This window comes from Dipodomys merriami, unplaced genomic scaffold (genome assembly GCF_024711535.1).
Source record: "Dipodomys merriami isolate MVZ:Mamm:240054 unplaced genomic scaffold, mDipMer1.0.p SCAF_4, whole genome shotgun sequence".
In the NCBI taxonomy this organism is placed as follows: domain Eukaryota; kingdom Metazoa; phylum Chordata; class Mammalia; order Rodentia; family Heteromyidae; genus Dipodomys; species Dipodomys merriami.
The window spans coordinates 60998858-61070946 of NW_027205603.1; the positions used below are offsets into that span (position 1 = coordinate 60998858).

Below are 72089 nucleotides of genomic sequence, written 5' to 3' on the forward strand. Positions count from 1 at the left end.
GTGTGTGTGTGTGTGTGTGTGTGTGTGTGTGTGTGTGTTGGTAGACTGGATGAGACTGGTGGTTATTTGGATATCCAGGTAAAGGATCAATAGGATTATCCAAACAAGGGAATACTGGAGGAAGACTAGATCTGGGAAGATACATCTTATGTTTAGCTGTTTATAGGACATTAAATAGTAATGTGTGTGTGTGTGTGTGTGTGTGTGTGTGTGTGTGTGTGTGTGTGTGTGTGTGTTGGTAGACTGGATGAGACTGGTGGTTATTTGGATATCCAGGTAAGGGATCAATAGGATTATCCAAATAAGGGAATACTGGAGGAAGACTAGATCTGGGAAGATACATCTTATGTTTAGCTGTTTATAGGACATTAAATAGTAATATGTGTGTGTGTGTGTGTGTGTGTGTGTGTGTGTGTGTGTTAGCTTGATTTCAGGGCCTCTTGCCCTTGCTTAACCTTTTTTTTTTCCTTCAAGGATGGTACCATATCACTTGAACCATGCTTCCATTTCTGGCTTTTTTCTGATTGTTTGGAGATCAGAGTCTCATGAACTTTTCTTCCCTGGGTTGGCTTTGAAACACAATCCTTAGACTTCAATCTCCTATTTATCTGGGGTTGCAAGTGTGAGCCAAGTGCTTGGTTTAAATAGTATTTTTTGCAAAGTTATTTAGCCTTTCAGTGGCCCTTAGTTTTTTTTTTTAAATGTGTGAAATAGGGATAACCACAATACTTCATCCGTCTCCTAAGAGGTCCAAATGAGTTCAGTGTATGTGAATAGCTTAGTATTACTTATGCATAAGTCCAAAGCTCAAAAAGTCTGGGCTGCTTTAATGAACTTAGGCCTTTCTTCATACATGCTTAGCAAGCCATGAGTGGTGACAGGCTTGTTTGGGGGAGAAAAAGGGCTTAGTTCTATGTACTGAGGAGAAAATGAAGAAAAGGAGCAAACCAAAGTGCCTGAGACTCAGTGGGACAAAGGAAGAGAGGAAGTCAGAAGCAAAGACAAGTGAGTGCTTTGAGGAAGAGGCTATTAGCAGCGGTGTTGAAGACTAACAGTGCCTGAAGGCTAAGGCTGACAGATGTTCTTCTGATCGAGCAAGTCACTGAAAACTTTTTCTAAGTTTAAGATGACATAGTAGAATTTGAGGCTAACTGAACTATAAGAGGCAGATGTTCCGCAAGAATAAATTATTTGAGAAATTTGGCCTTTTAGGGAAGAAAACATCAGCCAAGAACCCAGCTTTATCTCCTGTCCTAATGGGGGGAATCTAACAAGTGCCAGCTCTAACAAGATTAATCTTTCTGCTTGCTTGGGTGTTACCCTTAGTGCGTGGGGGCAGTTCACTTCAGGAGTCTTCTGTTTTGGCATGGGTCTAGCAGGAATAGGAAGAGACCGGTTAATGGGGTTGCTGTATGCTTCATTGTTCTTGAACAGTGGCCACCTCAAGATGTCACTGTACGAGGAAGGGGCCAGAGCACATGCAGACTATATGCAGAGCATGTGCTAGAACTCTAACTTCCCAGATCATGGAGAGTGCACTCTGCCTCTCGACTCAAATGTTACGATCCTGAGGACTGAACAACAGTCCACCTATCTATCAGTCCACCTTTTGTATCTCAAATCTACATAGTGAGGAGATACTCAGAAAAATAATGGAGAGATACTGGACAATCCATTCTCAGACTGGTATGCTCAGAGGTGTGGGATGGTTATGGCAGTTCTAAGCATCCTCTTCAGATGTGACAAACGACGAACTGATTTTTTCCCTGGGTGTTTTCTATTAATTAGGAACATTTCTCTGAAGAATTCCAAGAGATTTCCTTATACATCTTGTTGACTAAGGGTATGGCCTGCATATTAACTCACTGGCAAGAGAAATGAGACCATTGTAATGGACTTAAATCACCCCTAACTCAGTGCCTGAGGCTGGGACTGTTCCTACTACTTATGAATGGCTTGCAGAAAAGTTTTTTTTGGAGTGTAACTTGAGATGGATTCAAGATAATCAGCCAGTGGAGTCTATCACACTTTTACAAAGGACTTTCATTAAACTGGTATTAACCACTTTGTCCCCAGTATGATCATGATGAATGAAGGAAAGAATGGCCATTTTTGCCTTGAGAATAAAAAATCTTTTGGGCTGTTATTTTCTTGGAATCTGATCTCAAGTTTCAGTCCTTTCTATTTTCTTGGAACATCCAGAAAAATCCTAGAATCAGTGGGTTGAAAGGGAGCATGCATGATCTGACACCCTGCCCCAGGATTACATGGCACTTCATTCAAATGCTTTCCAAATTGGTTTTATTGCCTCCTTAATTTTCTCCTGAAAAAAAAAAAATCTCAGGTGAGGGAAAGCAATAACCTCAGTTTCTAAGTTTAAAAAAAACTTAGAATAAGTATTTTATCTATTATTTTCTTAAACTTACTTATTTGCACTTTTTTTCTCATGAAATAAAGTCTATTGTCTTTTGGAATAATTTCTTTCTTTCTTTCTTTTCCTTTCTTTTTTTTCTGTCTGTCTGTCTTTCTTTCTTTCGTTTTTTTTTCTTTTTTGTCAATCATGGGGTTTGAACTCTGGGCCTGGGTGCTGTCCCTCACCTCTTCAGCTCAAGGCTAGCACTTTACTGCTTGAGCCACAGAAGCACTTCTGGTTTTCTGATGCTTAATTGGAGATGAGTCTCATGGACTTTCCTGCCTGGGCTGGCTTTGAACTGCAATACTCAGATCTCAGCCTCCTGAGCAGCTAGGATTACAGGCATGAGCCACCAGCACCTGGCTGTATTTTGGAATAATTTTCTAAGAGACAGAATTCCTATTTCTTTTACAGGGGTATTTCTAACAACCCCAGAGCAGAGCCCACACCTTGTGGATCATGGTCTATCTCCGTGGCTAGAGGATGCCAAGTTTCTGTGATGGGAGTGTAAACTTACATGGTGAGGTGTGCATCAGGCACCCCTGAAATGAATGTTAGAGTTGCAGAGTATGAAAACAACATACAAAAGACAGTAGCATTTTATAAATCAATAAGGAACTTGCTAAGAAAAGGAGAAGAAGACTGGGATGTAGCTCAGTGGCAAAGCGCTTGCCTAGCAAGTGCAACGTCCTGGGTTCAGTCCCCAGTACCAAAAAACAAAAGACAAAAAAAAAACGGAGAAGAAGCCAAGAAAGCAATCCTAATGACCATATGGTATTTAGGAATGAGTTTAAGGAAGTGACAAGTGTCTACAATAAAAATGACAAAACATGGGTGAAAGAAAGGAGATACTAGAAGGTAGACAGACATCCCATGTTCATGGATTGGCAGAATTAATATTGTGAAAACAGTCATATTGTCAAAGTGAGCTACAGATTCAGTGCATCCCCAACAAAATTCCAATGACATTCTTCACAGAACTGGGAAAATATTCTTAAAATTCATATATAATATGATTTTTTTCCATGAGTTACTTTTGATATTATCTTCATATACAGATAAAGTGTTTTGATTTTCAAAAAGTAACCTTTGGTTAATTAAAATAATATCTTCTTAGCCAGTCACTGGTGACTCACTCCTACTCAGGAGGCTGAAACCTGTAAGATCACAGCTCAAGACAAAAATAAAGTTAATCAGATTCCATCTTCAAATTGACCAGCAAAAAGCTATCCTGGAAGTGTGGCTGAAGTGGTAGAGCACCAGCCAAGCAAGCGAGTGGGATGCAGTCTTGAGTTCAAATAAGTACCACTAATTATGTAATATGATTTTTAAATGTTTAAACAGCCTATTTAGAACTACAGCAATCAGCTGGGTGCTGGTTGCTCACACCTGTAATCCTAGCTACTAGGAAGCTGAGATAGAGGATTGTGGTTCAAAGCCAACCCAGGCAGTAAAGTCTGGGAGACTCTTATTTCCAATTGAATCACAAAAAGCTGGAAGCAGAGGTGTGGCTCAAGTGGTAGAGCACTAGCCTGGAGCACAATAGCTCAGGGACAGTGCCCAGGCTCAGAGTTCTAGAATCAGCAAAAAACAAAACAGAATAACAAAACACAACTCCCCCTTAAACAAAACGACTAATCCCTTCCCCCCAAAACTGCAGCAACCACGCCACACCCACGAGCAGCAAGCAATTTAGCCAAACTAACAAAAAAAAGAAGGGTAGAAGGCAAGGCCTCACGTTGATAAACTTAGAAATGAGAAAGGGGACATTGCAACACAGACCAAAGAAATCTAGAGATTTTATCTCATCCCCAGTTTACTACTAGGTATTTTTTTTTTTTTTAGGCCGTGGTAAATGGGATTGCATTCCTGATTTCTTCCTCAGCAAGTTTGGTATTGGTGTCTAGACAAGCTACTGATTTTTGCATGTTAATTTTGCATCCTGTGATTTTTTTCTTTAAACTGTTGATCAGATCTAAGAGTCTTGTGGTAGAGGGTTTCTTTTTCTTTAGACAAAATTTATTTAGCTAAGAGTTTTGGTGGCTGAAAGTCTAAGAGTGGGAAGCCCCTCAGGTGAGGGTCTTTTGGCTACATGGCGGTATGGCAGGTAACACTGTGGTGGGAGCCTGTGAGAGGAGTGATCCCAGAGAGCAGAGGCAGGGCCTAGTATTGCTCTTGGTACAATGTCCTCTTGCAGGCACAAACTCTCTCTGCAAGACCACCATGACTGCCTCCAAGGGCAGCACACCCAATGACCTGAGCATCTTCCACCAGGCCCCACTTCTCACATAACTGCACTGGGGCCCACGCTTAAGACACTTGAAAATGTGAGGGATGAACCACATTGAGCCTATAGAAACTATCAAACAAAATCTACCTACAAGTTCTACCGAACCAAATGACAGTCCTCACCATTCCTACATGAAACCTTTGAATGCCCTTACTAAACCCTTATTCCTATCATGTTTTTACTGTTCAGAATAGAATCTATTGTAGATGCTTGTTTTGTTTTTGAAAATATGGCTTCATGCCCTGGAACATTATTAGATTTTCCTTGCAGGAAGTTTCTTTTGTTAACACTCATTTAGTTGTTACAGTCTCATTCTTTTTATTCTTCACTGCTCACTGTCAGATTCACTCATCTGCTACTCTAATTTCATTTCCCTAAGATGGAATAGTCACAGAGGTTTTTTTTGGTTATTCTGACAATACACAATAATATTTTTCCTGGATATAGAGTTCTTGGATAATAGTTCTTTTCTCTCTCACATTACTAATCCTTCCTACATTCCAGAGTTGTAGATGATATAGATGGATGACTGTCCACCTTCTTGGCCTCCTCTTCCTCCTCTTCTTCCTCCTTTCTTCCCTCTCCTCTCTTCTTCCTCTCTTCTTCCTTCCCTCCCTCCTGCTCCTTTCTTTCCCCTTCATCCTTCCCCCTTTCAGTCAGTCTGTCTGTCACTCAGCATAAGGAGAGCAACAGACTTCCAGGAGCACTGATTTGTACAAGTGAGATACTGAGATATCGGATAATGGTCTCAGGTGTTTCTTTTAGCTGGTCTCTAGGCTCTGATTCCAAGTAGAGGGCAAGAATTACCTTGACACTGCCAGATTCCTCTGTCTAACCTAGCCCAGACTAAGATCATGTTCTGATTCTGTAGGCTTGTCTGCCAGCTGTGGGAAACACTCAGCTTAGTAAAAGGATCTTGAGCTGGTGTGCTCAAGGAGGAACTAATATTATATTTCAAACTCCTCAGGTGTTTAGGAGAACAGCTAGAATTGGAGGAGGTAGCAAGGTCTTTATGATATGAAATCAGAAAAGTCATAGACTAGTTATCCTGCATGGAGATGTCTTATTTTTGAGTCATGGTAAATAAGATAGTTGGAATAAAACTTGATCCTAATTCATAGATACTGAATTTGGTCTGAAGTGACTTAATATCAGTGAACATTAGATTTTTCATATTTAAAATAGATATTTAAATAATCAATTATGAACTTTATGTAAGATAATGTAAAAAGAGATGCCACAAGGTATCTAATGCACGTCTTAATAAATGACAGTAGTTGTTGCTTCGAACAGTTCATCTACAGGTGTAATAATTATGTACCATCTAGATACTATAACACATATTTGACAGTACTCTCATTTAAAATATCCTTATAATTATTTTAAAATGCTCATATTCTTTTATTATTATTATTTTTATATTCACATTAAATTGTATATAATAAGGAGTTTTGGCATGGTATTCAGCAAAGTATAGGATAGTATTATTTGAGAAGGAGAATAATTTGACGTCTTCCTTTCCTATTTGTATCCCTTTTCTTTGTCTTGCTACATTGCTCTGGCTAGAAATCCAAGCATAATTTTGAATAAGAATGTTGCAAGTGTTCTTGTTTCTGATTGTAGAGGAAATTCTTACTTCCAGTTTTTCCTGTTTCAGAGTAATAATACTGGCTATAAGTGTGTTTTATATACCCTTTGTCTTTTTATTCCTCTATTCCTTCTACTAATATTTTTCCAATCTCAGTTTCTTCAGGGATTTCCATCATGAAGGGATGATAACTTCTGTCAAAGGATTGTTTTTTTTTTCCAGCATCTCTTGAGATAACCATGTGAGTTTTGTCCTTGATTCTTTTTATATTCTGTCATGGCATGCGGTATTTTTAATGTGTTGCTGAATTTGGTTTGCAATTACAATATTCTATTGAGGATTTTTTTTCATCTATATTCTGCAGTTACAAAAAATTTCGGCCTAATAGTTTTTTCTCTTTCTCTGGTTTCAGTGTCAGTGTAACACTGATTGAAGGCATTTTGGAGAATTCCTTCTCTTTGTACTTTATAAGACAGTGTGAGGAACATTGATGTTAGTTGGGTGAATCTGACTGGTCCGGGGCTTGAGTTTATTGGAAGACTCCATAGGTACATGTATGATTGTTTTATTTTCTTGATACATTGTTTCTTTTATCAATATGAGATGGTCTTTTTCTCTTCTGACTAACTTTGTCTTGAATTCTACTTTGTCAGTGATGAGTATAGTGATTCATTAAAAAAATTAGAGATAGCCAGGTACCAATGGCTCATGCCTATAATCCTAGATACTCAGGAGGCTGGAATTTGAGGATCTTGGTTTGAAATCAGCCTGGGTAGGAAAAGCCATGAGGCTTACATCTAATTAACCTCCAAAAAGCTGGAAGTGGAGTTGTGGCTCAAGTCGTAGAGCTCTAGCCTTGAACAGAAAAGCTCAGGGGCATTGTCTAGGTCATGAGCTCAAGCCCTAAGAGTAAAATACACACACACACACACACACACACACACACTCACACACACACACACACACACACTACACACACACACACTACACACACAAATTAGAAATAATCTTTTATTTTTATAAAAGAAGTATAAGTTCATTGTAGAAAACCAGGAAGAAAAATAACTCGTTAGAAAAATGTCTTATTTCTGCCATTCAGAAATCACTTCTATTAAAAGTGTAGTATATATCCTTTATGTATATATGTATATATACTCTCTATATACATTTTCTACCAAAATGAGAATATTGTACATAATATTTTGGAACTGCTTCTTAGTGAGCTGTGCCATTCCATGTCAGTAAGAGTTCATTTGATGCCCATACACACAATTCCCTCTGTTTTCCCCCAAATGTCCTATAAATCTTACTTGTTCAAATCTGGATATAATTGCATGCCACATGTAACACTGTAAGTCCCTTCTCATAGATTAGTATTCTTTTTCTAGGGAGCACATTTTGCTTCCTGCTTTATCCCCAATGCCTTTAATAGTTTCCTGGTGCATAATTAATTTATAAAAAACCTTGGATACTGGAAGATTTACCCTAGAATTTATCTCCTTGATTCATTGTCTTTAATCTCCATTGTTTTTGGTGCTAGTCTTGGGGCTTGAAATTAGGGCCTGGGAGCTGTGACTGAGCTTTTTTTTGCTCAAGGCTAACATTGTACTACTTGAGTCCCAGCAACACTTGAGTGTCTGCCTGGGCTAGCTTTGAACTGTTATTTTCAGAAATCAGCCTCCTGAGTGGCTAGGTTTGCAGGTGTGAGCCACTAGTGCCTGGCCCTTTTATCTCCCTTTTGTAAAAACGAAGATAAAAATAAAAAAGTGAAGTGTCAGAAACAATCATATGAAAGAAAAAAACATATGAATACATATCTTAGGGTTCATTTCCCTAACATCAACTTAACTGACCTTTTCTGCTTGACTCAGACATATACTAGTTATTGCAAATAAGGGAAACCATGGGACCTATGTTTCTTTGGGCCTGGCTTACTTCACTTAATATAATTTTTTCCAAGTCTTTCCATTTCCTAACAAATGGGCCAATGTCATTCTTTCTGATGGAGGCATAGAATTCCATTGTGTATATAGACCACATTTTCTTGATCCATTCATCTACTGAGGGACATCTGGGTTGGTTCCATATCTTGGATATGGTAAATAATGCTGCAATAAACATAGTCGTGCTGGTAGCTTTAGTGTGGTCTTGTTTGTGATCATTTGGGTAAATGCCCAAAAGTGGGATTGCTGGGTCATAGGGGAGCTCTATGTGAAGTCTTTTGAAGAACCAAAACAGAGGAAGAGGCTACAATACTTGATAAGAAATGTACTCATTATCTTGCCCATGTAATTGTAACCCCTCTGTACAGTATTTTCACAATAAAAAAAAAGCATATTAAAAAAAGTGAAGTGTCTTCTCAAGATGACACAGCAAACACATGGTAATTGCTTTCCATTCCTCCTTTTAGTTTATGAAGCCAGGAGTCACAACATTTTCTTTAAATGCAGCTTGTTAATACTTTGGGATTTATGAACCAAAAAACAAAAGAGAGGATATTACATAGGTATTTATATAGTGAGAAAAAGCATATGCCCATACATTAGCTTCTCCACGTGTCCAGTAAGTTGGCCAAACATATTCACAAAATGACCTCAGGGTTCCAAGTGCAGTGTGAGAGAGAAAGCACCAATACATAGAAACCCCTCACTCCCACCTTTGGTATTGTAAATGTGCCATTGGCTCAGGCAAATGACATGGCTTAGCCCAGCTTCAGAGGATGGAGGGAATCCTCTCTGCCTTCTGATAGCTCTGAAGGGGAGGAGCCGTATGATGCTATGGTTTGTTTTGGTCAGTCTAGCACTTCCGAGACATTTGGGAGTGCCACCATGCTAAGCAACCCTGTAGAAAGTGGAGACTCATGAATGGGGCTCAAGGGAGAGTCTAGTGCCTGTGTTGCCACATTTTTGCTGTGCGACCTTAGAAACATCACTCATCTCCTCGCCCCATCTCAGATGTGGGAACTGAAGCCCAGAAGAATGGTTTCATTTCTAAGGTCCCATCCAATTTTATCTTTTTTTATTTCCCCAGCAAAGGAGTCAAGTTCAAAGCACCCATTATGCTAACTCGAAACATACTGGAGTGTGTTGTTTTATAGTGCTGTAGGGGCTCTTCCTGACCAGCCAAACCCTGAGGCAAGACTCAGAGCAAACCCCATGGGGTGCCAGGGCCAAGGGCACTGCCAGGGCAGTGCTGTGCCAGCCCAGCTGTGGCCACTTCCAGCTCCTTTCAAGTTTAACTTGAGTGAGTGGGAGGTGGGAATCCACTTTTATTTCTGGTCTGCTTCCTGCCGATTGTGATTCTTCCGTTAAGGCTCTGTGCAAGTTGAATCTCACCTCCACTCTTCTCTGCTGGGCCAACTTCTCCTTTTATAGGTGTTTTCTTTTGTGGGGGTGGTGGATGCAGACACATTTTCCAAATACAAACAAGCTGGAAGGGAAGGGGTCCTTGGGAGTATTAGTGTTTGGAGCCTTGCCCCAGAACTCTGTGGAGCCCTCAGCCTCCGTTGGATTGCTCCATTCTGCTTCTCCTCACTTTGCCAGCATCTCTTACCAGTCAGAGAGAAGAGGATGTCAGTGGAAAGGATTCCGTGTTTTAAGAAACTTAAGGAACCTCCTTGGGGGGGGGGGACGACGGGGCGGGAGGTTGGAGCAGAATTGTGAATTTTGTCTTTCACCTCTAGAAAACAATGATAATGACTGGAGGTTGTATGGCTGTTTATTTGCCCTTACCTCTTTTATTCACACCGGTCCTCCACAGAGATTCATCCTGGAAGGTTCTGAACAGAGTGCTCTGGGTAGCCTCTTTCTCTGTGTCTCTCCATGTTTCCTTATAGACAGAACCACCAGCAGAGAAAGTGCTGGAAGGAAAAGGAACCACAGAAAGGCAGCCCCATCCCTAAGGTGGGAGAGGCTTTTCTATGACCAGAGTGGAACATCTCGTTGGTAGAGTTGGTAGAGATCCTGAGAGCTCCTTGAATCCTGCTTGTAGCAGTGCCTTAATCCCTCTACCCCAATACCCATCCCACAAATGGCCAGCCCTGCACCCTGCATGGATCTTATCAGCAAGGGATCTCAAAGGCCCAGAGCTTGTGAAGTGGGCTTAATTATCTGCTTAAAAATAATGCTAACAATTGTGGTGGGGGCCACCAACCTGACGTACAAACAAGAACTTTTGGGTAAAGATGGAAATGCTTTTGGGCTGGGAGTTGTAGCTCAGTGGTAGAGTACTTGCTTGACATTTATAGGGCTCACAGTTTAATCCCAGAAAAGAAAACAGACACAAAATAAAGTGAAACAGCACCATCTTTCATTCTCATATGGCTTCTTCTGGCAATCAAAATTGGAAACCATTAACTGGCAAGCCTTTTTGAAGCTGTGAAGGTGTCCAGCAGGGGGCCTGCCTAGTATGAGGTAGGTTCTTGGATAATAAAAAAAATTAACCAAGGTTATCAGATTTCCAACTAAGTTTAATGTTGAATGAATGTGCCAGGACAAGATAAAATAGTGACCATGGAAAGTGAGATTGCAATTGTGAGGTACAATTCCCTTTATTGACAGTAATTGGGGACAGGCAAATTTCCTGTCAATCAGGAAAGGATTTAGGATGGAAGATATGAAAGGCAACTTAAAGAGTAGGTAAATATGGATAATTGACCAAAGGAAATGGAGCTCAACTGAATCAGCACAATTGAATCAGCCAAGGATATATATCAGCAAAGAGGGACAAACATTTGTAGGATGCTTTTTTGATATACAATTTATACCATGGAATACAGAAGCAGGGAGAGGAGACAATCAACCAGGACTCTGACTCCAGTAAGACAAGAACATTTTCCTTTGGGTAGATTTGGAATAAGGACCATGAGATGGACTTTCTTGGAGGCATTTCCTCCAACCACTGATTATGATGTTTCCTCAGTGGCCACGTGGAAAGATTAGAAATAACTTGTGTAACCAATAGATCCTAGGCTTTATTAGTCTATGTCCTGCAAATAAGAGTGCACTTTCTCTTATTATTCCAATTAATTTTCTAGAGTACCCATTGGCCTAATTACAGGAAATTAGTTTTTCTCAATAGTTGCCCAGCTAATTTTAAGATCACTTCCTTATTGCATAATTAAAAGGGCTCACCAAGTTTCTGCTCTGGGAACAAAGGGATAGACTGCTTCACAGGCAAATTCTGGGTTGCATCCAGAAGGCAGCAACTGTCATTACTCTCAGAAGGGAGAGTAAAGCTTTTTAAAGCTTTCAAGAAAGACAAGTTGGTCTCTGCAAATACCTTGTTGCAATGCACACAATCTTATCCTTTATCAAGGGCCTGCATTGGACTAGACACTTAGGCAGGTGCTGTATTAGATGAGATGTATGCTTAACTATAGGAGAGTCTCAAATTAACCACGTCTTAAAACAGCCCAGAGTTTGTCTCTTAGAAGAATGACTGGCTTGTTGGCCCTATTCTGCAAAGTCATTCAAGGCCCCAGGTCCTATCTTTGGACTATTGTTCTTGCTCACACACCCCATGGTGGCTCACTGCCACATCATATGCCAGCCAGAGAAGAGGAAAAAAGGGGAAAAAGAGACAGTGTAAAAGCCTGTATGTTGAACCTATAAGGTTTTTCTGTAAGTGGGTATGGGTTAAGAAAGATAAAGCATAAACAGCTGAAAAGCAATAGGTTTTGCATAGGCATGTAACATACATACATACATACATATATATATATATTCCCCATTTGATATTTTTTTTCAAGGATCTGCTTGTTTCTTTGCTGGTTTAATTAAGTAGTGCCTTCTTGACCTAACCACTTCCTTTAGTGAGCACAAAAGCGAAGTCAATTTATCCTATAACTCTTAGCAACTTCTGATGTTGTACTTGCAAATGATCTTAGAAATGTTGCCTATTATTTTTGACTTCCACTGGTGTAATTGAGAGTCAATAATGTGTGAAACAATTTTAACAAACAAATTCAATTTGGCAAAGTATGCTTAACTTACTAAGGTTAGGAGAAACAGGACAGGCGATTAAAACCAATGTCATTTAAACACAAACATCTAAAGAAACACTTTCATAGGGGTAGTGATTGTATTTTACTCATTTTTGCACTCCCAGTGCCTTATACAGTACATGCTACATAATAGGTGCTCAGTAAACGTTTCAATGGTTGTTCACTGCATTGATAGATTACTTGACAAAGAATAAGCCAGCACATCTTAGAGTAAGCAGTCTAGATCCACTAGGCTAACCCAGAGGTTTCTGGTTCCAGCAATCAGAGATCAAGACTATAAAAGGATTAAAATTCTGGTTTCTTATGCTGACGTACCAGGCTTAGGAATCAAAGCATGTTGTTCAGTAATAATTCAGATAGAACTAGACTCAATTCCTTGCCTAAATAACAACAACAACAAAAAAAACCAGATCAAAAAGCCCTTCAAGGGTTTGAAAAAGTAAACCTTTTCTTTAGAGTCACTTACACAAAAGAATCATGACTTTAAGATAAGTTTTACATATTAATATTTTTAATTTTGGAGATAAAGATTTCACATCTGGAAACAAAGAAAGAACAATGAATTTTATCCTCTGGGGATAAGTGACACCCCATAGGAAGGAACAGACCAAGAGTACTGGTTAATTAAGTATAGTTACAGCCCAGCAGAATATTCACAGCAAGGAGTGAGGCCAAATGACAAAATAAAGACTTCCCAAAATGATGAGGACCCAAGTTTTTGCATCTCCATGGTGACAGAAGATACAATATTTCTACCTTTATTTACCTTTCTATTCAACCAAAAAAAAAAAAAAGCATGGCATTTTCCATGGCAACACCTACATCATATATGAATGTATCACGCGTGTGGCCCGCGGCCCTAAAAACAACAAACACATACCACGACGTGAGCGTCATGTGAAGCCACTACTCATTTTACAGTGTTTTGATGGAAAAATATATCCCGCTGGACTTTGACATCTTTTCTCTCAAAGATTGTTTTCAGTGGCAGAAACCCCAGTGTCACTCTGCTACTTGCTCAGCCTCCAAATGCACAGGGAGAGTGATGAAGATATGTCATTGCATGTGAATGCAGGAGGAAGTTCAGGGTGAGTGTCAGGGATAGGACAGGTCAGAGGGCTCCAGTGCTTGCAGGGAGAAGGCGACCCTGCACCTACCCGTGCCTGACCCTACTGTACTGGGGAACAAAGTCATTCATATCCACAGAAGGACCCGAAAGCCTTGAAAGGATTTTTTTTTTCACCTAAAATATTTCATTCCCCAGTTTGCATTGAGGGATGAAATTTGGGCAGTCACATCTTCCAATATAATTATCTAGAGGAATAATACTTTTATCCCCAAGTAGCCAGGTAACCTTGGCTCCTGTAAGTTGATGCACTACCCGATCAGGCCTTGTGAAAATTGTCCCTTGCCAGTCCCTCACAAGGGACTGAAAAGAAAAGGTGTTTGGGAATTGAATGCTGCTGGAATAGATGGCTTTGTCACTTGAGGATCTTGGAAGAGTTGGACACTGAGTGGTTGAGAGATGGGGGAGGGAGGGTCAAGGTACTAAAGGGTTGAGGGATCAGGAGAAAGAACAAATGAGAAATATTTTTTTTATTGTGAAAATACCATACAGAGGGGTTACAATTACATGGGCAAGGTAATGAGGACATTTCTTATCAAGCATTATTGCCTCCTCCTTAGTTTCCCCTTCCCATCCAAAATGAGAAATATTGATTGCATTGCCTTATGAACATACATAGCAGTCTTTAAAAATAAACTTCAGAGTTTGTCCCTGGTGTCTTGGGTTTTTGGTTTTCTAATGTCTCTTGCTGTTGGCTTGACATGGAAATCTGGGGGTTAGCTGAGAAATGAAGGTTCTACACTGGGTTGTGGAGTATTGAGCCCATCCTCTCCTGGGCCCATCAAGATAGCATCTTTCACTGAACCTTGTTGGGATGATCATTGCCTTACATGTGAGGGCAAATGTCCTTTGTCTCCCAACATTTTCCATTCTTATTTTATTTGGTACTTTTAAAAATTAAATATATATTTTTATTTATTTTATATTTTTATTAAATATATTTTATTAAATATATATTTTTATTTTTATATATTTATATTTTAAATATATATATACAGAGGGGTTACAGTTACCTGAGCAAAGTAATGAGTCCATTTCCTATTGAGTGTTGTTACACCCTTCTTTGTTTTTTCCTCTCCCCCCAGTTGAAAAGTTCGTTTTCAACATAGTGTCTTGTACATCTCATTGTTACAATGGGCCATCCTGTGTCTTTATTTCAGCATTTTGTTATTTTTCTTCCCTTCCCCAAATTAGAAACAAGTATATATAAGAAGCAGGACACCAGAATCAAATACAGTGACAACAGGGGTTATACCATGGGGGAAGAACATACAAAGAAACAAAAAAAGTCATGCAGTACATTATAAGTACATTAAAAACAACAACAAGAAAGATAAAATCTCTTGTGTCCCTATCTTGGGGTTCATTTCAGTTAGCATCAGGTCATATGGTCACATGTACATAGCTTTTGGCCTCTTCTGCTTTGGTACTTCTCACCACTTCTATTTTCATTTTTATGGCTCCTGTGTTCACATGCTTCCAAGCCTGATCATCATGTGGAAAGGTCCTAGAGCCCTATCTGAGAGCAGGGCTCTCTTGCCAGCTGGGAGTTGAACTGAGAGGCAGGTGCTTCTGGCTGTCTGGTCCCATTTGTCTGGCAAGGCTCTGCTGCAGTGATGAGCATGCTCCCCGTCTCAGCAGGTCAACATCAAAAGGTTTATTTTTAGTTTAAGTGAAGCCTGGTGGCTGCCTTGAGCATCTTCCTTCTAAGTCTCACTTCAGAGGTGAGGCACTGCTTGAGGTCGTAGACCACTTTAGGAAATGGAAGATAGGGTTGGAAGGTCATGCTGGCGCTTCCCTATTTTAGCCCAGAAGTGATGAGAATCAACGTTCACTTATAGCCCATTGGCCAGTCTGGCTGCATAGCTCCCCCAACCACTCAGGGGGCTGGAGCACACGAATCCCCAGGAGCAGTAAAATCCCTCTTCCCATTCTCATGATGTCTGGTAACCAATCTTGTCATTCCAAGAATAAAATAGGTTACTTAAGGTGCAGGTAAAGTCCCTTTCAATGAGTGGACTATTTGCAAGGCAAGTGAGGGGTCATCTTGTTATGTGAGTGAGCCTTTGATGGGGTTCCCTCAAGTGATTAATTGATACACTTAATGCATATGAGCAGGAGAGAACAATTTTATCAATCCTTGTTTTTTTATTATTAGCATAATTCCTCTTTAATTCTGGCTTTCAAGTAGGATGTCTCCGTTGCTGTCTAGCCATGGAGGGTGGGGCAAAGGTGAGGCCATGTACGTCGAGGGTATCTTAAGTGAGATAGAACCTTTTCCTCTGAGCTCCTGGAAGGAGGGGAAATGTCTTTCTAGTGCTTGGTGGACTTGGTGGCACTGTCAGTCTTGGATTGTTGGTGTAATTGTCTCTGCAGAAGATTGGTTCTAGTAATTCCTTGTGAATCCATGGATAATCAAAACTCACACAAAATGTCAGAATACTTGCTACCTGATCTGCTGTATAGCCTATGTGTATCTTCCTGTACACTTCAAACCATCTCTAGATTACCTTTAATCCATAATATCCTGTAAACATTAGATGAAGAGCTGTTGTTCTGTATTGTTTAGGGAAAAATGACAAGAGGAAAGATCTGTACATGCTTTAGTGCAGATGCTATTTTTGTTTGTTTTTGGTGTTGGTTATAGAAAGCAGGGCTTTATGTGTGCAAACCCCATGTGCTGTCACTGAGCTTCACCCTCCGCTGTCAGTTCTGTTTGATCTGCTCGGGGCTGTGTTCTCAGATGAAGAATTCATGACCGCAGAGGGACTGCAGTCATTCTCATGGGTCTAAGTTTATTTCGTAGACTTACAGTTTTTGTCTAAGCAAGTAACACCATGAGATCAAAACTCTTAACAATTTAAGTGTAGACTTTTGTGCATTTTGGTTTTGTTCATGGAGAATGCTTTACATTTGTTAAGATTTGTCTTAAGAGAAACCCCCCCCTTTTTTTTTTTTTACCAGAATAAGATGCAAACTTGGAAAGAACCTAGGCAAGAAGTATTAGCTGTTTGAGGTAGAGACATACTGTTGGTTCTTCCTTGTAGGAAACATAGCACCAGGATTGTTACTAGCTGTGGTCTATTGAAGTCTAACAGCTCATGGTGGGGAGAGCAATCCTCAGGTGCCAATTTCTTTTTTTTTTATTTAATTTTATTTTATTTGTGAACATACTGTACAGAGGGGTTACAATTACATGGGCAGGATAATGCGTACATTTCTTACCAAGCATTGCAGCCTCCTCCTTTGGTTTACCCTTCACATCCCTTCCCAGCCTCTCCCCTCCCCCCCAATTCCAATCCTTCTCCTTCCCTCCTTTCCACCCCCCCCCCCCCGCACCGACGTTGTAAAGCTCGTTTTTGGACATGACAACTTGTACTTCTCATTGTTGCAACAGGTCCATCAGGTGCCAATTTCTATTGCTATCAGTTTTCTTTACAGTGGGGATAAACCAGATGAGAAACCACAAACTTTTAGCATCTCTTCTGACTTAGCTCAGGGCTGTTGTATACTTGGACTAGAAGTTCATCCACTTCTAGCATCACCCTTCCCTAGATAGGACACGCTCGTGAAAACCACTGTCTCCTTTTAGTTCAACTTCAGTGCCAATCTAACCCCTTCTTTCATGCAAACCACACAATAGCTACTATGGGATTGCTCCACGGAGGCAATTGTTTTGCTGTGAGAATGATGAGGACTACAATTTAGCTTGGTACTACTTTATATATATATATATATATATATATATATATATATATATATATATATATATATATATATATTTGTCGGTCATGGGGCTTGATCTCTGGGCCTGGGCGCTGTCCCTCAGCTCTTCAGCTCAAGGCAAACACTCTACCACTTGAGCCACAGTACCATGTCTGGTTTTCAGGTGGTTTATTGGAGATAAGAGTCTCACTGACTCTCCTGCCCGGGCTGGCTTTGAACCGTGATCCTCAGATCTTAGCCTCCTGAGTAGCTAGGATTACAGGCGTGAGCCTCTGATGCCTGGCCTAATAAATACTTTTTGAATAAAGAAATAGAAGAAAAGTTGGCTGGAATTTTCAAAGCAATTCCCGGGCTTTGAGCCCCCATCCTGGAGCCACTAAGAAGATAGAGGGCAGTAACACTAAATAGTGACTCAACCGATTTTATTCACAAAGCCAGGATGGAATGGTTCATTTTTACCTGTATTCGAACGAACCCTAATGGAATCTCCTGATGCAGTTTGCACTTAGCAAGACTGTCAAAGAACCTTAGGATCTAGAAGACAGGAATTGGAAAGAAGCTGTGGCTATATACTCATAGGCTAAGCTTGTAAAAAGAGAAGTTAGCAATAGATGATGCTCATTATGGAAAAAGATTCTGTCAATTGAAAGGAATCTTAACATAATCACTTTCAGGCTTTTTTTGTGGGCCTCTTTCATTTTATCTCACCGTTCTTTTTGCAGTGGTAGAAACTAAAGTCTAGAGAAGGTAGGGGACTCATGCTGATAGTTAGCAAGAAATTCATGGACAGGGATTTGGTCTATTTCAAACTCAGTGTTCATTCCATTTTCCCCTGTGACCTTACCTCTGGAATATGGTTCTTGAACATTTTAGCATCACTCTTTGATGATCTGATGGAAGCTTGTCTCTGCATCTATAGAGTTTTTCTTGTTCTAGGAATTCCTGTAACTCACAATTCTTTGCTCTTCTATTTATTTCCACCATTGACCTTGGGCAAATGTTAGATGTGCCTCTGGTGTCACTCTAAAACTTAATCCCCACTGAATATTTTACAGCCCATTCTGTCTAAGGGTTATAGATCTCAAAAGGCAATTTTCCCATTCTACAGGAGAGTAGAAATGAGCTGAAGAAAGAACAAAGTTATAAAACATCTAGTGTGGTTGCACTTCAATCTATTTTAGGGGCATAAGGGGCTTTAAAAATATTGTGTCAATCTTTATTTAATGAAAAGGGTATGCCAGATCAAAATAATGTTATTAAAAAGAAATCACACACACACAGTGTTTATTCTATCATGACTTGAAGATTTCCCTGTATATTTTGTCTTTTCACATTTGATGGCAGGATCTACTTAATTGTTCAGATTTTAAGTAATCTGAGTTCTATTTGTCTTAGCTATCTATCACTGCAAATATTTGGACTTTACTGTCGTGGTTTATTGAGTAGCTCAAATGAACCATAAGTACTTATGGTCTATGGGTACTTAGTTCCAAAACAGAACACGTGAATGTGTACATGCAGATAGGTACAGACAAAGCATGCAAGTATGCACAGTGGAATCTTTAGTAGGCATGGTAGTTACTCTAGCCTTGTTGCTTATAGTATTGAAAACATGGCTGGGGACAGCTGTATTACCTGTGTATGCCGGGGAGACTAATGTCTTTCTGGCAGGAGCAAGTGCAAATAACTTAATACATCTTTTCCATTTCTAAGTTTTAGGACTTTTTGAAATGCAAACAGTATTCATAGACCAATGAGGGCACGTCAGAGCCACCCTGATACCAATGACCAGAATGAAAGTCAATTCTTACCTGAAAATTAACGTCCCTGTCTGAATTGTTGTAAGCATTCAAACTCTGGTGTTCACAGTGAAGCAGGAGGAAGGGTATTCTGGAATCATCTGATCTTTACACTGTTGCTTTCAGCACTGGATACTTCAGAGGGCAAAAGAAAACAACACAGCCAGTTAGACCACATATGTATTCTCTCCTCCAGGGATGTATGATTTTGTTCTCTCATAGAGGGGCAGGGTCTTCAGGGCCAAAGAGACTTCGCTGCTGTCCCTGTTTATTTCACAATCTGTCTAACAGCACCATGGAGAACTATCAGGCCTATGAAGATGCTCAGGTAGACCTCAGAGGAAGAATATGGCCTTGAGTCCATCTATCTACTCACTCACAAACAGCCATAAGCCTTTATTATTCCCCATCACATAGAACCTATCCTAGGGTCTTCCATTGATTTCAGAAAAAATCCTAAAGGTCTTGAAAGGCATTCAAAGTCACATAGTGTGATATGACCTCTAGCTGCTCAGATCTTTTCTTATTTCCTTTACGTTCTTTGTTATGTTCCAATATACTTATGTACAATGTTCTTATTTTTGTTCTCAAACATCCCTCAAATTCTCTCTCTCTCTCTTAGGATACCTGCACTTGCTCTCCTTTCAACTGGAAATATTCTTGTGTGTGTTTCTTCTTGTCATTCAGGACTCAATTCCAATATTTCCTCTTCACAGTGATCTTGATCACTTGATCCAGTGTTTGTTCCTGGTCAGCCTCTAGACTTTGTTCTTGAGCACGTACCTGCTGTATTGGACATGGGGCCTTAGAATTAATGTTTGGTTCCATGTCTTGTTTTGTTGTCACTCATAGGGCTGGAGTCCTTTTTCTCTACGTGGTTGGAAATCTAGAGTAGGAGAGACCTAGCTTTTAGTGTTGGTTGTTTCAGGCCCTTGAACACTGGAAGTTTATGGACTGGTTGTATAGATTCAGAGGTTAAAAGTATCATTTATCTTTTTAAAGATTTTCAAGCAGAAAAATTTGATATTCTATAGTTTTATTTGTATGTGTGTGTGTGGCTGTCCTAGGGCTTGATCTCAGAGTCCAGACTCTGAGTTCATTCTCTTCCACTTGGGTCATTGGCCCACTTCTGGCTTTTTGGTGGCGAACTGGAGAGACGAATCTCAGGGACTTTCCTAACATGTCTGGCTTCAAGCTGTAAGCCTCAAATCCTAGCCTCCCGAGTAGCTAGGATGCCCAGTTTTGAAATTCTATAGTTTTATTGTGAGGTAATCACATATGGATTTATCTTTATTTTACAGCTCAAAATTTGGGTACTTCCTCAATATGCTCTTGATTTTTTTTTTTTTTTTTTGCTGGTCAGGGGCCTGAACTCTGGGCTTGAGCACTGTCCCTCAGCTCTTCAGCTGAAGGCTAGTGCTCTACCACTTGAGCCACAGCGCCACTTCCTGGTTTTTCTGCTGATGTCGTGCTGAGGAATTAAACACAGGGCCTCATGCATGCAAGGCAAGCACTGTACCACTGAGCCACATTCCCAGCCCTCTTGATTTTTTTAAATTCTGAAGAAATCTAGCCTACTACATTTTCAAATATTGCATCTCGGCCATTGATAGAATATTTAACTCTTTTGAGTCTCTGTTCTATATCTCTTCTCTGTGTCTAACAGAGCTGATTATACTCTGGCCTTTAATTGTTCAGCTCTATTTCCTTTTTTTTTTTCCAATTTTTATTTATTTTTGACAACTACAAGCTTACAAGACAGTTAGAAGAACAGTACAAAGAATTGCTTTCAAAGGACTTGGGAGTGAATTTGGGGCTGATGCTACATCCCTTTTAGAGCTGACACTGGGGTATGAAGGACATTCTCTCATATAACCATGAGGCAGCCATCAAGATCAGAAAGTTCATATTGCAAACTTGCCACTGGACTCCCTTGCAAGCTCAGCAGTTATTCTGGTTAGAGTAAGTTTACTAGGTCAGAACCACAAGTTGCATGTAATTGTTTCATCTCTTTCCTTTTGTTCATTCTACACTGGATCCTTATTATTTCCTTGACTTTGATTTCCTTGACTGTTCTAGGAGTTACAGATACTTGGTTGATAGAATGTCCATCAGTTGGGGCTTACCTCATGCTTCTTCGTGATTGTATTTCATTATATTTCTATTATGTATTTCTATTAGCAGGAAACATATGGATGTGGTAGGCGTTCCTCTCATTGTCCAATATCAGGTGGCATGTGACTTCAAATTGTTCCTTTATTTACAATGTTTTCTCAGATTGTCTGGTTAATGAGGGGTCTGTAGGCTTCTCTATGTAAAGTTCTTTTTCTTTTTTTCCTGAATAATACATGTTTTGTGGGAGAGGTACTTTGATACCATGAACATACACTATTTTGTATGGAACTTTCATTCAATTATTCATTCATTTATGCTTGTGTGAACTTAGGGCTTCCTATTTTACTTAAAAGATTATAATATTGTACTCTCATTTATTTTGATGTCAAAATTATCCCTAATTTAGTCTGGGAGTCTATCCAAATGGCTTCTAGGTTCTTTCCATAGGTCCCCATAATTCTCTGAGGATTTTCTTGCATTCTGGCATACCATAATCCAAATTTATCTTGTACTCTCCCTGGCTCTGTCTTGTAAGTTTTTCCAACAGACTCATCTTGTAGTGGAGAATAGGACTCAGAAGCTAATATCAGAGTATGGTCACTGTTCTTGTGATATCTCTGCCCCAAGATCTAACAAGTAATGTGTGTGTGTGTGTGTGTGTGTGTGTGTGTGTGTGTGTGTGTGTGTGTGTGTGTGTGTGTGTATGTGTATGCGTGTGTGTGTGTGTGTGTGTAGTGTGTTGCGTTCTAGGTGAGTGTACTACCACTGAGCTGTTCCTTTTTTTGATGGCATCTTTTGTTTATCTTTCTGAGCATCCTAACATACTGCTGTTGCCACTTCTCCTTCTTTTCTTCCTCCTACTTCTTTTTGTGATTAGAAACTCTTACACAGTTTCTTTCATTTGAAGTGAACTCATGTTCAAATTTGTCAGATCAGTTTCTTGGCATTAGATTTCTGGCATCTGTAACAGTTTTGGTTTGCAGGTTTATTTTAAGCAGGAGCCAAATCTTCTTTTTTTATTATCCAGATATTCTTGTAGTCAATCAATTTTGCTTTTATCTGTGTGCTGCCAGGTCTTGAAATTGAACTCTGATGATAAACTTAGCTTGTCATGAAACTTTGTTTCTTTGCTTCCCTCTCCCTTGGCTTGTAACTTTTTATGAAGTTACAATCTTTTTTTTTTTAAGGCAATGCCCTTTTATTTTTTATTTGTTAGCTCCTTCCATAATCAAGAAGATTGTAGCTTCATGCTGGTCAACACAACAAAAGACTTTTAGTTCTTATTTCTCTGTCTTGTTTCTGGCAGTTTCTAGGCTCCAGGGCCTAGACAATCCACAGAAAAAAATCTTGACTTTGGAGTTTTAAAGATACTTTGACTTAGATATGTCTTCTGTTTCTATCCCTTTCTATTTCATCACTGACAGAGCTGTCTTGATTGAGAACATTATTCCATGTTTTTCATTTCTTTATGTCTAAAGCTGTGAACCTTGGCTCTCACTTACTTTGAGGAGACTCCTTTATAATGTTCAGCCACCTGGAGCCTCTTGGTCATGCTGTGGGCTTCTGGAAGATAGAGATGGACAGTCTTTTATTTACGATTACAGGATGATATATACTGAGAGTTCAGAAGATGCTGAGAATTAATATTCTTCTCTTTAAGATGGTGCCAGTCCATACTGAATGTCCCAGATAGGCCTCAGAATGATCTCTTCTCTGGATGTTTTCTTCCTTCCTCCCCCACTGCTGTTTCCAAGGTTTCTTTTTCACTTTCCCCAGCTTCTGTTTGTTCCTCTCCATGGAGCATGGGGCTGGTGGCCCAGGTAGGATGATGGGGGTGAGTGAGCTTCAGGCACCCCATTGAGAGGAGAGGTGGTAACGGAGAGGGTGGGGTTACATGTTCTGGGGTCATACTTCTATTTTTTCTTTCCTCTGCATTCCAGTAACTATCTATAGTTGTTGTTGTTATTGTTGGTATTGTTATTTGTGGTACTCAAAGACTTGCTAAGCTTCCACCCTTGCCTTTCTTGATTTTGTTATTTTTTCAGGTAGTCTAAAAATTACCTATGTTCATAACCTATGCTTCTAGCATGGCAAGGCTTACAGTAGTAAAATACCATGTCTGGCTTTGTTTGTTTAGATGGGGTGGAGGGTCTTATTAATTTTTGTTTTTGCCCAACTTGGCCTCAAATCTCAATCTAAAATTTCAGGAAATGGAAAGACTTGGACAAAATCATATTAAGTGAAGTAAGCCAGACCTAAAGAAATGGTTTCCCTCATTTGTAAAATTAGTATTTGTCTAGGATAATCCTAGCAGATAAGCAGAATAGCTCAATAGCTATGCACCTATGACCATATAAGATGTTGCTAAGTCAAATCTGAAATCTCATCTCTTCTGATCTTTGCTTTCTGAAAAGTTGGGGTTACAAGTATGAGCCACTATATCTGACTTACTTTATGATCAAGTTTCCTAAAAGGGGAAGATTTTGCTTCTAGAGCCAGAAAGGCAGGGAGAAGGAAAAGAAAATCTTATCGTGCTGTACTTCCACAAAATTAAGTTGAACTCCACTAGTTTTACAGAGTATATACCTCTCAAAAACTTTTATTGCCCATGCTACGTTCTTACAGTTATAAATCAAGTCTAAGGTACATCTGGAAACTTCAAACCTATCTTACAACGTAGGATAAAAATAGTTAGCTCCATGACTGCAAGCTTGAGCAAATTGAAGTAGAGTGTAGTGGGAATGAGGAAAGCCAGAGTAAACAAGGAGATCAGTCAGATTAAAATACTGCATGTGCGTGTGTGAGAGAGCACAGTGAGATTCCTTTGCACCGTTGGCATACATGGAAAAAATGGACAGGAATGCAAAACAGGTCCTTTTTGGGATGGAGGTACTGGTGGGAGGGGGAAGGGTGAATGGAGAGGGTAGGGTAAAGGAGAGTGAAGGTGGTCCAAAAATACTGTATAGGGGGGGGGAAGGGGGGAAAGGAGAAGGATTGGGATTGGGGGGGAGGGGGGAGGCTGGGAAGGGATGTAAAGGGTAAACAAAGGAGGAGGCTGCAATGCTTGGTAAGAAATGTACGCATTATCCTGCCCATGTAATTGTAACCCCTCTGTACAGTATGTTCACAAATAAAATAAAATTAAATTAAAAAAAACAAAAAACCCCAAAAATACTGTATACACATGTGTAAAAATGTACCCTTAGAGATGTAGCAGGATATAAACCCACTGTATCAAATAAGGACAAAGAAAGGGAAGAGAAAACTGGGGTTAAAACCTTGGGAACACACTGCAACTCTGCAGGAAGTCAACCTAAGGAGTCCCAGTGAAAGTGGAGTGTGAAGGGGGCGGGAAAGAGAACACAGAAGAGATGGTTGTTCTAAGCGAGGTTTGCGATACCATGGTGTCTGAAACACCATGGCAGAGCCTCTTGGTGAAATGAATATACACTATGCTATATAAAATGAAAGAAATGAGCATCAGAAGAAAGGGATAGGCTCTGTTGTGGGGGTGGGGAGGTCCAGTGGGAGGGCGGGGACTACTGGGAAGGATATGTGAGAATGAATATGAGCCAAGCAGTTTGCATGTATGAAAACAGAAACATGGAACCTGATGGAATTGTTTTGGGAAGAGTCCTGATAGTGAGGAGAGTGACAGAAGGGCTGAGATGGAGAGAGAAATGTAGGCATGTATGGGAATGTTACAAGGGACTCTCCCTCTGTACAACAGATGCACTCTAACAAACAAACAATGACACAATGACTTTGTTGAGACTGGCTTGGGAGGAGGAGGGAAGGGGAAAGGAGAGAGTGATGGAGAAGGTGAGCCTGATAGAGTACAGTGCTTACAGATGTAGGCATGTCAAAAGGAAGTGTCCTTGTACAACTCATTGGTGCTAATAAAAATGTAAAGAAAGGGAAAAATCTTCTAATATCCAGATTTGAATCATGTCAGTACAGATGAAAAAGATTCTCTTCTTAGGCAGGGCAGGTAATGGCAGTCGAAGCAAGGAGCCATCTGTCTGCTCTCATTCCCAAGCTCCTTAGGAGAGAAGGTTTCTGTTAGAGGAATTACTCTTGTTCCAAAGCATTTGGAAAGCTTCCACCAGTAAGTTATATCACCAGAGACTTCTGGGAGGTATGCAGCAGATAAATGGCCATTTTCACCCATGACCCTGGCAATTGATCATCTGCTGGAAGGCATGGGGTGGGGGGCTAGGGTGGGGGAGGGCATCTGAGAGCCACAGCCATCTTTCTCTGATCAGGAGCTTGCAAGTCCAAAGGCAGTAGTGACCTTCAAGACCCCATATCAGGTTTGTGGACTCTTAAAAATAGGGCATATTGCAATGGCACATGGGCGTTTTATAGTCCTATTTATCTAGGTATGACAATATTAATTGAACTGTCAAATTGCTGGGGAATGACTTGGTCCAAATACTTGGAATTACAGAGAAAGAATTTCCCAGAGGATCAAGGCAGCTGGATTCAATGTGGAATGAAACACTCACAGGGGCAGTGCTGTCTGCCTCCCTTTATCTGGTCAGAGATTCCAAGCAGCTCTGGGCTCATGCTTGGAATGATTACATGAAGGAGCCTGGATTTGGAAGAGCTGTCTCAGGCAAGCCTGTTGCATGCACAACAACTTATTACCTTAAAATACCAGTTCATCCTCAATGAGTGTTTCAGGGAAAGTCTGTGCACATCAACTCAAGAGTTGTGTTGGACAAAGAGTTCAGGTTTGGATTTTATGTACTAAGAGGAGAAAAGGAAAGCAGATTTAAAAATATCTGGTCAGGGGGGTTGAACTCAGGGCCTGGGCACTGTCCCTAAGCTCTTTCATTCAAGGCTAGCACTTTACCACTTTGGCTAGCACTCTACCAGTTTGAGTTATATCTCCATGTCTGGTTTTCTGGTGGTTAATTGGAGATAAGAGTCTTATGGACTTTCCTGCCCAGACTGGCTTTGTTGTTGTTTTTTTCTTATTAATTTAGTTACCATCAGTTTATTATAAAAGGGAGATATGGAAATTATTTACATGATGAAAGATCTCAGAACTTCCATGGAATGGGCAGCTTCACACAATGCCATTTTAGTGATGTATTTACTCTACATACTTCCCAAGAATGTCACCATCCCTAAATAAGAAATAATCCTTGCCATCTAGAACTACTTTGGTGCCCCCATATTCTGGGCGAAGAACTTTATCACCCACTTTCACACTAACTGGCTGAATCTCTCCACCCTTTCCTTTAGAGCCCGATCCCACAGCCACTACTGTGGCTTGCAATACTCTTCCTTGAGACTTTTCTGGAAGCATAATGCCTCCTTTGGTTACAGTTTCAGCTGCACTCCTTTCGACCACCACTCGGTCAAACAGCGGAATGAACTTCCTAAATGCTTGTCCAGACGCTACAAAGAATGACCCTTCCCTGCCCTGCCTCCCCCCCACTCCCCCAGATTGGCTTTGAACCATGATTCTCAGATCTCACAGTCTCCTGAGTAGCTAGGATTACAGATGTGAGCCACCAGTGCCTGGTGGCAAAGTCGATTTTATTGGTACATTATCTGTATGTGGATGGTGAATGGTATCAGAACTTGTCACCTGGGAGTGAGAATGAAAGCACTGATTTTAATATGTTCTGTTCATCCAATCATGAATCTAGCACTCAGCATGTTCTCTGTGAGTATACAGCCAGGGTAACTTGGTAAGAAGCAAGAGGAAAATTCACTGTTGGTCTGCTAATAGCAACCTGCACAGGAGCTGCTGAAGATTACATTCATAGTTAGCATCTTATTTATTTATTTAGTTTTTGCAAGGATCATGAAGCCACTTACAGAGTTAATGTTTGAAATTCTTGCCTCAAATTGCTGTTTAAAAAAGGTGTTGTGGCTTGGAATATACACACCTTAGGAAAACATCTTGGAAACTTGGTGTTTTATGATGTAAATGGAACATACTTATTTGTCTGTCTATGACTAGTTACAATTTGTATCTTTTCTGACATCATCAAAATAAATCCTACTGGAGCAGGTCTGAGCAGCTGGAAAGGACAGGTGCCCAGGGGGAAAAACGAGGGGATCAGGCCCACAGTGATTCCATGTTAGTTAGAATTCCAATTTGCTATTGTTCAAAGGATTAAAAATGTTTTTGAGACAGTTTCACTATGTAGCCAGATTCATGATTTGTGCCTTTAGCTCCCAAGTGCTGTGATTACAAGTGTATTCTACTATGCCTGGCTGGATTTTGCATTTTAAACAACAAAACAAGCAAAAATCAAGCACAACAAACCTGATGGTGCCTTGCAGGACCACTGTTAGTTTGAACTTGTACCCATCTCCTCTGTGTTCACAGTGCAGCAAAACCTCATACTCAGCCATGGTCTTCGTATGTGCAGATTTCTAGGGGTTGTAGGAATGATGTGCTAGACGTCTCAAATTTGAATTGTTTTAAAGACTAGCATTTTATTAAAAATTCAAAAAACACATTATTAAGTCATAATTAATATGTAAAAATGCACATATTTAATGTCTACAACTTAATGAGTAGGCTTCCCTTAAACCAGCACCAGCACCAAGGCTATAAAATATCCATCACCTTTCAAAGCCTCCTACCTGTGATTTCTACTCCTTCATTCATTCATTTTGTTCTAGTACTGGGATTTGAACTCAGGACTTGGCTTTTTTTTTTCAAGGTTGGCACTCTACTACTTGAGCCCCACTTACAGCTTTATGCTGGTTACTTAGAGCTTAAGAATCTCAGGATTTTTTCTGCCCCAGACTGGCTTTGAACCTCTATCAACAGATCTCAGCCTCCTGAATAGCTTTGATTACAGAGTTGAGCACCAGTGCCTGGCTCATTATGATAATGATGATGATGATGATGATGGATGATGATGATGATGATAAATTGTGGTAACAATACCTCTCATTAGTTTTTTTTTCTTTTAGAAAGTTTTAAATGCACACACATTCTACAAAGTTATGGCTTGGTAAGTGGTGATATATGGTGTTATATATCGGTAGCCTATGTATTGTGTAAGTACAGTTTTAGAATGTTTACATAATGATAAGATTGCCTAATGATGTGTTTCTCAAAATGTATCCTTGTCTTTAAGTGATGTGTGACTGCATATAATGCAGTGGTGTTAGCTACAGTCACTGTGCTGTGTAGTAGACCTGCATTATCTGTTTATCTTATAGAACCGAAATGTTGTTCCCTTTGACAATGGCCTTCCCAGGGCCCTTGTGTCCCCTGACCCCTGTTACACTCTCACTGCTTCTATTAGTTCATCTCTATGAGCCCAAATGATACTTACCTTTTACAGAGATTGGTATTTTACCAGTTTTATGCCAGGAAGATGCTCAGGCTTACATTGTTTACATCTTTCAGGAGAGAGGTAAGCATTCTAATAGCTCTTGTGTATCTCTGAAAAATGGGAGAATATACTTTATTTGCTTTCATCAGAAGGGTGGGTCAAATACCCCAACTGCAATTTCATTTAAGGGTTTAAATTTATTTCTCCATGCCCTCATGCATACCAAATGGCAACCCAATCTCAGCACGTAATCAGTGCCTTTATATATAATTCATGTTTGATATTAAAATATGGATGTATAACAGTCTTGAAGCTCCACAGCCCATCCTTTGTCCCCCCTAACTGTCTCCCCCCCAACCCTGCCAGCCCTTATTTTGCTCTGGATTTTTGCGATGACCTCTACCCCTGCTAGCTTTTTGTGTCTGGCCAGGCCCAAATATGTGTAGCTGAAATATCATGAATTCCAGATGAGTATGTTCCAAATTTGTGAGCTTATTCTATATGCTTATTAATTCCACTGCCCCACACAGGTGGAAATGTGGTTTTGAGAGATGTTGGACACTGAATTTTCCCCATGCATTTCAAGGATGGAAAAAACATGTGCTAAATAACTCTGAGCTGACCGACTGTAAAAAATGCTCAATGTAGCGCTCAATAGCTCTTACATTTTTATAATGTCCTGCTTCCCTTTGGTGGTCTCATTAGTAGGTTTCAGTCATTGTACTTTGGGATTCTGTCTAATGGTAGAAGCATGAAGTAATACTGCTTTAAGAGTTCTTAAATGAATTAATACCTGGGAGGTGTTCCTGCCCTTTCCACTCATTAAACAGCATTTCTTTGTCTTTTACCTTATATTAAGTACATTTAAAGAGGACAAAGGAGGTTCTAAAGGGAATTTAAAAAAATGTACTGAGTGAGCTTTAAAACAGCACCTAGTAAATGTCAAATCCTGCCTCTAAGCTTGTGGCAGGAATCTAGGCAGAGGTCTATTTTGCTAAACCAGAAATGAAGAGCCCCACCTGGCACACCACAGATGGAGCTACCTACATGGGAAGAAAGTAAAGTGCATAAAGCAACAGGACCCAGGCCAGCCTCAGGACAAATGGTAGGCTAAAGTGGCTTTAAAAAATAGTTTAAGGAAAGTGCATTTGACCTTTTGCTTTATGAATTCCAAGTCCCTGTTATTTGTTTTCAGGCTGCCATTTCTTTTTAGATTGCTACTTCAGAATAATGGTTCAGGGTCAGAGGTCTTACCTTTTACTCTGGACTAGCTATGTAAATGGGTTGTGTTCATCTTTGTGGTTTCCTTGTCTGGGTAAGTTGGGATGGCAGTTACCATTGTCATCTGTCCCATTGTAACATGGATTAAGTGAATCCTGACAACGTATTTAAATAGTATGAGGCCTGGATAGGATACTGCTAATTTATGGGTACATCCCTCTCTTTTATTTTTATTTTTATTCATTTATTTATTTTTTGGCCATGGGATTTGAACCCAGGGCCGAGGAGCTGTCCCTGTGGTCATTTTGCTCAGGGCTAGTACTCTACCATTTTGAGCCACAATATCATTCCTTTTAGTTTTGCCAGCCCTGGGCTTGGGCTCTGTCTCTGAGTTAATTTTCCTCAAGGTAGTGCTCTACTACTTGAGTCACAGCGCCACTTCCAGCTTTCTCTGAGTAGTTTATTACAGATAAAAGTCTCATGGACTTTCCTGCTCAGGCTGGCTTCGAACTGAGATTCTCAGATCTCAGCCTCCTGAGTTGCTAGGATTACAGGCGTGAGCCACTAGTACCTGGCCAGGTATATCCCATTCTATGATACTATTTCTTTAAAAAAAATTAAAAGGTAATACATAATCATAGATGATAGGTTCTTGGGGCTTGGTGGCCTCGTGTATACAATGCGTAATGATTAAATCATGGTAATTAATGTTTCTTTTTAAACACTTTTTTTTTTTTGTTGTTGGGAAACTGAACTTTTTCATTTTATGGTGCCAGGACTGGAGATTGAGCTCAGGGCCTTACATTCTTGCTTAACTTTTTCTCTCAAGGTTGGTTCTCTGCCCTTAGCTCACACCATTTTTATAAAAATAAGTTTTTTATTGTGAAAATACTGTATACCATGGTATAACCCTGCTTTCACTGTATTTGATGTTGGTATAATTTGAGGAGGGGAAGGGAAAAAAACAAATTGTTTAAATAGTGATACAGGTGGACCCATTGCAACAATGAGATGTACAAGACTTTATGTTGAAAAACGAACTTTACAACTTTAGCGCAGGAGGAGGGGACAGGGAGTTGTGGGGGAAACAGGAGCTGGGATGGGGGGGGGAGATAGGAAGGGATGGTAAGGGGAAACAAAGAAGGAGGCAACAATGCTTGATAAGAAATGTACTCATTGGCCAGGCGCCGGTGGCTCATGCCTGTAACCCTAGCTACTCAGGAGGCTGAGATCTGAGGATCACAGTTCAAAGCCAGCCCGGGCAGGAAAGTCTGTGAGACTCTTATCTCCAATAAACCACTAGAAAACCGAAGTGGCGCTCTAGCTCAAGCAGCAGAGCGCTTGCCTTGAGCTGAAGAGCTGAGGGATAGCGCCCAAGCCCAGAGTTCAAAACCCACGACCAACAACAACAAAAAAAGTACTCATTACCTTGCTCATGTAATTGTAATCCCTCTGTACGGTATTTTCACAATTAAAATAAATAAATAATAAAAAATGAAAATACCATACAGAGGGGTTACAGTTACATGAGCAAAGTACTAAGTACATTTCTTATCAAGCATTGTTGCCTCCTCCTCTGTTTTTCCCCTACCATCCCTTCCCTCCCACCTCCTCAACGACTCCTCTCCCCTACCCTAAATTGTAAAGTTTGGTTTTTTGACATAACGTCTTGTACATCTCAGTGTTGCAGTGGGTCCACCTGTATCCCTATTTAAACAATTTGTTTTTTCCCTTCCCCTCCACAAATTATACCAACATCAAATACATTGAAAACAGAGGTTATACCATGGAGCAGGAACATACAAAGCAACAAAAAAAATCACATGTACCTTGTAAATATGTTAGAAACAATAGCAAGAAAGGAAAAAAAACCCACTTGTGTCCCTATCTTTGGGTTCATTTCGCTTAACATCATCTATCTCACCTTTCTGCTTGTCCCAGACATATACTAGTTATTGCAAATAAGGGAAACCATGGGACCTATGTTTCTTTGGGCCTGGCTTACTTTACTTAATATAATTTTTTCCAAGTCTTTCCATTCTTTCTGATGGAGGCATAGAATTCCATTCTATCTATCTATCTGTCTGTCTGTCTGTCTGTCTGTCTGTCTGTCTGTCTGTCTGTCTGTCTGTCTGTCTACCTACCTACCTACCTACCTACCTACCTACCTACCTACCTACCTACCTACCTACCTACCTATCTATCTATCTATATCACATTTTCTTGATCCATTCATCTACTGAGGGGCATCTGGGTTGGTTCCATATCTTAGCTATGGCAAATAAGTCTACAATAAACATAGTTGTGCTGGTGAGCTCACACATTTGAGCTCGCATGTCCACTTCTATGTTTTTGCTGGTTAATTGTAGATAATTTTCTGCCCACGCTGGCTTCAAACCTCAGTCTTCAGATCTCAGCCTCCTGACTAGCTAGGATTACACAAACCACTGGTAACTTTGAACTTTTTCTTCTTGTTTTATATAAAAAGTTTAAGAAATTATTGTAAGCTATGGCACTCTATTGTGTTACACAATATTAGAACTTGTTTCTCTAATGTAAGTGTATTTTGGTGCCTGTTATCCAATCCCTAACTTTCTAGCCTCTTTTCCCTACACTTCCTTGCCTCTAATGATCATTGTTCTACTTTCCACTTCAATAACATTTACATTTTTTTTCTAATCTGAGAGCATACAGTATTTGTGTCTGGCTTATGTTGCTTAACATAATGTTGCCCAGCTCCATATTTGTGCTCTAGACTAGAGGGAAGTGATATAATTTCAAAGTGATTGAACACCATATATCTCATTTGATTCTTTCCACCATTGAATAGAAAGTTAGTTAGCCAGGGCAGGTATTACTAACTCTCTATATTAGTCAGTATAAGGTAGACTGAAGTAATATATAAGTCTCGCAAACTTTAGGGCTTAATTCAACCAATGCTTATTCCTTTCTCATAAAACAATCCAAGGGTAGCTTTTCTTCTTCAATCCCAGAAGGTAATTCTGGAATATATTTTTTGTCCTTGCCATCTTTTTGTATGTGGACATTCAAGTCTTCTTCATTACTCACTGGTAGCTGTTGGGAATAGAAAAAGAGGTGCATCAACTTGTTGACCTGAACACATATCACTTCTGCTCATATTTTGTTGGTGATGAATGACAGTCACAGAGTCATCATACTGAACTACTCAGAACACAAGGATGGCTATGATGGCTGTGTATGCCTAGGAAGAACAGATTTATGGTGAATGTCTAACAGGCTCTGTTGCATACCATGCACACATAATATATGAAAATGAGCTCCAGGGAAGCTAAACTGTGGTGTTGGCATTTGTATCTATTCTCCAACACATCAAGGCACAATGTAAATCTTAGCTAGAATTGTAGTTGGGAGAGAACAAGAGGGCAGACAGAACTAAAGTAATAGAGGGGGCTGTGGTTTGAGTATAGCCCTTGGAATTCACATGTTGGAAACATAATCCCCAATGTCATATGTTAATGGTATTTAGAGATGAGGCCTCTGGGAGAAGTCAGGATTAGATGAGGTCATGGGGTGAGGCTCCCCCCATAGCATTGGCAGCTTTATAAGAAGAGAAAGAGAAGCCCCAGCTAGTGCATTTGCTCTGTCTTGTCAAATGTTGTCTTCTGTCATGTTACGATATAGTAAGAAAGTGCTGGTGTTGGTACCGTGCATTTGAGTTTCCCCAGCCCAACTATGACTTCAGCAAACCTCTGTTGCTTTCAATAAATTACCTAATCTGTGGTGGTCAGTTATAGCAACAGAAGGTGAACTGAGAACTGAGGGCTAGCCTTGACAATTGGGGCCTGGGGAATATCACCAGACAGGGCCCATGGGCCACAGCTTTGTTTAGGACTGGAGTTTAATTTTTGTTTTGCTCTGTTAGCCCTGGCTCAGAGGGTTTGAATCTGCACTGAGATAGAACAATGGTACCTCTCCAGCTGCTATTGTGGCAGGCATGCTGGCTGCAGGCTGGAGGAGAAAACCTTGAATCAATTTGTCTCGTGGAGGCCAAGGGGTTGGCTGCCTGCCTTTCACAACTTGTTAAAATGAACACTTAGACTCTGGGGGGTAAAGCCAGAGCTGGGGGGGTGATTCTTGTCCTGTGATCCTCTGCTTGTTTGGGGTGGGGGTTGGGGGGGGGGACAATGTCAATGTTACAGCTGTGAGATGGAGAGGGCTAATGCTGACTCTTCCATTCTTTCTTCTTCTCTGGAAATGCTTTCAAAAAGCTACATTTGAAAATTGCTGGAATTTCACCCAGATTCTTTCTCTCCCAGCCAAACTCAAATGCTCTCCCAAAGTCATTCCTTGGGACAAGCTCTTCAACAGTTGATGTCTCCTCCTCTTCTATGAGGGGTGCTTAATACACTGGTCACATAGATTCAGACCTGCTATGGAATGGGCTTACCCGCTACCCTGGCCAGTGTCCCTGTTGGACCAGCCAACAAATTTTATTTTACTTAACATGAAAGTTGGTTGAAGTTTACCAGGAGACATGTTTTTGTTTCTTTAATAAATAAAAGTAAGGACCCTGTACAAGAATAAAAGTAAAAGTTTCTCCCGTGAGGGTTTTTTTTTTCTGGCTTCCAAAAATAGTCCCAAGCTCAGACAAGGTCAGTGCAGCCAGAATTTCCATGGAAAGCTCCACCAGTAAGGAAGAGGCGGTGCCGGTGCGTATACAAACAGGCCACGGTCCTCTTCCCCCACCCCTTCCTGTCTCAGTCACCAGCAGCTTAGAAAATAGGGTTTTGAAATTGTGTTCATTTTCCAGGTTGCAATGAAGTTAATATCAGCAGCAGCATTAGTTCTTTGTCACTGAATACAATTTGGGGCCTTGGGGAGGCTGAGGGAATGTCTAGTGGCTTGGAGTGGGAAATTTGTCCATGCAGGTGGGTGACAACCATATTTCTTGAGAGAGTGAGAGGAGGGGTGGGGAGGGATGTGCACTTAAGTACATTAGATGTTTTATAAAAGTCTATTTTAAGCTGGGTGCTGGTGGTTCACGCCTGTAATCCTAGCTACTCAGGAGGCTGAGATCTGAGGATCTCAGTTCAAAGAAAGAAGCTAGCCAGGGCAGGAAAGTCCCTGTGAGACTCTTATCTCCAATTAATCACCAGGAAACCAGAAGTGGTGCTGTGGCTCTAAGTGGTAGAGTACTAGCCTTGAATGAAAGACTTCAAGGACAATGCCCATTCCCTGAGTTCAAGCCCTATGCCTGACCAAAACAAAAATGTATTTTAAAGTAGCTTTCTCTTCTTAACATGGCAAAGGTGAGGTAGTCAATAACAAGAAACTGCCTTCCAATCTTTTTTGCTAGAGATCCCGATGTCCAGGCTTTTCTCTATTCTCAGAGGGCTGGTCCAAGTGTCCAAGTGATAGCATATTTGGGCTGTTCATCTTCACCACTGACAGCCAGGGACATCTTGCGCTCCTGGAGCAAAGCTGTCTAAAGTTCCAGCATGCATCTGCCCAGTGTACTTTACTGAACTGTGTCAGTTCAGAATATGCAGGGAGTTTAATTAGACACATTATCTATTAGGGTTTCAGGAAAGCTATTAGAAATGTGAGGAAATAAAAAATATGAGAAAATAAATACAAAAACTGGCCACAATGGTTTGCTTGTCTCTAGAGAGAGGTAAGTAGCACCTTACTAGTTGCTACGGCTCAAACAAAACTGGAAGATATAAAACTGGACATTTCAGGAAAGCAGGTAAAAGATAAGTTTCTTAAAAGATTGGGAGCAGAGTGAAGGTGGTGGTGTCTTTGGTTATTAAAATTCAGCTCTGTTTGAGGAAGAGTGCATAGTTGCTAGATCATTTTGTCAGGCAAAATAAGCCAGACTTGGGAGGACAAATAGTGCATGTCTTCTCTCATATGTGAAATGTAGATTAAAAAAAAAGATCTAAAGGTAAAATGGGACCTATTTTGGAAAAGGAAAGAGAATAGTGGAGAGGGGAAAGGAAAAACAAGAGGGTAATGGGTAAATATGGTCAAAATACATTATATCTGTATATAAATATAATAGAATGCATTATTTTAGATGACTCATACGTACTAAGAAAAATATGGTAGAAGACAGAGGTCTTCAGACCTAGGGGTAACTACATCAGATAGGAACAAGTCAGATGGGTTTTACAAAACATATTTTTATAAATGAAACTGTTCTTTCCCTAACTCAAAATGGGCTTTGGTATTGGTTATGGTAGTGCAGATCTGTAATTCCAGAACTCAGAAGGCAGAGGTAGTAAGAATGTGAGAATAAAGTGGCCCTTGATTATGTAGCAAGCCTCTGTCTTAAAACCCACATTCCAAAAATAGGTTGGGAAGTTGTGGAGGCCAAGTGAGAGGCCAAAATTCTCTTGTGAATACCTTGAACTGAGTAAAAGAAGCAAATACCAAGACTTCTCTTGAATTTTTTCGTGTACTCTAACTGGGGGTGGGGGTGAGAGTTAGGGGGATGAGTAATCAATTCAGAATATTCAGGCAGTTGATTATATACATTACCTTTTATGAGAGACTTATAAAAGGACTCCTTTTGAAAGTCAGCAGAAGTAAGCTGGAATGGACAGTGATATCCATTTTATTTTCTACCATTCTGTGGGCCAATAATCAGGACAACCAGGGGCTTTTTAGGAATACTTCGTGTGCTGCTTGGGAAGGGATGTTGAGTGAATGCTATCCTTCTTTCCCCACAACAAGGGAGAGGTTGGGTTAGGCTCTTCACCTAGAGATGCTAGTTCAGCAAGACTGAAGTGAGATCCCTAGTTGTTCTAGGGATCTAGGTTAACTCAGTCCCTCTACCTAGTGAGGTGATTGACTTTTGAAAGTATGAGATTGAGATGTCATCTTATTTCCTTTGATTATTCTGCTTAGAATGTAGGAAAGTTTATTAATTATGAAGACTAATGGAATGCATATTTTCATCAAGAGTCTTCACATAAATAGTTTGAAGTGGACCTCTTGGTCACCTAAAATTTTCAAACCAAACTACAATCACAGTTACTTAGATCATTTTTCTTAACAGCTCTCTTAGAAAGAACTCATGCATTGTAAAGGCAAATTGCACTTAGATAAACTTGTGTGTGTGTGTGTGTGTGTGTGTGTGTGTGTATGTGTGTGTGTGTGTGTGTGTGTGTATGTGTGTTTACTTTTGGCACGCTAAGATTCTGTGAAATCTTCATTTTTAAAAATTGCTTCTACTCTTGATCACCTTTTTTGTTCAACTTTAGGAACAAACTTAAAAAACTTAAAAGAGACAGTTTTAGCTCATATGTTTTAGTTCCCAACCCTTCAGATATTTGATTTGCTGAAAGGGTATAGTGTCACTAAGAAATGCTTGTCTGATTAAAATGTTAAAAGAAATATTTTACTACAAATGTACAAGTCAAGTCAACTTGTGAACTCATATCTTTGCAATGGGAAAACATCTGAGTAAATGGTAAAAAAAAATCAGTTTATAAAAGGGATTGTTTATAAAGGGGACTTCAAATTCTCAAATGTTAGTAAGCCCCCAGCAATGCTTCACTTAAAGAACCACGTCCTCCCTTTGTAGCTGTCAATCACAGGAACACGAATTTGAATAAATCCGTCCTTACCACCTGCTATGTTTTTCACAACTGATTCTGCAGACTGCCTGTTTGCTTCTTGCTGTCATCTTTCAGGTGATAGAGAAGAGCTAAGGCAAACAGTCCCAAGGAGGAAGTTTCTTTCCTTTCCTAGTGCCAATTTCCATTGTCTTCAGGTTGGTATGCCAGCATCTTCTGCAATCACAGTGATGAGCTGCTGCATGCCTTATAGGATGCCTCTGGATCACTCCTAATTTAAGGCGATGAAATAATCCAGATGGTAGAGAGATGTCTTCCAGCTCAAGGTGATATGGTGTGGGTAGAAATGTTTTGCGTGTGTTCCTGATCAGTTCATGTGGAGGTGAGGTGAAGAGGTGAGGTACAGTGGGAGGTTATAGTGATTGAGGGTACTGCTCTTGGAAGCGGTTGATAGAGTTCTCTTATGATTCTCATTGCTTCTCTTCAGAGTGTTGTTATTAAAGAGCAACATTAGCGACTTTTCCCCTGGTCTCACCATGGGATCTCTCCCTTTTGCATGGGTTCCCGCTGCAATGCCATTTTCTACGTGACACACGCACGAATGCTGGTACCCTGTCCTTGAACCTCTAAAACGATGAGCTAGTACCCAGTCTCAGGTCTTTTTTTTTTTGTTATGGAAGGCACAACAGAAGCTTTGTATGAGGAATGTAAAATGGACTAATATCCTTGCTTGGGTCGCTTAAACATTTCTCAGGGTTTTAACTACTTCTTTCCTAAACAACTACTGCCTGGGGTCTCTTCATCACCTTCCTTTGGCCCCTGTTCATCTCTTGTTGTAGTCTCTCCTTTTCTAGCCATGTCTGTTTCCACTGGAGTTCAGTCAAAAATAAGCATGTGTCCAGTGCCACATTTGACCTAATTACCTTCTCTGGTACCGTCACCTTTAGGATTCATTCCAGTTTCTTAGCCCAGTCCCCAGCTGCCCAATGATTTGATCTATTTGTTTATCTAGCTCATTTCCATCCTTTTCATCTCATTATTTATGCACTCTAAATATTGAAGGGTTTACAGGGCTCTCACCATATGTCCAAATTACCCTCCACCTGTAAGGTTTTACTCATGTTATTTCTGTATCAGTCAGATGTTTTGGTTACAAGCAAATAAAACCAATCCTGTGTGATTGAGGCAGAGAATAAATTCATTAAAAGGACACTGGCTGGCTTCCAGAATTGCCAGAAAAGGCAGAATCATGTGAGAAGCTAGATTTCCCAACTGTACAATTTTCTAGAATAGGTCTATCATGATCACAGTAGGGAAGTCCTTGATTTTACAGCAAGTACTCTCTGCCCTGACCTCTGGGAACAAGCAGGACTTATGATGCCTTTTTCTTTGTGTTATTGGCTTCCAATTTAATGTGTTTGGCACCTGTGTCTGCTGAAATGTAAGGCCTAGTTTGTGTCCTCACTGCACAAGAGGGAGAGAAGAAAGGACTATCCACCTCCTATAGAGAGAATCTCATTTGATCATCATACTTTCTCTCCAGACAAGATGATAGGCTTGGAAAGAAGGAGGATTCTCCAAATAGAAGGTAGTTTAGATGCTGAGTTGTCCATCATCATTCCCCAGCTTTTGTGACAAATTCTCGGAGTTTCCCAATGTCCTTTCAGGCTTACTTATACCGTATCACCCCACTCTTATTCACCTAGTTTATTCTTGCCATGCTCTAATGCAAGCATCAGGGACTTTGCCTCAGAAGTTATACTTATACCCTATGTTGGGGTTTGTCTCTCCTGTACCCCTTTGAGCATATTTATGCCTTATCACTTAGGACATTTTTAATGTGTTCCTATTTAGGTATTGGTGTCTGCCCTTCATTCATAAACTCCTAAAGAAAGGTACTATGACATGGCCATCTGTGGACTCCCAGAACCCAGTATAGTATTTGACTTTAGGAACTTATCCAATAAATTCTTCCATTTATTCAGTATTTATTAAACTGAATGGAATAGGAGCACCATAAAGGACAAGGGAATTGGAGGCAGAGATAGAGTACAACTAAGTTTCTTGACTTCAATGTTTCCAAAGTGACAGAAACAAGGACATTCTTTTCCCATCTTCTACCCTAATCATTATTTAGTTCTGTCTATGATTTAGCTACTCTTCATTGTTCACACAGGAATCCTTTCCCCATGGTCGCCATGGCTTAAGGAACTTAGAGCTGCTGATCTATCAGTTGAGGCCCTGCCAGGTCAAGGGGAAACATGAAGTCCTTGGATATGGAATAGGTAAATGCAGAGAACTTTTGGGAAAATATGTGCAGCTGTAATGAGTCTTGTTGTACCAGGAATTGAATTAAGTTTCCTTGGAACAGAAGATCTAACAGATCAATGCTTTGGCCCCTGAGTGCTCTGGCCAAGAAGTATGTGCGTTTTTTTAGAGGAACATAAACACTGGTCATATAGCAACTTGGGCAGATGGATTTATACTTCAGCAGACAGTTGGTCCCTGGATAGAAATGTGGGCCAAGGGCCAGAAGACCCCAGTTCAATTTCCAGTTAAGTCATCTCTGTTTATTTCTCACAAAATACATATTAAAAAAATGAAATTAAAGCGTCATGCTTAAAACGCTCTACAGTAAACAGAGGCCTTAAGAGAAGAGCAGTTGCCAACATCACTTTTTGTGAAAGCTGTGTCCAATTTAAACTTTATACCCGAGCACAGACAAGTGTGCAGAGTGCTCCAGTCACTGTACATCTGGGCATGATTGGTCCAATGATCCTTAGGCCTTCTGTCTGTACAGGATACTTTCAAGTGTGGGGAAATGTGGCTCTAGGCATTGATAGAGATGTGTGAACATCTTTTTCCTAACTTGATTCCATCCCCAACAAAGTCTTTTTTACTTGTCTTATGGGGGTAGGAAGTTTGAACTCAGGGCCTCAATCTTGAGCCATGCATCTAGCCCTGTTTTTTGCCAGTCAACTGGAGATGGAGTCTCAGAGCCTTTTCTGTCCAGGCTGTTTTCAATGTATGATCTTCAGGAGCTCAGTCTCCTGGGTAGACAAGGTTACAGATGTGAACCACTGTTGTGCCTGGCACAATCTGACCTCTTAAGTATCTCTTGACTCTCTTGCTTTCTCTTCCTTATTTTGGTTGTGTCTCCATTACCTGTTGATAAGTCTCTCTGAAATCACTTTTGCCTGTCTCCAGCCAGGCCTGACGGTTTCACAGTACTCCCTCTGCCTCAAATTCATCAGGGACTTTCTGTTGTCCATAGGAGGAAGGTGAGAGTCCTAACATGGCTCCAACCCTAGTGACTGTATCCACATCTCCAGCATGGTCTTGCCTCTGTCTCACCTGACACTCTATGGTGGAGCCATTCTATATGTCTTTCTTGCCCCAAGGACACTATTTTCTCTGCTTGGGAAACTCTCCACAATCTTTCAGAGATCACTATGCTCTTTATCTAGTTCCCAGATAACTCCCTTAAAAATCTCCCTCAATGGGGCTGGGAAGGTAGCTTAGTGGTAGAGTGCTTGCGTAACATGGATGAAGACCTAGGTTCGATTCCTCAGTCCCACATAAACAGAAAAAGCTAGAAGTGGCACTGTGGCTCAAGTGGTAGAGTGTTGGCCTTGAGCTAAAGAAGCTCAGGGACAGTGCAAAGGCCCTGAGTTCAAGCCCCAGGACTGGCAAATAAATAAAAATTAAAACAATTAAAAAATAAAAATCTCTCCCAACAGCCTAGTGAGCTGCTCATTCTATATTTCCACAATAATTCAGGAATATTCATTTCCTCCTTTAGCACTTAGCATCACTTGAGTTGACACATTTATCTTGGGATTATTTGAGTAATCTTCTTGTCCTCCTTAATAATACTGGTAATGAGGACTTACAGTATACTTGGAAATTTCTGAGTTGTCTCAATATATCAACATACTTGGTCCTCGCAAAACTGAGGTAGTACATTAGATAGTTATGCTTCCTGAGAGCTCCTGTGATTTTCCCATAGCCACATTGCCAATAAATCCAGAGTTTGGATCTAAACCTAGGTAGGCCACCCCCAAGAGCCACACATTGAATTGTGATGTTATGTTACTTTCTACTATGATTTAAGTATGGTTCACATCTCCCTCCAAATCTCTCTTGTGATTAAAAGCTTGTTCCCTAGGCTAGTGATAGAGGGAGATTGTGTGTGGCCCTTTAAAAGGTGGTGTCACTGGGAAGTCCTTAGGAAATTGGGGGCATGCTCTCTAAAGGGATCATGGGACACGTCTCTCTTTCTCTCTTCCATTTTTCTTCTTCATCTGTCTCTCTCTGCCTCCATCTCTCTCATTTTCTGCTCCTGACTTGTGAAATAGGAGACCATTTATTTGAACACATGTTTCTGCTATTTCTGTTCACCATGAGTGCTTCAACAGAGGCCAAATCAATGGCACCCCCAGTCTTGGACATTAACTGCCCAAACCGTGAACTAAATAAATCTTTTATCTGTAAGTAGCCTGTGTCAAGTATTTCATTATAATGAAGAAAAACTCATGAATACACCTTTCTTTCCAATGTTTCTCAGTCTTTGTTTCACAATTACTCATCTTCTCTTTCCAGGACCAAAGAGCCTTTTATTTTGGGGGGGGGGTGTTTTATCAATACCTTTCACCTGTGGAATTTTACTAGCGTTGATGTGGGCTGAGTAATGGTGTTCCCAAGGAAATCTACGTGGGATCCTGGCACCTGTGAATTTGTTATATAACGTGTCAAGGGGCAATGAAAGTAGAATTAAGGTTGCTAATCCACTGACCAAGAGATGGGGAGATGATTCCAGATTACTTGGGTGGATCCAGTATAACAAGCACTAGGGCTTTATAAGTAAAAGAGGGGGTTGTCTCAGAGAGATGCATATTTGAAAGACTTAGCTCATTAGCTTTGATGATGGAAGAAGGCATCCTGAGCTTAGGAATGCAGGCAGTTTTGAAAACCTGGGAAAGGCAAGGAGCACAAATTCTCCCTTAGGCCATGCTGAATGAATGCAGCCCATCCCAGACACTTGATTCCAGCTCAGTGAGATCCATGGCAGACTTTTGCCTCACTGAACTATAAGTGTTATTTTAGTCAACTAAATACGCAATGTTATTTTAATTCACCAAAGTTGGGGTGACATCTTACAGCAGCAATAGAAAACTAATTCTATGAGTGTCTATATATCTGTTTTTGTACATAAACACAGACATATATATGTGCATATTATATGCATATCTATGTTTTATACATAAATAGGCTTTACATTTAAATAGGCTATGTTTTACACATAATAAGGCTCTTTCATTACCCAAGAACCAATGTTTCCCTATTGGAAAATACTTCCTGGTTAAAAGAATGCATGTACTGGATTTCAAGAACAAGTATTGTCTGGATTATAAGAACAAAGATCATCTCTGCCTGGAATCACTGTGCTATCTCAGATTCTGGCCTAGTGCTTGGCACCTAGTAGACAGTAAGTATTTATTGAATGAGTGAATAAATGCCTATGAATTTGAGTCAAAGGTTATATAATCCTACTTTTGAGAAATGAACAGGGTCCAAGGATTCCATACTAACAAGTTAGTAAATCAACGTTTTTCAGTAACTATGAGAGAGATCACAGTGCCACGAATGGTGAATAATCAGTTTCCAAGGGCATCTGTAGTGTTTTGTTCAATGGATCAAGTCATACGTGGAAAGGGGTTTGGGAATACAGTCTCTAATGTGTGCTGTGAACACAGTGGTGGCTCAGGCTTCATGGAATCTTGGGGGAAATCTAGGAAAGTCTAGGAAAAAATACCAAAATGTATTGTGAACTAGGTGAAACTTCTGTGCTTCTCAGTAGTTGATTCCTATATGCCAGCCTTGTTTTATTCACTATTTTTGCAAAACTCATTCAATCAATATTTTAGTCCCTAAGATGCTCATGAAGAAGATCAGATAGGCCAAATGTCCTGCTACAGATCTCTGCAACAAGTTTTTATTCTTAGTTTTTTGAGGAACTTCTATATTGATTTTCATAGAGTTTGCAGTAGTCTACATACCTATCAGCAGTTTGTTAGAATCCATCTCTAAAACAGCCAGGAAAAAGCAGGGCTAGAGGTGTGGCTCAAGTGGTAGAATAACAACCATATAAACCGATGAGCAAGAATGGGGCCCTGAGGCTAAATTTTCATATTGGCAAGAAAAAAAATGTCATTTTCAGGAAAGTGGATGGAACTGGTGGACATCATTTTGAGTGAAATAAGTTAAAAAATATATGGTGTGAAGAATATAGATAGGTGAGTAAAGACAAGCATATATGCAGTTATAGGATTCAATATTTGATAAGCTGACTACAGTAAAATTTTTCTGAGGAGCAGGAGTAGAACCTTGGCCTCATTGTCCTTGTTATGTTAATAAAATTCTAAAATTATTAAAAAATATATACATTGTCTACTTATGAAGATAGCTTAAGGAAACATTGAAAGTTATTGAATAATAGAGGGTAGGGAAGATGAATTAGAAAGAGCAATAGATGGAGTTAGTCTGACTAAATTATAATATATGCTTATGTGAATTACTGTAACAAAACCTGTTTATTCAATTAATAAAAATTGGGAAAACTCCCACAAGAATCATAGAAGAGTAAGACAGGCTATGTTTTTGGGTGGGTACTGGTGGGAAAGGGGAAGATCATGAGAGGATGAATGTAGTTGAAGTACAACTTACGCATGTATGAAAACAGAACAATGAAACTTAGTGAGATTGTTTTAGAAGGGGAGATGAGGAAAGAGAGATTGAGGGGGCAAGTTTGATCAAGGTACATTGTATGGAAATGTCATGGCCTTGTACAACTTATATATGTTAATCAAAGAAGAGGTGGTACAATTTTTTTTCTGGGTACTTGAGACCTAGAGAGAAAAATGCTTTCTAGTTTATTATTATTTTCGGTCATTACAGATCTGTAAGATTTGAGTTTAAGCAAGTCATTTTTAGGTTTTTGGTAGAGCCAAGCAGTTTCAGAGACATACTGTGATTCTGCCAGTTTCTTCTTTTCCTTTTCATTTGCCAAATGTTTGCTTGGAGTGAGTTTGACAAAGCTTGAGTGTTGGTGGCCCAGAGTTCTCAAGAGAACCTACATCTCCATGGTGGCTTTCTGGTCACTTCCTTGGCTCTGGGGAAGGTGTAGGATCTTCCCAGGAGCCGATTCTATATCTTTGTTATGGGTATGTCAGAGTTGTAGGTTCCCTTGAATGAGGGAGAATGCCGTCTTGGTCCTGCCCCAGGACTGGCTAGTAAGCACATTCCTTTTGGACCCTCCTGGAAATGCTGTGTGGGGGCACCCAGGCAGAACCTCTCTGTTGGGGTAAAGCCAGGAGGATGGAGTGTGGAATGTGCACACCTCTGCATTTTCATGCCAATGGGAATGGGCAATATGGAGGGTTGCTGGAGGGAGGCGGGAACCTTCGGGAAGCCATCATGGGGACTTGGACACAACCCATCACAGAGGGCCACTGGGGGAGGCATGAGGCAATCATTTCTGAGGCACATGTGAGAGATGGCCACAGAACCACGCTTGGCAGAGTCGTCCGCTTCACTTGATCTCACCACATGGCAGTGCTGATCTCCAGGGCCCAGGCATAGCTAACAAGGAACACTTGTCTGGCATTCCTATTTACAAATAACTTTGCTGTGCAAGATCTCAGGATGGTGGGTCTTGAGGGGATCTGGCCCAACCTCTCTATGGCTGTTCTGTTTCCATATTTTAACAATCCGTGATTCCAGTGCCTACTATGTGTGATAACAGCAAGCATCTGGGTAGCATTTTCCATTCAACATAGTTTTGATTAGCATTATCTGGCGTTATCTTTTTCTAATTCTGTGAGATTGGACCTTAGGGCCTCACTTTTTCAGAGGTAAAACTATGATCTCCTATAGTATGTGAAGTACTGTGAGTGCTTACATTCATTTAATTCCCAGTGCATTGAGGATAGGCATTATTATTACTATTACTCTCAATTGACAGACATAAAAACAGAGGTGCAAAGTGACTAACAACTTGTTTAACATATAGCCACTTAGAAAAGGCAGGATTTCACCCTAGGCAATGCTGGCTCCATAGGCTACACTTTCAACCACTGTGCTGTCCTAATGTCAGGGCTCAATTTCATCTTGTTCTTTTCTCTCCTCTGTGCTGCCTTACTCAGCCAGATGATCTGGCTATAAAGGAAGTGACATTGTTCCTGCTTATAGCTTTGGTGGGGGAAAGTTGTATATTTTTACTCTTCAAGGTAGACAGTGATACGAGCTAAGAGGTCAAAGGGTGCTCTAGGGAACCTTGAATAAGGGCTTAGGAGTTTTGCATTCTGTTTCTTGTACATTCAATTATCATTCATACTATAAGGTTTCCAGAATTTCAACAGTTTGGCTGGTGTGACCCTTGGTTTTTTTTCTGCCAGTCCTGAAAGTGCATCTATTTCCTGCATTTGGATCTCTCCTTTCTCTTACTTGTCCACCCTGTGTCCACATCTTTGCCATTACGGCTTGAAATTCCCAGACCCCTGGCTAATCAGGGCTTTACATGGGTATTTAAAAGACAGCCATTTATTTTGTGCCATGATTAAAATTAGCTAGGAAAAAAATTGGTATAGAATTTCTTGGTTATTTGATACTTGGGCAATAAGTTCTACAGAATTGATGTCTTATCAATAATGATCTTAAATAAATTTGTTTGAGAAAGCAGTCATTGACACGCACAGTTATGTCCTAGTAATATACAACTACCTGATGTCTTGTTCCTTGGCACTTAACTCTTACAGGTTACTTTTAAACCTTGATGTAGCTTTTAACTATCTGGATTAGATATTTATTTCATGCTGTTTTTCCCACAGATGATACGCTTCTTTTTTTTAAATTTAATTTTATTTTATTTGTGAACATACTGTACAGAGGAGTTACAATTACATGGGCAGGATAATGCATACATTTCTTACCAAGCATTGCAGCCTCCTCCTTTGTTTACCCTTCACATCCCTTCCCAGCCTCCCCCCTCCCCCCCATCCCAATCCTTCTCCTTCCCACCCCTCCCTCCCCCCCCTAAAGTGAGGAATCTGCCTCATTCATCTTTGCATTTTTAGTCCAGGTGTAATGGCTGGGCTACAATATGTGTCCAATAAATCATGTAGAAAAAAATCAAACCCTTGTTTTTTGATGTTTCATAAATGACTCATTGTCATCCACGGAGTCATAATTATATATTTATGCCTCCAAATATTAAGCATTTAGTTTGAGTCATTTAGAAAGAAATCCAGATTAAAGTTCATTTTTCTTTTCTATAGAAACCCTATGAGGATACAGGTTGACCCATTGTAACAATGAGATGTACAAGACACTATGTTGAAAACAAACTTTACAACTTTGGCAGCGGGGAGGGAGGGTAGTTGTGGAGGTGGGAGGGAAGGGATGGTAGGGGAAAAACAAAGGAGGAGGCAACAATTCTCAATAGGAAATGTTCTCATTACCTTGCTCATGTAACTGTAACCCCTCTGTACAGCATTTTTTTTTACAATAAAAACATAAAAAAGGAAATGCTATGTTTGTCTCCTTTCTATAGGCAGGAATATTAAAACTTCTTAACACGCATCAGTATATGTCATATACTGTTCTAAGACCTTGTGTTCATTATCACAACAACCTGGTTATTTGTCTCTATTTGTGAAGAACAGAAGTAACTTGTTTAAGGTAATGCTCAGTGGGAGTGCTGGGATTTGAGCAATGTAGAATAAACTACAGGTCAAGTGCTTAGGTGCTCTACTGTACTTCTTTTAATAATTCACCTAATACACCTTTCTTGGGATTCTGTGTGAAAGATAATTCTATATTTCATTTTCTCCTATAATCTAGACTAAAATAGGTATCACAATCACTCCTAGTTTCTCAAGTGAGGAAATTGAAATACAGGTGCAATGGACAATCCAAGGTCAGATCACTAGTAAGAAAAATAGCCTGAATTCACAAGGAGATGCCTTGCTGGTTTTTATCATTTCACAACTGAATGCAAATCAGTTAAGTACAGTAAGTTAATGAATGCTAAATTCCCGGGGTCTAGATTGTTGTAATCCTCACATCACAGGTTGACCTAGGTTCCTACTTCTGAGACATTAGCTAGCTCAAATGAACAGCTTGGTGGTTCAGTTTCTTTACTACAACACTAGGCTTTATGTGAGGAGGTGAGAAGAGATGCTACATGAGGTGACTGCCTGGCACATGTAAAGATCTTGACATGCTAGTTGGTAGATGCTGACTCCGTTACCCTCGACTTCCACATGCACTCTCTCTGTACTCAACTGTTGCTACCTTATACAGTAGCTTACTGGGCCGTGAGTACCTTTTCAAGAAAGGTAAATTTTATTCAAGATCCTTAATTGACCCTGAAGACATGAGAATAGTCTAGAAACAGGCATAAAATGTCATTAAATTAAAGGAGGTAAAATACAAATAGGTCTGTGAGAATTTGTAGTCTGGGGTTTCTCATCACTTAAAACTCATCTAATTATTCTAGAGATAGCTGGTTAGGGCAATACATAAATCCTGGAGATAAAAATATTAAATACAGGGGAAAAATTAAAGAATAAGTACCTCCCTGCCCAAACAAAACACATTGGTCCCCTTTAAAGGCCATCTGACAATCCCTGACACAATTCTCTTTTTTTAAAATAAGTTTTTATTTTGTGAAAATACTGTACAGAGGGGTTACAATCACATGAGCAAGATAATGAGTACATTTCTTATCAAACATTGTTGCCTCCTCCTTTTTAATTTTTTTATTTCTTTTTTATTGTGAAAATACTGTACAGAGGGGTTACAATTAAATGGGCAAGATAATGAATACATTTTTTTTTTTTTTTTGTCGGTCGTGGGGCTTGAACTCTGGGCCTGGGCGCTGTCCCTCAGCTCTTCAGCTCAAGGCAAGCGCTCTACCACTTGAGCTATAGCGCCACTTCCGGTTTTCTGGTGGTTTATTGGAGATAGGATTCTCACGGTCTCTCCTGCCCGGGCTGGCTTTGAACTGCGATCCTCAGATCTCAGCCTCCTGAGTAGCTAGGATTACAGGCGTGAGCCACCAGAGCCCAGCTATGAATACATTTCTTATCAAGCATTGTAGCCTCCTCCTTTGTTTACCCTTCCCATCCTAACCTCCCCCCCCCCCCCCCCCCCCCGCCCCATTCCCCCACCTAAACCTCCTCCCCCACCCCACCAAAGTTGTAAAGTTCTTTTTTTTTTTTTTACTCTTATGAATATATAATAGCATTTATTTCAAAAGTAATAAAGAAAAAAGTATAGTAATTAAGCCAGGTGCCGGTGACTCACACCTGTAATTGGAGCTACTCAGGAGGCTGAGATCTGAGGACCGAGGTTCAAAGCCAGCCTGGGCAGGAAAGTCCATCAGACTTTATCTTCAATAAACCACTCAGAAAACCGGAAATGGTGCTATGGCTCAATTGGTATAGCTCTAGCCTTGAGCTGAAAAGCTGAGGGACAGTGCCCAGGCCCAGAGTTCAAGCCCCACAACTGACAAAAAAAAGTATAGTAATTAAAATGACTATTTTTGAATGATGAATATTGTTTTTTTTTAAAATTTAAATTTATTTTATTTTATTTGAGAACATACTGTACAGAGGGGTTACAATTACATTGGCAGGATAATGCATACATTTCTTACCAAGCATTGCAGCCTCCTCCTTTGTTTACCCTTCACCTCCCTTCCCAGCCTCCCCCTTCCCAGCCTCCCCCTCCCCCCCACCCAATCATACCCCCCTCCCCCCCCCACACGGACATTGTAAAGCTTGCTTTGACATGATATTTTGTACTTCTCATTGTTGCAACAGGTCCACCTGAATCCTTAAACGACTTGTTTGTCCCCATCTCCTCCACATGTTATACTGACATCAAATAAAGTGAAAGCGGGGGTTACACTGTGGGGGAGGGACATACAAAGCAACAAAGAAATAATCTTATAAATGCGTTAGAAACACATGCATGAAAGAAACGAAAACATTAAAATACATATTTAAGGGTTCGTTTTCCTAACATCACATTATCTGACCTTTTCCGCTTGACTCATACCTATACTAGATATTGCAAATAAGGGAAACCATGGGACCTATGTTTCTTTGGGCCTGGCTTACTTCACTTAATATAATTTTTTCCAAGTCTTTCCATTTCCTAACAAATGGGGAAATGTCATTCTTTCTGATGGAGGCATAGAATTCCATTGTGTAGATATACCACATTTTCTTGATCCATTCATCTACTGAGGGGCTTCTGGGTTGGTTCCATATCTTAGCTATGGTAAATAATGCTGCAATAAACATAGTTGTGCTGGTAGCTTTAGTGTGGTCTTGTTTGTATACATTTGGGTAAATGGCCAAAAGTGCGATTGCTGGATCATAGGGGAGATCTATGTGAAGTCTTTTGAGGAACCTCCATACTGCTTTCCAAAGTGGTTGAACAAGTTTACATTCCCACCAACAGTGAAGTAAGGTTCCTTTCTGTCCACATCCCCTCCAGCATCTGTTGTTGTTAGAGTTCTTGATTTTTGCTGTTCTAACTGGAGTGAGGTGATATCTCAATGTTGTTTTGATTTGCATTTCTTTTATGGCTAGGGATGTTGAACATTTCTTCATGTGTCCATTGGCCATCCTTCTTTCTTCTTCAGAGAAGCTTCTCTTTAAGTCTTTTGCCCACTTATTTATTGGGCAGTTGTTTCTTTGAGGATTTGTTGTTGGGTGGTTTAATTTTTTGAGTTCCAAGTATATTTTAGATATGAGACCCTTGTCCGTTGTATGGCTAGTAAAGATCTTCTCCCAATCTGTGGGCTTTCTATTGATCTTGCTAGCTATGTCATTTGCCCTGCAGAAGCTCTGCAACCTTATGCAATCCCATTTGTCCAACCTTTCTTTGATTTGTTGTGTTTCCGGGTCTCTATTCAGAAAATTTCGGCCTGAGCCAAGGAGACCTAGGGTTTCTCCTATTCCATCCTGTAATGTTTTCAGAGTGTCTGCTTTGAGTTCAAGGTCTTTGATCCATTTGGAGTTGATTCTGGTGCAGGGTGATATATAAGGATCTAGCTTTAGTTTTCTACATGTAGTTAACCAATTTTGCCAGCACCATTTACTGAAGAGGCTGTCTTTCTTCCATTCTATTGTTTTAGCTCCCTTATCGAAGATTAGATGGCTATAGGTCTGTAGGTTCATTTCTGGGTTTTCAATTCTATTCCATTGGTCCTGAGGTCTGTTCTTATGCCAATACCAAGCTGTTTTGAATACTATGGCTTTATAGTAGAGTTTGAAATTTGGTATTGATATTCCTCCAGCAGTGTTCTTTCCGTTGAGAAGTGTTTTTGCTATTCGGGGTCTTTTATTGTTCCATATGAATTTTTGGATTGCCTCTTCTATTTCCTTGAAGAATGAGGGTGGAATTTTGATAGGTATCGCGTTGAATTTGTAGATAGCCTTGGGAAGTATTGCCATTTTCATGATGTTAATCTTGCCAATCCAGGAGCATGGGAGGTTTTGCCATTTTTTAAGTTCTGTGTTGATTTCCTTTTTCAAGATTTTAAAGTTTTCATCATAGAGGTCCTTCACTTCTTTAGTTAAGTTAATTCCTAGGTATTTTATTTTTTGTGGGACTATTACAAATGGAGTTGCTTTCCTAATTTCAGCCACACTTTTCTCATTGTTGGCATACAGAAAAGCCATTGATTTTTGGGGGTTAATTTTATAACCTGCTATAAAGTTCGTTTTTGACATATCGACTTGTACGTCTCATTGTTGCAATGGGTCCACCTGTATCCCTATTTAAACGATTTGTTTTTTCCCTTTACCTCCACAAATTATAACAACATCAAATGCAGTGAAAGCATTCTCCTTTGTTTTTCCCCTACCATCCCTTCCTTCCCATCTCCACAACTACATCCCCACCCCCAGCCTAAATTGTAAAGTTTGCTTTTCGACATAGTGTCTTGCATATGTCATTGTTGCGATGTGTTAACCTGTATCCCTATTTAACAATTTACATTCAATGAATTACCAGGGCCTCAAATACACTGGCTTATGATCAGGTCTCAGCTTCTACAGAAGCAAGGTGGAAGTAGGTTAGAATGCAAGGTGAACCTGGTTTTCTGTGAGGAGGAAAAGTAATGGTTTGGGAGCTTCTATAGGGGTATTTGCTTTTCTGCTTGGTCAAGGTCACCTGGTAGCCCTTAGCTTGGGACAGTCCATAGCTCTCTCCTCTTTCCCAGGAACAGCTCTCTTTTTATAAAATGGTATTTTTTCCCTCAAGTTAGGGGACATGAATTTTCTCTTCCAGAATATACAAGGAAGCTAGGATATGATTACTCTTCTGGTATAATTTCAAATGCAAAGTCTTGGAAAAATAGATATTTTCCAAATAAGTGCTGTGGTCTGGAGCTCTGACTCTCATTAACTTAGCTGAAGCCCTTGCTACGTTGGAACTGCTTGAATAGCAGCTCTCATGCCTGCTCCCAGGTGTTCATAAACTCACTGCCCTCCCAGGGGGCCGGACAGCTCTGCACCTCAGCCTGTTGTCCACCTCGATTCATCCACGACTTTTCTGAAAGGGAGTGGAGTGGTTGAATGTGATGTTCTGGTCATCTCTGCCTGCTCTGCAGAAGTCCAGGGTGCAGGAATGATGGTGTGTGGGGTCTCCCAGACATCCTTTCGTGCCCATGGGCTCCCACCTCTTCTCCCAGGCTGGCCTCTGCAGCCAGAGATTCCCCATCACTGGCGTTAGTTGCATGGAAGTCTTTAAGGAAAGACTGGCTGAGCCTGGAGAGCCTTTTAAGCCAGAGATAAGCACACTATTAGACCAAGTCAAATCTCATCTCTTCACCTACTGTGAAATCTAGAATGCCTGGCACAAAAAAGGCATTCTCTTCACCATGAGAACATGCACAAAAGTTAGATGTTTACCCTAAGTCCTTTGATCTGTGATGTTCCAAGGGTATTTAAATGCCTCACATGCTGTCCTGAGGAATAGCCTTCCTTAGGGAGGAAGGCCAGAAACCTGGTAATCCTTTTTGTATGGCCCCTAGGAAAAGCACAGCAAAGCTCCGAGGCGGTAGACACCTAAATGTTAGGGCCCTAAGACGTGGGCGTTATGTATGGAGACACAGCACTTTCCTTTCTTGAGCTTGTGGGCTAGGTTCTGCTACCTGTGTTTCATGGCTATCCCCAGTGCTTCCTCGGAGAGGGTGTCTTTGGAGAGTCTTCCCTACTCTTCAGACTCTTGGGTAAGATTTTTCTTTAAAAGATCCTAAAGAGCCTCCCAATACCTTTGCTTTGGCAAGGAAAGACAAGGCTTGCATCTCCTTGTTCTGATACTCTGGGGGAGGATTCAGTCTGTTCAATCCAGGTAGTGAGTCCCTGACATCTTGGCCCTGGTCCCGTAGGCAAAGGCTCTTCTCAGGGTTCTGTTGTCTTTATGCCCCTCTAGGCTTCCTTCTGATCTTTCTTCTTCTGCTGTCCCCTTTCCCCGACAAGTTTGTCTCCTTAGGCATTTGGTCCTTGAGCTTCATCTTCTCATTGAATGTCTGTTTCACTTTCTGCTCAACAGAAACCTGATCTCAGCATTCCTCTGCTACAAGTCAACAGTTCCTTACCTGTGATTTTGAGGTGGTTTTCATTTTTGTTTGTTTTGTTTTCTTATGGAGCTGAGGATCCAGCTCAGAGCCTTGTACATTCTGGGAAAGAGCTTGACCTCTGTGATGCTGACATCCCATTCGCTCGTCTTCCGGCTGTTTCCTTTCTTGATGGAGCCTATACTTCTATATTATTTCTTCAGTCTTCACTGGAGTGCTAAGCCCACCCTGACCATGGCCACCATATGTCAACTTCAAGGGATTCCTTTTTTGGGGGTGGGTTGTGGGAGGGGTTGGTTGTGGGGCTTGAACTCAAGAGCCTGGGTGCTGTCCCTAAGCTCTTTTACTCAAGGCTAGTGCTCAACCACTTTGAGCCACAGTGCCACTTCCAAATTTCTGGTGGTTAATTGGAGATAAGAGTCTCACAGGGCCTTTCCTGCCCCAGCTGGCTTCTGGCTTCAAACTGTGATCCTCAGATCTCAGCATCCTGAATAAGTAGGATTATAGCTGTGAGCCACTGGCACCTGGCCAGGGGATTCCATTTGAATCTTAATTTAATTGTTCTCTCTGGGCACTTGAACCTGTTCACCTCTTTGTGGTTCCATCTCAATCACTTCCTTCAGCAACATTTTTTTTCTGATCCTCCCCTCCTTTTGTGATCAGTCTGAATTGCTGGTGAGCTTCCCTGGCCCTTGACCCTCTGCCTACTTCCCAGAAGTTCTCAGAAGTCCTGGCAATAATGTTGGTGTCACTCACTCATTGCTCTTCCAGGGTTTTGTCCTTGGCCATTCTCACGCCTTACTGTGTAGTTCCTGTGAGCCATCTTATATAGGCTTGCAGTTTAACCTTGAGACTGAGCCTCCTCCCGGATTTCAGAATGGGGTATACAACTTCCTGCTGCTTACTGTCTTCTCTCCTGGATCCTCAGACTAACATGTTTCAACACATCCTCCTTGTCTTGACTAATACTTCTACCATTCAGAGATCAGAAACCTGAGAGTCATTATCTGCCATGCCTTGGTCACCACACTGCTGGCTTCTCACTGTTTAGCCTTCCACCAGACTTAGCGTAGACCTTGGGTCACCTATGGCTGGATGATTACAGTGATACTCGAATTGCACTTCCTGCCTCTTACCTATGGCCAAAGTATTCTCCATTCTCCACTTCCAAATTTTCTTGTAGGATATTGGCACATATTTTTGTTTTGTTTCTCCCCAACCTGACAAGTTTTAAATTTTATATGTGATTAAATATATTTCAAATTTATACTGAGAGTCTATAAGTCCACAAATGTGTCCTCCCAAAGATCCTGTGTTGGAAATTTGATCTCTGGTGCAGAGGAGGTAAAAGGTAGGACAGTTATTTCTTTAAATATTTAATTTTATTTTTGAAGTACAGATGTCAGAAAAGTTTATTAGAAGAGAATATGACAGAGAAATAGAGCATGTGACATAGATATAGCACAGGGCAGACAGCAGTCCAACTCATCTCTGCCATCTTCTAAAGATTAATCACTTTAACAGATGATTAGGCCATGAGGGTCCTGGATCATCAACAGTCTTCCCACAGGGTCAGTTTTGTTATCATGGGGACAGTGCGCTCCTTGTGTCTGATGTCCTCTTGTTTCCTCTCTCTTCATACAAAGGCCCTCATCAAATGCGAGAGCCTTGATCTTGGAATTCCCTCCCTCCAGAATTCTGACAAGTTTCACTCAATCTCAAGCTTTTTGTTATAACACTCCCTCCCCCGCCCAAATGTACATATCAGTTATGTAGAATAAATCACTCTTTCCCAAGTCTATCAGATGTTTTCCAAGCTGACCTTGCTATCCAAATTCCCTAGCTCCATTTTGGCTGATGAAATGGAGTGAAGTTGATTACCTGGTCCATTTTGGAATTATTTTCTGCTCAGTTGGTACTTCTTCACAGCTTTACATATTTAAGAGGCATGTCTTAGGCATGTCAATATTGTTTCAAGACTTTCTTACATTTTATGTGAAAAAAAATCTAATAATGTACTACTTTGTCCAAAGCAGATAGATAAGCTGCTGGAATTAGTTTTCCTTCCTTCCTTCCTTCCTTCCTTCCTTCCTTCCTTCCTTCCTTCCTTCCTTCCTCCCTCCCTCCCTCCCTCTTTCCCTCCTTCCTTCCTTCCCTCCTCCCTTCCTTCCCTCCCTCCCTCCCTCCCTCCTTCCTTCCTTCCTTCCTTCCTTCCTTCCTTTTTAAATTATTTTAAGTAGTGTACAAAGGAGCTCCAATTCAATATGTCAGTTCATGAGTACACTACATCTCAGTCAATGCCACCCTTTCATTTCCCCCATCTCACCTCTCTCAGGCCTGGCCGTCCCCCCAGTTTTCCTAGTTCCATTTTCACATATGTACATTGGATATTATGATTGCATTCTTCCACCCTTTCTCTCTTCATTTGTCTACCTCTTTCCCTTTACCCGCCCTCTATGTCAAGGTCTAGCTTCTTGGTATTCATTTTGTCACACTGTAAGTTAATTATTCAAAGAACACTCCCCTTCATATAGCATACTTTGGTTAATACAATCGTGTTTATGCTTATAAATGTATTTATAAATTAGAGCTAATATCCACATATGAGAGAAACCTTGTGTCTTTTGTCTCTCTGAACCTGACTTACTTCATTTGTTGAGTTTTAAAAGAAGAATCTAATAGTCTCTTTCCCTTTCTTCTTCTTAAAAATAGCAATTTACTGTCAACACAGATTCCATTCCCTACAATGTTAAGTATTTTTAAAAGTTAATTTATTGATGCGATTGATTTTGTTTTCACTTAAATTTACAGCCTGGATTTTGCTGATTACCTATCACTGGTACCATTCAACATGAACCTGTGGCACTGTATTCCACTGAAATTGATACAGTAATTAGATTAAGAGGGTCAATCAGATTTGACTATAATTTATTTTCCTCTTCCTACTCCTCCTTCTCCTCCTCCCCTTCCTCCTCTTCCTCCCTCCCACTCCTCCTCTTAATTTCTTCCAGCCTAAAGAGGCTGGAAGTAGTGTGTTGTACTTCAGTGAGGAAGCCCCTGGCTACTACCTCTTGGTGATGTGCCTATATCTACACGTTCATTAGGGCCTTACTACACAATACATCACTTGAACTTTCTTTGGAACATGGAATCAGTCTTTTCTACAGACCTATAAAGTGGAATCTTGTTTTAAATAAGATCCTTAGTTGATTCATGTGCATATAAAATTTTGAGATGTTCTGCCTTAAGAGTTACAAAACATTTATATTTTATATCATTCCTTCTTAATTTATTAACTGTGAAACTTCACCTGTCAACTATTTGCTTTTTTTTTTAGCCTTAGTTCCTAGAGTAGGGAAGGCTGAATGTATGCTTTTTACTCTTTCTTATTGATTTTCAAAATAATGGGTCCATTCTCTATTACCCTCAAATAGTTACTAAGTTTTTAAAAGCATCATTAAGGGAGAGTAATAGAAGGGGTGAGGTTGATGGAGTATATTATATGCATGTGTGGGAATGTCACAAATAATATATGTTAATAAGCAATCTTTAAAAATGCAAAAACGTGTCATTTGGACCTCATATATTTAAATATACTTGATATATTTCAATCCATTATTTTATTATCTTTCATATTTTTCCATCTTTGTCTTGTGAAAACATTTCCACTTATTTTCAAGCCTATTTATTATAACTTTTATAGATCATTCCTCTTTTCATGTAGATATTACAAGATCATGTTTTATAATTCCTACACCAAATCAGGACTTGGTCATTTCTTTAACTATTTCTGGAGAGTTTTAATGAAAAATGACACTTAGAATCCAATTTGTAGGGCTGGGAAGGTGGCTCAGTGGTAGACTGCTTGCCTAGCATACATGAAGCCCTGGGTTTGATTCCTTAGCAGAAAAAGCCACAAGTGATGCTGTGGTAGAGTGCTACCCTTGGGCGCAGCAAGGCTCAGGGACAGTGTTTGTGCCCTGAGTTCAAGCCCCAGGAATGGCAATTAAATGCATTAAGTAAAAAAGAATCCAATTTGTGTATTAGAGACACTTATTTCTGGAGGTTTTTTTTTTTTTTTTTTTTGTCATGGGGATTAAACTATGAAACTGTTCCTGAGCTCTTTTGTTTAAAGCTTGCACTCTATCATTCTGAACCTCAGTACCACCTCTGGTACTGGAGATAAGAGTCTCTGGAGATAAGAGTCTCACAGACTTTCCTTTCTGGGCTGGCTTTGAACCTCCTTGGATTTCAGCCTTCTGAGTAGCTAGGATTACAGGTGTGAGTCACAGCACTCAGCCAAGTAAGTATATTTTTATGAATCATATTGATACTTTGAATTCTTGGGTCTACCAGATAATATTTAACCTTATTACGTTTACATTTTTATCTCCTTCCTTTTATGCTGAAAAGTTTGATACTCTGCATTATGATTCATTCTTATAATTACATCCTTGCCCAATTGCTTTGTCTCACCATAGACAACACGTAGTCTCAGAATAAAACTAACAGTAGCACGCACAACACCAGTTCCTCGATCAGTAGAGGTTAATGCTAATGGTGCTTTTTTTAGTTGGGGGTATATCCTGCTTGAATTGCATAGTCAAGCTATTCTAAGTGAATGCAACATGGAGTAATTTCGGTCATGTGGTTCATGCCACCAATTGGTTTATAGTTAGGCTTCCTTGTTTGTGTTTGCTTTTTAAGAATTGCTTAAAGATTTTAATTGCTTAGAATTTTTGCTTTTTGAAAAAAATTATTTTTGGTCTGTATGAAATATGCTTATATTCAAAATACATACACAAACACAAACAAGGAATAGATGCAGAAATTTAATTTTTATTTCGTCCACTCTCATCTGTTCCGTAATGAAATTAATTTACATGCTAATAAGTAGAATTTTTGTTTTTTGGTGGGGTTGAACTCAGGGCCTTCTAACCTCCTAGCCCTTTCTTGAGCCATGTTTTTGTTTTAATCATTTTTAGAATAGGGCTTTGAAATTTTTTACTGGGACCATCCTTTTCCACGAGCCTCCTATTTTTGCTTCCCTTGGTGCTGGATGGCAGGTGCTGGGAATACAGGCCTGTGCTACGACACTGAACTATTTTTTCTCAGGCTAGCCGTGAATCACCATCTTCCTGCTTTCTGCTTCCTAAATAGCTGAAATTAAGTTTGAGCTACCATGCTTGGCCTTGTCCTTATAAATGGAAACTTTAATTCCATTAATGAGTGGAATTGTTAGATATTTCTCTTGGCTTAGGAACACCATTTAAAAAAATCACTGAGACATTAGGTTATTATGAAGTAAGGAGTCTGTACAGTATTGATTCCTAATTTTTTCTCACAGTCACATAGTACTCCTATTGGTGGATATACTATAATTAATTCCACCAATGCTCTGTTGATGGACCTTTTGTGTTTCCAGGTCTTCGCTATTTCAAATAGTGCTGAAATGAATAGTTGGGTGCATGTGTCTTTTTGTATTGTTGCCAATGTTTCTGTAGAAGAGATGCTTACAAGTGGGATGTCTGGGTCAAAGGGTAAATACAAGTGACATTTTGCTAGAATCTGCTAAATTCCCCTTCATTGGGATTGAGCCATTTTTCACTCTCATCATCAAATTATGAGAGTATCTGTTCCCCAAAGCCTAGCCAATTGAGAATGATGTCAAAGTTTTGGATTTTTGCCAATTTGATAGGTGAGAAATTGTGTCTCATTGTAGTTTTAATTTGCAAATGCAAAGTAGATTGAACATCTTTTTCATATGGTTCAGACTAATTTGCATTTCCTTTCTGGTGAATTATCCCTATCTATTCCTAGAGAAATCTTTACAAGGCCTTGGTCTTTTTCTCATTTTTAGAGGCACTCACTATATAAATTGCAACTTACTCTTCTGGTTCTCATTTTTCCCCCTCATCACAGGGCTTGAACTCAGGGCCTTATGTTTTTACTTGTTATTTTTTCTTTTTTTGCTCAAGTCTGGCTTTCTACCACTTGAGTCACACCTCTACTTCTGGCTTTTGGTTATTAATTTGGAGATAAGACTCTCACAGTCTTTTCCTATTAGGCTGGCTTTGAACCTTGTGAGCCACTGGTACCTGGCTTTCTCATAATTAAAAAAAATTGTATATTCTGATGGTTCTTCCTTTTTCTTTACAATGAAAATTCTTTTATTTTTGTGTTAGTGAAATTTTTTTGATAATGCTTCTGAGGCACAGAATTTTCACTGTTCAATGAACCAATGGAACCATTTTAATACATTTTGATATTTCTACTCCCATATCTAGAAAATGGAGAAGACAAAAGAAAAGTCATGGGAAATTTGTAAGTACCAAAATACAGTCTTTACCTGGAAGGGTCAGGACCTGGAATAACTTTGTGCATTTTTCTTCTTGACAGGTAGTTCAGTTGTCTTTTTCTATTTGGCTCCAAGTTCTGATTCCTAAAGTTTTCGTTCCACCTGGAAAGCTGGCTTTTAAATCCTTCCACTTGTAGATAGTTGCATTTGTTTTACCCAATAAAAGATAAAGAAGTAAAATTGATTGCTGGAGTGGTGAAAGCATGCTAGTAAAGTAGCAATAGAATTCTGAGGCTGATTTAAGTGAAATCGTTTGAATTTCTGTTTATCATTGGCAGAGTTTGTGGATACATGCACATGCATGATAATTTATCATGGTAGTGTACAACTCCAATTTTCAAAGTGATATCGACTTTATGAACACTCAAATAATGTGGCATATGGTGTTGAAGAGAAGCCAGGGGAGATTTTGCAGTAGGATAAAGTCATATTTTTTTAAGAGACACTAACTTTGATGGTAATTAATTTGAATTCTATCCTCCTATTTATTTCTGCTTAGTAGACAGATTACAAAACATTGTATTTCATTCTATTTTGAGTTGTACTGTTCATATAGTTTGAAAGGAGTTTTCCATGTTGTTATATAGGTATCTAACAGATATTCTTGATTTTGCCTTTGAATATGTAAAGCTGGAAATACTTTATACCTGGTCTCATATGGAAATATGATTGCTAACTATACATGAAGTACACAATAGTCCAGATGGCTGCATTCCTCGTGACTGTTAGCTCTTGAAGGAAGATGTGTGGCTGTCACAGCTACTTGTCACTCAGTTTTACTCATTGTAGAATGTTTCTAATTTCTTCTTATCTTCCCTTTAACATCGTCAAAGCTCTTTTGTTTGAAACTAGACTCAAGTCTAGTTGATGAAGTATCTTTATTGGTAGGTGAAAAGCAGGAAGTAAAAAGCCAAGTGGTTTATGGTCTATTATACTACATGGGCCTCTCTTACAAAGGCAGAATGTCAGCGTTGTACTGATATACCTGGAAAGACTCTGCTGGTCTCCCTTTACTCACCCAGTTCAGAAGAACAGAAAGTTTATTCACCTGTTCTACCTCTGTAGGTTTCCGATGTGTCTGCAAGACCTGGCCCACTTAAACTAGATTGATGTTAACTTAGCATAACTTTGAGGAAATGAAGGGCATAGTTGGGATCCATAAATACCTGATTGGTAAGTTCTTCTACCTATCTGTGGACATGTAGAGGCTGGTAAACACCAGAGGTTGGAAACACTAGAGGTTGATAAACACCAAGTCTTCCCTGCTACTACTTGCTGGCCCAAGGGGGCGCTATATCATGTTCTGTCTCAACATCTGCCTAATGCTGGACAGATACTAGTTTATTCTGGGCGTGTTGAGGTGCCATATCCTTTCACTGGGGATCCCATCTAGCTAGAACCCCCAGAATTTGTCTCTTATAGAAGATTTTTAAGTATAGAAATGATAAGGTTAGATTTTTCACTTAAGTAAAATTGCAGGAAGACTAGTTAGGAGTTAGGGAAAGAAATGAAGGTGATTTTGACTATGGTGGCACAGCAGAAGGAAGAGAATTGGGTGGGTTTGAGACTTATTGAACTTGAATTGATGAAATGGCGATAGACATTTGGATGATCTGCAGGAACCTTGGCAAGAAGTCGAAACTTTAACCACTAATATGCTTAATCTTAAAGAAGAGCCGAATAAAAGTGTAAGATAAAAAGAAATCCCATCTCATTAATTTGCAAAATATTTCTGTAGTGCTTGTATGTGCTAGTCTCTGTGCTGGAGGATAGAGTTATATCTTTCCTTTTTCTTTTCTTTTTCCCAAGACTAGGACTCAAACTTGGTATTTGATGCTTTCTCTCATTGGCTGGTGTGTTCTACCAGCTGAACCATGCCTCCAATCTCAGGGCTGATTATTTCTTTTCTAAGAAGTAATATTTTTTTTTGGTGTGTGTGTGTCCTGAGGCTTGACCTCAGGATCTGTGCATTTTCCCTGAGCTTTGTTTACTCAAGTCTAATGCTCTACCACTTGGGCCACAGCTCCACTTCTGGATAGAAAGCTGTATCTAATGCAATTGCTTTGTCAGAAAGCCAAACTGTGATCTAGAAGGGCTGGAATACTCTGTCAAAACTCCTCTTTCATTCCATTAGAAAGAAGAGAGGTCCAATGCCTTTTATGTTGGCATATTACACTAGGATGGGGAGAGAAAGCTTCTCAGAGATTAATTTTGCTTCTCCATCGTAGAAGAGGAGACATTATTATAGAAGCTCTAAATGCGTGCTCTGAAAGCAAGGCAACTGATCTTGGATCATTTAGAGGGGCCAGGGTCAAGCCTGTTGGCATCATCTGAGGAAAAATGGCCAGGCCTGGTCCAGCTGGAGTTGTAAGCCAGTCTGGTCCCGTTTAACCCTTCTAGGAGTCTCTTGAGATCTTTGTGAACTGAAAGTTGCACACATAACCCAGATCTAGTTGGATATGGGAACCTGGTGACTGACTAGGACAGGGTAGGGGGATTGTTGTTTGAATCCGGGTAGGGAAGGGGGGGGCTTTGATCCAGTACCTCTTATGACTGCAGAACTGCAGAGATCTAGTTTGCCTTCTGTTCTCCATGTTGGCCTTCAGGAAGAGTACTATAAGTTTGGTTGAGACTTTTACCTAACTCTGGGTTAAACTAATGCTTCTCCCACTCAGCTGCCCTGAATTTCACCATACCCACTCAGGAGTGTTCAATTCAACGTGACCTTCACGAGGTGTGTTGAAGGAATCAAATGACCATTAGCCTGAGATTCCCAGTCTTATTTGTATAAAAATACCCTTCATGCCAGGCACTCATAGCTCATGCCTGTCATCCTAGCTACTCAGGAGGCTGAGATCTGAGGATTGTGGTTCAAAGCCAGCCTGGGCAAGAAAAGCTGTGAAACTCTTATCTCCCATAAACCACCAGAAAACCAGAAGTGGCGCTGTGGCTCAAGTGGTAGAGTGCTAGCCTTGAGTTGAAGAGCTGAGGGACAAAGTCCAGGCCCAACATTCAAGCCCCATGACTGACCAACAACAACAACAAAATACCCTTCATTGAAGATGAGGGGAATGAAAGGGCTTAAGCTCAAAGAGAAAGTGGGTAGCTCAGCTTGGACCCCTTACCCTGAATTTTAATGGCTGACCTACTGAGACACTCACAGCTGTTTGAGAATAGTATCTAGTTTCTAATATTTAAACACAACTTGCCAAGTTTTACTTAGTTATAAGCACTCAAGGCCATTGTCGGTGTGCCAAGACAGGATTGAACTGTTGTAGATACAGCTGAGCAGGCCCCTGGCACATGTGGGGTCTGTGGGCTATGGACTTGACTTGGGACTATTAGGTCTTACCAGGGATTTGAGCATTGATATTCTGGGGAAAGAAAATATGTAGAGAGATCCTACAGTGACTCTTGGAAATGAAGACACGGAATTTCTGTATTTCTTTCAGGCAACTGTTACAGTGAATAAGAAAGTAAAGGGAAAATTTAATGTATTGAGAACTCTGTCCTGTGACCTTATTGGAGAGGAGTTTTAGTCGTTATGGGGAATATTCTGGAAACTCCACCCACTGGTTCTGAGAAGATGTAGCAATTTTCCATTTGAGAGCTGAGTTTTTTTTTTTTTTTCAAATATACAGATAAATGGGTAAGACACAGTTTGAAAACCAGCTGTGGATGGGAAGGAAGCAAAGAAGGTGGCAATTACTCTGGGCAATTACTCTACTGCCAATATGCCATAGGTATTTATATTTCTGTTCCTTGATCCCTCACTTCATCCCCTGCCATGTCCTTCCTGTAAACTATAGGGAGTAAAGCCAAGGCCAGTGACTCAAACAGTGTAAGAAGGCAGCACTCAAGTGGCTCAGGAACCACTTGGAAAAGGTGGGTCCTGAATCTTGCCTAGGGCATGTGATGCTTAACCTTGGTGGCTAACTTGATTGGATGGAGAGATGCCTAGGTGATTAGTAAAGTACACTCTTTAATGTGTTTGTGAGGAGTTTCTTTTTTGTTTGTTTTTGTTTTTGTTTTGGGGGAATTGGCACTTAAAGTTAGGGCATTGCACTTTCGAGGTACGTGCTCTACAACTGAGTCATGCCTTCTGCCTTACTTTTATCCTTGATTACTTTTTGAGATAAGATCTTGCTTCCTGCCCAAACATGAACCGGACCGTGATCTGTCTATGGTAGGCTTCCCATTGTCATGGGGATGATAGACACCACTATGTCCCCCATTCCTGCATTGAAGCCTTTGGGCTTCTCTGCCTGGCATCTTACTCCTCCCAAATTTAGCCTGGGCACTTAAGTTTAGGATGACAGGCATGTGCTATTAGGCCAATCTATGGGCTAAGGAAGGATCTTGTGAACTTTACTGCCAGGGCTGGCCTTGAAGTGAGAGTATGCCAGTCTCAGTTTCCCAAGAGGATTACAGGTGTGAGCCACTGATACCACCACAAAGGATCAGGTAAGGGAGGAATTACTGCCCTAAATGTGGATAGATGAAGCTGGGGGACCAATGGGGACAAGTGGGGGTGGGGGAGTGCACAGGAGGAGGAAATCCATTAGCATATACATCTCTTGCTATGCTTCTTGGGTGCCTGGGTGCTCTGATTTACAGCAGAATGCTAAAGAGGAAGTCAAATTCCTGAGAAGTAGGGATTGTTTTCTAGGTTGTAAGCTAGCAACTATAAGCATGGAGGGCCAAGAATGTTTTTGTCTGTAATCTCTCTTGGGGAAACACGTCCGATATCTTAAAACATCCTCATTCAGTGAAGAAGCAACCTATTTTCTTCTCCCCTCACAAGATGATCCTAACTACTCATGGTGAAGCCAGTCTTGCTTTATTGTGGTTCTTTTTCAATCAGTTAGATAAACATTACCTCATTTTTTAACCTATTGGGTAATTTATTTTTAGCCTCAAATCCCATTAATCCGAGGGTGTTGGGGAATCTGACCCAAATGCTTGTCTTTTTAACCCTTTCTAAGAGTACTGAGCCTTCTCTTTTCTGCCCACAATTGCGGCTCTCTAACCATAGCCGATTAAGAAAGAAGGGACGTAAAATGCACGTGATGGGGCTCTCGTACCCCAGAGGTCACAAGATATTTTAGAGAAGACTAAAAGTTGGAGAGGTAAAGATAACAATAAAAAATGTGTTTCTAATTTAATGTGTTCACAATAGTTTACACATGGGGCTGCAACGAGAACATGTTGGAAATGGAATAAGTGAAATAAAAGCCTGAAAAACAATCTCATTTTGTGCACTGAAACATTTTAGGAGAACTATTTGCTTTAAATTAATTCCAAGGCCCCACAAAAAAATATGGATTTGTTTTTTCTTCATGTCTCTGTAGAGGAGGGTATAGGGACAGAGAAAAAATAGGTATCAGAAAGAGCTTTGAAGTGTTCTGATTCAAACCACCCCTCTGTGGAAAGACTGGGAGAGAGGAGTGTGAAAAAATTCACCAGTTGGCAAATTCTCAAAATAGTTTTCCTTTCATGCCCCCCCTCCCCTCTTTCCCCAGGTTCTTAATTCTCAGATAGGAAAGATAAAGGGTCCCAGCAGTGCCTGTTCTTGGAACCAGACTTTTCACAGGGGAATGCTCTGAATCTTTTAACGAATCTGACCAACTAGATAAAAATTCAGTGGGTCAAGTGGTCAAAAGGCTAAGGAGTCCAACCTAATGGCTAGCACCAGAGATCAGAGCAGGTGCCCCTGCCTATGGGTAAGGATTGAGACACTTGAGAAAGCAGATTGGTTATGAGAGATTTATACAGGCTCTGGGAGGACCATTAGAGACATTTTCCCCTTCTCCCTCTCCCCTCCCCCTGCCCCTCATATTCCCCCCCTTCTCTTTCCCCTCCCCTCCCCTTCTCTTCCTTCCTTTTTCTTATGAGAAGAAAAACTGCCCATAATTCTTTATTGAAACCCCTAAGGCCTGGTCTTCATGTTTCAAATTTTAGAAAGGTGATTCAATTAGAGTTGTAATTATTCAGTAATAGATATGGTTGTACAAATGTTACTATATGTTATGCATGCCCTTAGTGAGGTCTGATAAAACCAGGCTATTTGTTCTCAGTTTATGACATGGATATTATCACTTGCTAGGATAAAGACAAACCATGCTTACTTTCAAAAACCTTTAGACATTTAGAGTGCTTGGATTTTGGCATCTTGGCAAAGATATCAGAATGGCATGTGGACTTTTAAAGTACATGTTTATTGAGTTATAATTTATATATATATAAATTTTACAGGAACTCTTTGATGAGTTTTGACAAATATGCTCACTCCCAATCGATTCTGTCATCTTCAACATTTCTCCCATGTCTTTCTTCCCATGCTAGGTCCCAGGCAATGACCTGCTCTCTGTCATCACAGACTAAATTTGTCTTTTTCAGAATTCCCTATTAATGAAATCAAACAACACTTTCTCTTTTTATGTCTGGCTTCCTTTGGACAGCTCACTATTTTGGAGGTTCTTTCATTTTGTTTCAGGTATCAATAGTTCATTCCAAATAACAACCCATCATTGATGAACCACAATTTGCATATCTACTTACATGGTCCTTGGCATTTGCAGTATTTCTTCATTTTGTTGTATATGGTAATAAAGGCTTTCCCTAAATACATTTTTGTAAATTTTTTTTTGGGGTCCGGTTGTGGGGCCTGAACTCTGGGCCTGGGCGCTGTCCCTCAGCTATTCAGCTCAAGGCTAGCGCTCTACCACTTGAGTCACAGCGCCACTTCTGGCTTTTTTCATTTTGCTTATGTGGTGCTGAGGAATCGAACCCAGGACCTCAGGCATGCAAGGCAAGCGCTTTACCACTGAGCCACCTTCCCAGCCCCCTTTTTTGGTAAATTTTTTATATAAATTGAATACATGGCTCAGAGTAGAATCTCTTGATCTAGTAATAAGTGTGGGTTTACTTCAGAAAAAAAAATCTCTAAAGCTGCTTTTTAGTTGAATTACTATTTTGTCTCCCGAACTGCTTTATATTGGAGTGGGAGTTAGTTGCTCCACATCTTTGCTTTACATCTGGTAATAAGTAGTCTTCTAAAAGTTAGGACTGTTCTAGTGGCATAATAATATCTTTATTGAGATTTTAACTTGCTTTCCCCAGTGATTAGTGGTGCCGAGGAGCTTTTCATGTACTTCTTTACATTTGTTATAACTTACTTTGGAAAGTGCATGTTCATTATTTTGGCTAATTTTATTGGGTTGGGTTTGTTATAGAGTTACGTGCTATTTTAAGCATGGATTCTGGATAGAAATCAGATAATGATATAGCAACTTTTTGCAGTTCTTAAAAGGTATGTCGTAGAAGCTAAAGAGATGTTAAATAATTTGGTCAAAGTCACATTGCTCCCTATAGGATAATGTAGGATTTGAAATTAAATTTTAATAGTAATAATGACAATAGTAGTTTCCATTAATGGAAACTTAGGTTATTTACAAGGTCTAACTTCTACAAATAAGTGAAAACATGTAATATTTAGCTTTTTGAGTTTAGCTTTTCTCATTCAACATGAGATCTCCAACTTCAACTACTTTCCTTCCAGTGATAGACTTCCATTTTCCTGTATGGCTGAGTAATATTTCATGGTATACATGTCCCACTTTTTAAATCTGTTAATCAATTTTTGGGCACTTCAATTGACTCCATCATTTGGTTGTTGTGAACAGAACTGCAATAAATGAGTATGGAGGTTTCTTTCTTATATATTGATTTTGACTTCTTCAGATATATACCTGAGTGGTATGGTGTGATTATAATGTTTTAATGTTTATGAGGAGCCTCCGTACTGATTTTCATAGTGGTTGCACTGATTCATATTCCCATCAACAGTATATGAGGGTCTTCTCCCCTGCATCCTCAACAATGTTTGCTTGTTTTCTTGTTTTAATTTGCATTTCCTTTATGACTAAGGATATTGACTATCTCTCTGTGTGTCTATTAGCCATTTGAGAACTGTCTTTAACTGTCAGTTGGATCTAGTAATTGTTTCTTTTGTTGTGTAGAATTTTTATTGGGGGGATACTAAAATCAAGTTGGAACTCTGGCTTAGCTTTTTTTTCTTTTGGCTGGTGCTCTACCACCTGAGCCATGCCTCCAGTTCTGTCTTTTTACTGGTTAATGGGGAGATAAGAGTCTTGCAGATTTGTCTGTCTGAGTGGGCTTAGAATCTGAGGATCAAGATTCTAAGCTGTAGAGAAACTTTTTACTTTTGTGTAGTCCCATGTGTCAGTTCTTGCTCTTTTTGAGCAATTATAATTCCATTCCAAGGATATAACAAAAATGTGTATTAAAATGCCCCTGTATTTATGACAATTTTAGAAAGACTAATGCCCAAATAGGCTGAGCCATTTATATTTTTTTTTCTTTTCTCTTTTTGTTGGTGGTGGGGCTTGAACCTGGGCCTGGTTGCTGCCCCTCAGCTCTTCAGATTGAGCAACAGCACCACTTCTGGTGTGCTGGTAGTTTATTGAAGATAAGAGTTTCATGGATGAATCTGCCCTGGCTGGCTTTGAATCATGATCCTCAAATCTCAGCCTCCTGAGTAGCTAGGATTACAGGCATGACTCACTGGTTCCTGGCTAAGCTGAGCCTTTTAAAACACTCTAGAGATTATGTAAAAGAAATTTGCAAAAGTACCTTTGAGGGACAGAGCACCAGGTAGGCCATGCTTGTTCTTTGCTGTGAGTGGCATACAATGGGCAGAGAACAACTTAACTGCTACTTTAATTTTGTACCATCAGGACCTGTGTGTCTTAAATATACGCATGAATTTCAACCAGTATGTTTCAGGATTTATTAAAACTGAGAATGAAACACTGAATACCTTGGGGTAATTTGAGGATGAGGGGAATAAGCAGAATTTGATTCTAAGAAATAGGAGAAGGAAGTGAGACTATAATGTACAACACATATTTGTTAAGCATTTACTTAGGGACAGTGTTTGGGGTCAAGATGGTACTAATAATGGATTACATGGTTCTCTCCTTCTTAGATCACGCAAGTCAATGCTGGGGGGCATAGCTCAGAAAGAAAGCAACTCTGAGGACTTTGAGAGGGAAGGGCACATGAGTGCATTGGCCCAGTATCCCTTTAATGGAGCTCATAGCAAAGCAGTGATCTGCATAATGAAACAGTGCTCACTGTTTCATGAATAATGACTTCATGTCATAACATAAAGCCATGGAAGATCACTTTTCTTCTCTTTGTCAAGCCGTGGAAACCCTTTCTTTTCTCAACAAAAGAAGATCACTTTATTCATTTAACAAAACCAAGTGAGAAAAGTTAGTTTTAGGGGCTGGGAAGGTGGCTCAGTGGTAGAGCGCTTGCCTTGCATGCTCGAGGCCCTGGGTTCGATTCCTCAGCACCACGTAAGTAAAAAGAAAAAAAAAGCCGGAAGTGGCGCTGTGGCTCAAGTGGTAGAGCGCTAGCCTTGAGCTGAAGAGCTGAGGGACAGCGCCCAGGCCCAGAGTGCAGGCCCCATGACTGGACACCCCTCCCCCCCCAAAAAAAGTTAGTTTTAGCATTTATTATGAGCCAAGTACTATTCTAGGCACTAGGATTATAGTGGTGGACAAAAGAGTAGAAACTCCTGCCTCATAGAACCTATATTCTTGTAGCAGATTTATATAAGAGACAAACCTGTGTTAAATATTGATAGTTCTAAAATTTAAGACACACTACCACCCTGGTGTGAATGGAATAGAATCAGCACAGTGGAAAGTATTCAATGAAGTAAAAAAAATGTACTCAAGGGCCAGATTGTGTTGAACTTTGTAGACTGTTGTGGAATTACTCTTTTGGTTTTAATTCTAAGTGAGTTTTTTTTTAAGTAGTGAGGCACAATAAGGAACAATGGGGACTGACAGGCTTTCAGTTTCACATTGACTAGGGGTCAGGTGAACCCTTAGGTGGGAGCAGATGAGAGATGCTACTGGCTGGTACTTGAGTTGTAAAAGTTGGGATGCTGAAAAATGGTTGCTTCTGAAATAGAATGGAAGAAAGACAGCCTCTTCAGCACATGGTGCTGGCAAAATTGGTTAACTACATGTAGAAAACTAAAGCTAGATCCTTATATATCACCCTGCACCAGAATCAACTCCAAATGGATCAAAGACCTCAGAGTCAAAACAGACACTCTGAAAACATTACAGGATGGAATAGGAGAAACCCTACGTCTCCTTGGCACAGGCCCAAATTTTCTTAGTAGAGACCGAGAAACAACAAATCTAACAAAGGATGGACAAATGGGATTGCATGAAGTTGCAGAGCTTCTGCATGGCAAAGGACATAGCTAACAAGATCAATAGAAAGCCCACAATTGGGAGAATATCTTCACTAGCCATACAATGGACTCATATCTAAAATATACCTGGAACTCAAAAAATTAATCCCCCCCAACAACAAATCTTCAAAGAAACAACTGCCCAGTAAATGAGTGGGCTAAAGACTTAAAGAGAAACTTCTCTGAAGAGGAAAGAAGGATGGCCAATAGACACATGAAGAAATGCTCAACCTCCCTAGCCATAAAGGAAATGCAAATCAAAACAACATTGAGATACCACCTCACTCCAGTTAGAATGGCAAAAATCAAGAACTCTAATAACAACAGATGCTGGAGGGGATGTGGACAGAAGGGAACGTTACTGCATTGTTGGTGGGAGTGTAAACTTGTTCAGCCACTTTGGAAAGCAGTATGGAGGTTCCTCAAAAGACTCCACATAGAGCTCCCCTATGACCCAGCAATCCCACTTTTGGGCATTTACCCAAATGTTCACAAACAAGACCACACTAAAGCTACCAGCATGACTATGTTTATTGCAGCATTATTTACTAAGATATGGAACCAACCCAGATGCCCCTCAGTAGATGAATGGATCAAGAAAATGTGGTATATATACACAATGGAATTCTATGTCTCCATCAGAAAGAATGACATTGGCCCATTTGTTAGGAAATGGAAAGACTTGGAAAAAATTATATTAAGTGAAGTAAGCCAGGCCCAAAGAAACATAGGTCCCATGGTTTTCCTTATTTGCAATATCTAGTATATGTCTGAGTCAAGCAGAAAAGATCAGATAAGTTGATGTTAGGGAAATGAACCCTAAGATGTGTATTCAAATGTTTTTTTCTTTCATGTGATTGTTTCTAACACATTTATAAGATTATTTTTTTGTTGCTTTGTATGTCCCTCCCTCACAGTATAACCCCTGCTTTCACTGTATTTGATGTAGGTATAATTTGTGCAGGGGAAGGGGAAAAACAAATCGTTTAAATAGGGATACAGATGGACAATGAGATGTACAAGTGGTTATGTGGAAAATGGACTTTACAACTTTGGTGCTGGGGGCGGGGAGGTTTGGGGGGACAGGTGGGGGCGAGGATGGGAAGGGATGGGAAGGGGAAACAAAGGAGGAGGCTACAATGCTTGATAAGAAATGTACTCATTATCTTGCCCATGTAATTGTAACCCCTCTGTACAGTATTTTCACAAAAAAAGGTTGCTTCTGAATATATGTTGATGCCAGAGCCTCAGGATTTGCTGAAAGATTGGGTATGGAATGTGAGATTAAAGAGTCAACTGAAACATCAAGGTTTTAGATTAGGAGGATGAGAAGGAATTGCCCTTCTTGAGATAGAAAGAGTTCAAGAAGAGCTAGTGTATGGTGGTGGTTGAATAGTTATTGGGGGGGGGGCTGGGAAGGTGGCTCAGTGGTAGAGCACTTGCCTTGCATGCCTGAGGCCCTGGGTTCGATTCCTCAGCACCACATAAGGAAAAAGCCAGAAGTGGTGCTGTGGCTCAAGTGGTAGAGCGCTAGCCTTGAGCTGAAGAGCTGAGGGACAACGCCCAGGCCCAGAGTTCAGGCCCCACGAGTGGACCCCCTCCCCCCCAAAAAAGAATAGTTATTGGGAAGTCTGTGTGCAGTGTGTTAAGTTTGAAATGTTAGACATTCAAAAGGAGGTACCACACTACAGGCTTGGTGTTCAGGGTGGTCCGAGATATAGGATTCTCCTGAGACCACAAGCCTGGATATGATTATGAGGCAGAAGATGTAGTTAGAAAAGTCCAAGGACTTAGCTGAGAGCCAAGTTAAGCAGGTGATATTGTCTACTTACTAGCTGTGACTAAGCTTTTTCTAAACATAAAACAAAGCAGACACTAAGTAAATTTTGTGGGTTTTAGTCTCAACTCTAGTTAACTCTAGTAGTCTCTAGTTAAGCTTGTTCTAATTTCTGATGTAAAATAACCTCTTTAAAATGAATGTTTACCAAATCGTTTAAATAGCGATACAGGTGGACCCATTGCAACAATGAGATGTACAAGTCGTTATGTGGAAAAACGAACTTTACAACTTTGGTGAGGGAGGGAGGAGGAGGATTGGGTGGGGGGGGGGCGGGGGGAGGATGGGAAGGGATGGGAAGGGGAAACAAAAGAGGAGGCTACAATGCTTGATAAGAAATGTACTCATTATCTTGCACATGTAATTGTAACTCCTCTGTACAGTATTTTCACAATAAAAAAAATGAATGTTAAAAAAAATAAAATAAATAGAAAAAAAAGAAAAGTCCAAGGACTGCATTCTGGAATGCTCCAGAGTTCAGCTGTCAAGGAGATGAGGAGGAACTATAAAAGTTTCTAGAAAAATCTAGAAAACCTAAGTGGGTTCAACTTCCTGGAAACCAAATAAAGGTATATTTGAAGACAGGATGGGCGATCAAAGGAAATAAGTAGGCAGGGAGGATTTGGAGTTTAGCAAAGTATGTGGCCAAGCCCCATCAATAAAAGAAAATCCCTCATGGATGGGTTGTGAAAAGAGAAACAAGATTTAAAGCCAACTGCCCAGTTACATTCAATGATCCAGATTTATGGAATATTATTAACTCAGGCAATCTG

General features: G+C 40.2%; 1 pseudogene; it reads right to left on the reverse strand.

The window, feature by feature from the left end:
- Nucleotides 1-26162: 26162 nt before the first annotated feature.
- On the reverse strand, nucleotides 26163-26534 carry LOC138806151 (10 kDa heat shock protein, mitochondrial pseudogene; annotated as a pseudogene).
- Between the last annotated feature and the right edge of the window lie 45555 nt (nucleotides 26535-72089).